General features: G+C 41.1%; 4 protein-coding genes across 6 annotated transcripts; 1 reads left to right on the forward strand and 3 right to left on the reverse strand.

Annotated features, from left to right (window-relative positions):
* Positions 1–14089: 14089 nt before the first annotated feature.
* LOC124137136 lies at positions 14090–15133 on the reverse strand. Its single transcript, XM_048396684.1, has 2 exons — positions 14735–15133; positions 14090–14585 (listed from the first exon to the last, which is right to left on the reverse strand). The coding sequence occupies exons 1-2, from the start codon at positions 15126–15128 to the stop codon at positions 14521–14523; spliced, it is 459 nt and encodes a 152-aa protein (XP_048252641.1). The 5' UTR covers positions 15129–15133; the 3' UTR covers positions 14090–14520.
* A 4898-nt stretch (positions 15134–20031) lies between these two features.
* On the reverse strand, positions 20032–31611 carry LOC124137144 (adipocyte plasma membrane-associated protein-like). 3 transcript variants are annotated; one of them, XM_046503351.2, is made up of 10 exons: positions 31439–31611; positions 29530–29560; positions 28021–28107; positions 26965–27086; positions 26518–26616; positions 24591–24740; positions 23889–24001; positions 23090–23250; positions 22111–22312; positions 20032–20277 (listed from the first exon to the last, which is right to left on the reverse strand). In XM_046503351.2, the coding sequence occupies exons 2-10, from the start codon at positions 29541–29543 to the stop codon at positions 20050–20052; spliced, it is 1176 nt and encodes a 391-aa protein (XP_046359307.2). In that variant the 5' UTR covers positions 29544–29560; positions 31439–31611; the 3' UTR covers positions 20032–20049. The 3 variants fall into 3 exon arrangements, with proteins under 3 accessions (XP_046359307.2, XP_046359298.2, XP_046359290.2); XM_046503342.2 differs by having other exon boundaries at positions 31425–31610; XM_046503334.2 differs by lacking the exon at positions 29530–29560 and having other exon boundaries at positions 31425–31611.
* A 289-nt stretch (positions 31612–31900) lies between these two features.
* Positions 31901–46769, forward strand: LOC124136067 (zinc finger MYND domain-containing protein 10-like). The gene is made up of 13 exons (XM_046501847.2): positions 31901–32100; positions 33411–33519; positions 33610–33723; positions 33893–34026; positions 36361–36442; positions 38194–38282; positions 38638–38738; positions 39711–39793; positions 40758–40847; positions 43174–43299; positions 44230–44351; positions 44942–45067; positions 45698–46769. The coding sequence occupies exons 1-13, from the start codon at positions 32003–32005 to the stop codon at positions 45795–45797; spliced, it is 1374 nt and encodes a 457-aa protein (XP_046357803.1). The 5' UTR covers positions 31901–32002; the 3' UTR covers positions 45798–46769.
* Positions 46770–46791: 22 nt separating this feature from the next.
* On the reverse strand, positions 46792–60461 carry LOC124136075 (alpha-L-fucosidase-like). The gene is made up of 8 exons (XM_046501858.2): positions 60070–60461; positions 57518–57624; positions 57002–57132; positions 55732–55865; positions 54052–54149; positions 52788–52920; positions 51166–51336; positions 46792–49397 (listed from the first exon to the last, which is right to left on the reverse strand). The coding sequence occupies exons 1-8, from the start codon at positions 60438–60440 to the stop codon at positions 49142–49144; spliced, it is 1401 nt and encodes a 466-aa protein (XP_046357814.2). The 5' UTR covers positions 60441–60461; the 3' UTR covers positions 46792–49141.
* Positions 60462–63057: the final 2596 nt, after the last annotated feature.

The following is a 63057-nucleotide window of genomic DNA, read 5'->3' on the forward strand; positions in this document are numbered from 1 at the left end:
ACATGAGTGAATGAGTGGGTGAGTATGTTTAACGTCGCGTCCAAGATAATTGCACTTATATAGCGACGTGCATGCACGTGTGTGTGTGTGTGACTGCTTGTACTAGTCCGGACTGATGCCGATTTAACATGAATACCCCACTCAGACACAGTATACTGCTTCCGAGCCGACCAGTCCTTGTTTTAGCCCCTTAATGCCGAGCGCCAGACAGGGTAACAACAAGTACCATCTTTTAACGTCTTTTGGTATGACGCGGCCGGAGATCGAACCCCGGAAATTCCGCTCTCCGGGCGGACGCTCTACCACTAGACCACGGAGGCGGTCCACTAAACATAGAGTAAGACTGAACTGAATGTGCGCAAGTTCCAGCAAGAGGATCAAACACCACTGCTTGTTTCTTTCCTCGTAAATCACGTAAATCACTCACTCAATGTTCAGGTCACTCCCTTCTATTTGGCCCAAAACACTCACGCAAGGCCGAGATCACTCCATCATGCAAGGGCCAAACACTCACTCAAGGCCAAGATCACTCCACTCTACAAGGCCCAAACACTCACTCAAGGCCCAGATAACTCCACTCTACAAGGCCCAAACACTCACTCAAGGCCCAGATAACTCCACTCTACAAGGCCCAAACACTCACTCAAGGCCAAGGTCACTCCACTCTACAAGGCCCAAACACTCACTCAAGGCCAAGATAACTCCACTTTACAAGGCCCAAACACTCACTCAGGGCATAGGCCAATCCCTTTAGTAGGCCCGAAATACTCAAGGCATAGGTCAATCCCTTTAGTTGGCCCGAAATACTCACTCAAGGCATAGGTCAATCCCTTTAGTTGGCCCGAAATACTCACTCAAGGCATAGGTCAATCCCTTTTGTAGGCCCGAAACACTCACTCAAGGCAAAGGTCAATCCCTTTAGTAGGCCCGAAACACTCACTCAAGACATAGATCAATCCCTTTAGTTGGCCCGAAACACTCACTCAAGGCATAGGTCAATCCCTTTAGTTGGCCCGAAACACTCACTCAGGGCATAGGTCAATCCCTTTAGTTGGCCCGAAACACTCACTCAAGGCATAGGTCAATCCCTTTAGTAGGCCCGAAATACTCAAGGCATAGGTCAATCCCTTTAGTTGGCCCGAAACACTCACTCAAGACATAGATCAATCCCTTTAGTTGGCCCGAAACACTCACTCAAGACATAGATCAATCCCTTTAGTTGGCCCGAAACACTCACTCAAGGCATAGGTCAATCCCTTTAGTAGGCCCGAAATACTCAAGGCATAGGTCAATCCCTTTAGTTGGCCCGAAATACTCACTCAAGGCATAGGTCAATCCCTTTAGTTGGCCCGAAATACTCACTCAAGGCATAGGTCAATCCCTTTTGTAGGCCCGAAACACTCACTCAAGGCAAAGGTCAATCCCTTTAGTAGGCCCGAAACACTCACTCAAGACATAGATCAATCCCTTTAGTTGGCCCGAAACACTCACTCAAGGCATAGGTCAATCCCTTTAGTTGGCCCGAAACACTCACTCAGGGCATAGGTCAATCCCTTTAGTTGGCCTGAAACACTCACTCAAGGCATAGGTCAATCCCTTTAGTTGGCCCGAAACACTCACTCAAGGCATAGGTCAATCCCTTTAGTAGGCCCGAAACACTCACTCAAGGCATAGGTCAATCCCTTTAGTTGGCCCGAAACACTCACTCAAGACATAGATCAATCCCTTTAGTTGGCCCGAAACACTCACTCAAGGCATAGGTCAATCCCTTTAGTTGGCCCGAAACACTCACTCAAGACATAGATCAATCCCTTTAGTTGGCCCGAAACACTCACTCAAGGCATAGGTCAATCCCTTTAGTAGGCCCGAAATACTCAAGGCATAGGTCAATCCCTTTTGTAGGCCCGAAACACTCACTCAAGGCATAGGTCAATCCCTTTAGTTGGCCCGAAATACTCACTCAAGGCATAGGTCAATCCCTTTAGTAGGCCCGAAATACTCACTCAAGGCATAGGTCAATCCCTTTAGTTGGCCCGAAACACTCACTCAAGGCATAGGTCAATCCCTTTAGTTGGCCCGAAACACTCACTCAAGGCATAGGTCAATCCCTTTTGTAGGCCCGAAACACTCACTCAAGGCATAGGTCAATCCCTTTTGTAGGCCCGAAATACTCACTCAAGGCATAGGTCAATCCCTTTAGTTGGCCCGAAATACTCACTCAAGGCATAGGTCAATCCCTCTGGTTGGCCAGAAACACACTCTTAAAGTTCAGTTCACGCTCCAATCAATTCCCTACTTTTTTTTAGCATTGTGCTTCTCCTGTCCAATTTTGTTAAGCTTATCAGGTGATTGTTCAGCTGTTGACCTTCTATATTATTTGTAATGAGTGATTATGGTTTTACGCCGTTTTCAGCAATATTCCAGCGATATTACGGCGTGGGACACCAGAAATGGGCTTCACACATTGTACCCATGTCGGAAATCGAACCCGGGTCTTTGGCGCTTTAACCACTAGTATACCCTGTTATTTGTAGACAATAGGCAGTTGTCTGTGAAATGCTCAATGCTTCTTCTCTTTATTGTCGGGAATCACAATCAATAAACATGATATATTTCATAAATAGACAAAGAGTTCATTCTTCCTCTGGGCTTAAAGATTAAAAAAACTCGCTTTGAACTAATTTACAGTGTATGTATGTCCCGTTTATTTATATCCATAAGCCCCGACAGGCATTTGTAAATAGGACACAGCTTCTGGTCATGAGACAACGACATAACTTAAATGAATATATTTATCAAGTGAGATTTAGGGTTCTCACCCTAATGTATGGCATGTCATGGGACTTTGAGTCGCCTCCTTATCCCGTTATATCGGGGGACAAAAACACCCTCGGACTCATGTGTAAACAAGGAGGACTTGTGTCGTCTGCGATGTCTTGCCTTGACACGTTCACCTTGACATTCATTTGTCACGCTCGGCAGCGTTCATCGTCCTGACGTGTGTCTCTATCAACGTGAGTTGATTGAGTGAATTAACGCCAGTTTCAACTGCCGTGTGTTCGTTCTATCACACCTGTACAAGTCAACACAGGTTTGGTACTGACAAACCAAGGATCATAATCAGGGAAATATGACACAGCGAATAAAGCCGCGTTGAGAACGAAGGGAATGAGACAAATATGTTAAACACGCGTACACCTCAACACTCATGTTGGGTATACTCTTACTTCTGTCATTTATTTTCAACAGGCAATAGTCTCCATCTTACCAGTAACCCCTTGTGTAACTGTCATACACGAGGGCTGTGGGTGTTTACTACCGTAAAGCTTTGAGTAAGTTTTTGGAGGTTTTTTCATTTCGATCAATCCTTTGATCAACAGTTTATTCGATCGATTTTTCTTCAAATATCTTTTCTTTTCCAGGGGCGGTGAGGTAGCCTAGTGGTTAAAGCGTTCGTTCGTCACTCCGAAGATCTGGGTTCGATTCCCCACATATGTTCAATGTGTGCAGCTCATTTCTGGTGTGATATTGCTGGAATATTGCTAAAAGCGGCGTAAAACCAAACTCACTCACTCACTCACTCTTCTCTTCCATCTTACTTTTCACCTAGCGTTATTCGAAGAAGGCTCTTATTGAAGCTGGCATCATCGTCCGGAGGCAAGGGAGTTAATTGACTATAAAAGCCCAGTTTCCACCCTCGCCGAACTGGGCTGGAATTTCTGGGCTCGATCGTAGCGCCACCAATGGCTATTACGAATTACAGTAAGCTACGGTTATAACGAACTCAAAGGGACCACTAATTTTAGTTCGTTATAACCGTAGTTCGCCATAACCATATATATACAGCAAGTGGCCGGGACAGAAAAAACAGTTCGTTATACTTGTCCAGAGAGGCTGGAATTTCTGGGCTCGATCGTAGCGCCACCAATGGCTTTTACGAGTTATGTCCCTTCTATGCACCCCCTATTGACCAGGACCGCCTCCGTGGTCTTGTGGTAGAGCGTCCGCCCGGAGAGCGGAAGGTCCGTGGTTCGATCCCCGACCGCGTCATACCAAAAGACGTTAAAAGATGGTACTTGTTGTTACCCTGTCTGGCGCTCGGCATTAAGGGGATAAAACAAGGACTGGTCGGCTTGGAGTCAGTATACTGTGTCTGAGTGGGGTATTCGTGTTAAACTGCGGCATGGTATCTCAGTGAGCTAGCACTATAAATCGGCATCAGTCCGGACTAGTACAAGCAGCCACACACACACACACACGTGCATGCACGTCGCTATATAAGTGCAATAATCTTGGACGCGACGTTAAACCCCATTTCACCTCACCTCACCTATTGACCAGTCAGATTCCATCTCCCATATCACTTGCATTTGCTTCTAACAAAATGACTATATTGTAATGAAACGGGTTTTACCCTGCAAAGTGCATCAAATCACTTCAGCACCTTGATAATAACATGAAACGATTTGCAAAATATCTGTTGACGCCCTGTTGACGGTACGCATGCTTGGAAAATTATGCAGTCGACTGAAATCTGCATGTTGAAATCCATGTTGTTTACAAACCGGATGTCTAGTTGGTTACGCGATTTGATTGGACTATTTGGATCACTCAAATACTGTTTTATGCGGCATTGAACCAAACCCATGCTTCAATTGTGATACAGATAGACGGAATCCAGGATAAGATTGACATTTTTATCAGTCACAGCCAGAGACATCGCTAGATCGGAATTGCATATATCTTATTTCAGTTATACAACAATATGTAATGTGTTGAACGACAAGTTGCACCGTGTGAACAGGCCATTAACCTCTGATTTGTATTTATCACATGTAGCCCCAAGCTAAGGCAGTGAGTTGAGGGACTACTCAGTGTGTCCTCCTTCAGTGATGATCACCCATGCATGAAATCAAGGCCTATATGTTCCCTTTTCCACCCTCTCTGGTGGCAGGTGCTTTGTCGTGCGGCGTTGAGTCGTACGTTATGTCTACTCTCACCTCAAAAACACCGTGTGAGTCACTGAACACTGTTGTGAGTCACCTGACTGTCGATTCTTACCCGGATGGCAACCACTTGATCAACACTCAGTGATGATGTTTATGGCTAGCAAATTGGATATTTCTTAAAAAGCGCACTTTGCAATTTTTGTTATTGCTGTAAGTACTTAATTTATCATGGAGATATATTTTCGTGATTCTGTTTCATTTGGCGAGGACTACGGCAATCTACGGTGATTCAGTAGTGATATCAGTAACACTATGACATAATTTTACAACAAGTAACATAAAAACGTGAGGCAGATTACATGTACCTTTGAAGAACTTTTTGTTTGAATAAGAGCAACAAAGTCAATGTTCCTGGCCATAGCACAAACTGTTGTAGACCCATGAAGATCCGGGGTAGAATAGGTCTAGAGCAACCCATGCTTGTCGTAAAAGGCGACTATGCTCGTCTTAAGAGGCGACTAACGGGATCGGGTGGTCAGGCTCGCTGACTTGGTTGTTGCATTTCATCGATCCCAATTGCGTGGGTCGATGCTCATGATATTAATCACCGGATTGTCTGGTCCGGACTCGATTCTTTACAGACCGCCGTCATATAGCTGGAATATTGCTGAGTGTGGCGTTAAACGATAAACAAACAAACTTTACAAGAACAAATCTCGGCATCCAGCGGGTTGAACAACAAACCAACTTCATACTGAGAAAGCACCTTTATGCTTCATTGAGAACGTGTGATTTTACGTCCCCTCCTACAATTACTAGCAGTATTGTGCTTCTGTGGCCGCCGCTATTGTCGAGCGCTTTCATCTCCAACCGAGCCTCTTCTAAACATATAATACATAACGGATAATGTGTTACCACGTGTGGCGTCACAACACCTTAGAACATTGACATTACATAACAATGCCATGGGGACAAGGGAGATAATCATGGCGCTTCATACTCTGGAATTTTACTTCTGCGAAAGCTGAACCTGTTTCCGAACAGCTCATCGTTGCCAAAAATACGTTTGAACATTGGAGAAACTGTAAATCGCCCGTGTCCACGTTTGTCTAAATGACAACTTAAAGGTATAGTGCGATTTGGGGGCTATTTATTTGTAATCTGCGCAAATTCATGCGCAATTTCAGTTCCGTTTTCCAATGCACTTTTCATTACAACCGGAGCAAACAATAACATATACAATAGCTAATCGTTACAATTAAGATTTTTTCTAACCAAAAAGGTCTTATCATTTCTTAATTGTATACGTGATCCTTCAATGGTTGTACATTCATGTTGACGTACATTTCTGAGGCACATTAGAGTCGAATTAGAGGACGGTAATAGTCGTCTCAAATATTAAGGTTGTTTAAGACTGTATCCTATCGGACTTTGAGATACGTTTTCCCATTTGGGGGCTTTGAGGTAAGTTGGGTATGTTGTGTTGTTTGATAGGCGTAGCCCTTTGATGGTTAGGATTAAACGTCGACCCTAACGTTTTCTCGTCTCTCTGGGCTGGATTTGGAACTCACACGTGATTACAAGCAAACAAAGACGCTTTCATAATGTTATCAGAAGTTACGTTATCTGGATTATTGTGAAGTAATACAAGTCATTTTGTATGGACTGAAGAGGCTCCTTGGATTTCGCTCAGGAAAGCACTCGCCTATAAAAGAGTTAATTTACTCGAAGTTTTCATTTGTGTGAACAAATGCATAGGATTCGCCTAAGCAGTGGGCCCCCAAACCATCACTGCAGCCAATCGATGGGTGATAACCTCATTAATAAGCATGAACATTTACATGATGTAGCAAGTGTGTTGGTCACGACTTGCAACGCAGTCAACAAATATCATGTTTGAGTATCAGCCCAAACAAGTTTTTCCTGAAGCATGTACCGTATTCGACATAACAAGCGCCCAGGGCGCTCTCAAAATTAAAAATAGGGGGCTCTTATTAGAATAAAATTTTGGTGAAAAAAAAACAGTTGAAAGATCGTAAATTTCGTGGTTTATGCTGACAGCCTGAAATGATACAAAAGAAAAGTCTGTGTGTATTATACACGACATTTTTTCCAGAATTTAATTGCCCATAAATTAAGGGTGCATATAACACACGAGTGTGTATTATTATACACGAATAAATAAATCTTGTGTATATTGATCAATCGGAAGGAATTGGAATTGTTCACTAGCCAATAATATTAGCAAGTATCGCCGTGGGCGCTTATTAGGACGGAGCGCTTATTACGTCGAATACGGTATATCGTGTATACTATAGCCAGTATAAATAGGTATTTTACAAATAAGTCGATAAAGGGGCAAAAGAAACTATACCTCTCATTTGATTCCATGATATGTTTGATTTTCAATTGAAACTATCTTAAGTTAGCGATATCAAAACATGAACTGTACTGGGGTTAGTCAGCACTCAAAGAAAACTTCAACGTTGTTATATTTAATAAAATAAAATTTGACGAAAAAAGAAATTACGAACATCTTTTTTCGCATAATACGGCTGATGCCATATCTTTGAAAATCAATAAATTTGCTTTTTCAGCGAACATTCAAAACATTTCGAAAATGGTTGAGGTAATGTGCTTGCAAATTCATTTCTTCCCGCAGTCTTCATTGAACCAATTGATTTTCGTACACAATTACACAGCCAGATTACTTTTTACAAACTGTTGCAGGAATGAGTGATGATTAGATAGACATAATCATTTAATTACATGAAAAACTTGGTTCACGATATTTTTTACCTTAGTTTTTTATTCATTAGAATAAAAGCGACAAACCCCTTTCCATATTCTTAAGATAAAAGCACTATAACATGAGCTTGTAATGAATCAGTATACAGAAAAAATCGATACTTTACTTCAACACACTTTGATCATTTGTACATAAAAGAAGACAAATAAAGTAACGGTAGAGAACCTTACTCTGATATTTGTTTTCCAAATAACGGGAACGTTACAAAATAATTTTAAAAAACCCGATTTAGTTTTTTCAATATTTCGTGTAATAAACAAGAAGAACGGTCTGAATGTCTCCGAATGCAGGATTCAGTACCGGCGTCTCGGAGCGGCTGACCTTTGACCGCGTTCAGGGTCTTTTCGCGGGACCTTCGGCCCCACGTGATACCGGAGTTCAGCTGAGGAATGGCCTCACTAATGGTCGATCTGAGCAGGAGGGAAGTTGGATTGCTTCATGGCTGGAGTCACGTCAAGTTGACAGTCTGGCGCTTGAGATCTCAGAGGACATCAACACCAAGCTTTGCGAATTAAGTTATCTCAACAAGCTTTATAATCCCGACTGAGCTACTTCCACGAGCGCAAATTTACCTGGTCATGCCGAAGATGTCACGGAAATTTACGGGTAGACATGATATCTCGTGACTTCGTCTTCGGATACTACGAGTGATGCCATTTGGCACGCTCGTCCCGTTCCGAGTGGTGAGGAATGAGCCGATATGGTGGGAACTGAAAACGACTCCATGCGTCAGACGTTGAATTCATGAGTACGCATGAACGACAGGGTTTTAAGAATTCGTTGAGTGATTTTGTTCCAAATGTGAGGGAGGGAACACTGTAAGAATAACGTGGATCATAGTAAGGAATGCGTGGAGCACCTGCAGAATACAGCACTACAACTTCTTGTCTCGTCGACGAAACCAGCTTTTGTGAGAATCCGTCCGACGCGAACCTGCGACCTTTGGATTATAAGCCCGACAGATAACCGACTGATTGTACTCCCTGACAACTTTGTAACAGTGTGGACGTTAGATAGGTGTCGGCCCAGTGTTGTATTTAGTTCAGATTGAACAATGATCTGTTCTTACTCACGGTCAACTCGTTCTGGGTGCTGACCGCCTCCATGGTCTCGTGGTACAGCGTCTGACAGTAGAGCGAAAGGTTGGGGGTTCGATGCCAAGCCGTGTCATACCAAACGGCGTTAAAAGATGGCACTTGTTCTTACCCTGCCTGGCGCTCTGCATAAGGAGCTGACACAAGGACTGCTCGGCTCGGAGTCAGTATACTGCGTCTGAGTGGGATATTTGAGTTAAACTACGGCATGGTGTCTCAGTGGGCTAGCACTAAAAAATCGGCAATTTGTCCGGACTAGTATAAGCAGCCATACACACACACGTACGCACAGGTGCATGCACGTCGCTATCTATGTGCGATAATCTTGAACGCGACGTTAAACCCCATTTCTCCCATCACTGTCCTACACTCCCCTTCCTGTATTCCATTTCCGACATGGGTACAATGTGTGAAGCCCATTTCTGGTGTCCCCCGCCGTGATATTGCTGGAATATTGCTAAAAGCGGCGTAAAACCAAAATCACTCACTCACTCCTGTATTCCATGTAATCATCTTCCCTGTGACCTGACCTCATCCCTTCTCCGTCCTGTCCACCCCAGAGACACCCTCCCCTACTCTCTCATCTTACCCCGACGTCTGTTTCTGTCACCGTCACCGGCAACATCTACCTCGACGACTGCAGCTTCGTAGAAATCAACCAGCAAGGTAACACCCAGACTCAGTCTCTCATGAGACCCGAGTCTATCAGAAGAGTTCCAGCGGTCGCAGACTGGACGCTTGGTGTGGCATTTTGAGACCTAACTTCACAATCTAAACAGTCATGTGTTGTTTTGGGAACATATTTAGGACGTTGTGATAACAAAGCTCTCTACATCCAATTACTTCGTCGACAACTGCCTCGACGACTGCAGCTTCGTAGAAATCCACATGTCAGAATACACCCTCACTATATTAGAAATATTAGAGTGAGTGTGAGTGAGTTTGGTTTTACGCCGCTTTTAGCAATATTCCAGCAATATCACGGCGGGGGACACCAGAAATGGGCTTCACACATTGTACCCATGTCGGGAATCGAACCCGGGTCTTCGGCGTGACGAGCGAACGCTTTAACCACTAGGCTACCCGACCGCCCCTAGAAATATTAGAAATAAGGAAAGGAAAATATATTTCTCTTCGTAGAAAACGTTTCCTACTTTAAGACACTACACATTTTGTTCTGTGTACGGAATTATTCAAGAATCAAAAGTCCGAACGTCTGTCCTTGATCTTCGATCTTCAAATAGTAAAATCCGATAAAGTTTGGACGAGCTCAGTCCTAGTAACTGTACGAAAGATCAGAAAACAAAACGAAAGACACACAGATAGACAATCACAGACATTTATTTTAGGTGTGCAACCACACATACTCATCTAACAGAATGAAAACAATACAACATCACGAGATAATCACAACAGAGGCCGATGGGTAAGTTAATGAATGTTATCAAAATCATAAATTTGCCTAAAAAGTCTTTTATTTAAATACCAATATGCCAACCATACAAAGTGGAGAAATATGTGATCGTGGAAGATCTGGGAGGAGGGGCGGAATTGCAGCCAGACAGGAACCGACTGTGAGCCGACTGGGAGAGTGGAATGTGCTGGTGTCAGTCAGGTTTTGTTACGAGTTCGAACTCTGGTGGTATGGATTCAGTGGATTTACATTTGGTTGACATTATTGTCGGCGTGAAAGTATTAGTCAGTAGACACCTTTGTTGACCCTAATCTTGAATGTGTGGAGGTGTGTTTGGAAAGACCAGATACCTGTCTTTCCAACATAATGCAAGAGGGTGACAACCGTCGTCCCTGCAACACGTTATCACTGACTCCACACAACATATAAGGTCAACACAGCCCTTTTATAACACATCACACTTACGACCCTACTCTGGTGTCTTTGGAAGGTAATACCAGAGAGGTGACACTGGTGTCATCGGAACACAATACCAGAGAGGTGACACTGGTGTCATCGGAACACAATACCAGAGAGGTGACACTGGTGTCTTTGGAACAAAATACTAGAGAGGTGACACTGGTGTCTTTGGAACACAATACTAGAGAGGTGACACTGGTGTCTTTGGAACACAATACTAGAGAGGTGACACTGATGTCTTTGGAACACAATACCTGAGAGGTGACACTGGTGTCTTTCGAACATAATACCAGAGAAGTGACACTAGTGTCTTTGGAACACAATTCTGGAGAGGTGACACTGGTGTCGTTGGAACACAATAATAGAGAGGTGACACTGGTGTCTTTGGAACACAATTCTGGAGAGGTGACACTGGTGTCGTTGGAACACAATACCTGAGAGGTGACACTGGTGTCTTTCGAACATAATACCAGAGAAGTGACACTAGTGTCTTTGGAACACAATTCTGGAGAGGTGACACTGGTGTCGTTGGAACACAATAATAGAGAGGTGACACTGGTGTCTTTGGAACACAATTCTGGAGAGGTGACACTGGTGTCGTTGGAACACAATAATAGAGAGGTGACACTGGTGTCTTTGGAACACAATTCTGGAGAGGTGACACTGGTGTCTTTAGAACACAATACTAGAGAGGTGACACTGGTGTCTTTGGAACACAATACCAGAGAGGTGACACTGGTGTCTTTGGAACACAATACCAGAGAGGTGACACTGGTGTCGTTGGAACACAATACCAGAGAGGTGACACTGGTGTCCCCGGAACACATTACTGGATAGGTGACATTGGTGTCATCGGAACACAATACCAGAGAGGTGACACTGGTGTCATCGGAACACAATACCAGAGAGGTGACACTGGTGTCTTTGGAACACAATACTGGAGAGGTGACACTGATGTCTTTAACACAACACTGGATAGGTGACATTGGTGTCTTTGGAACAATACTAGAGAGTTGACACTGGTGTCTTTGGAAAACAATACAAGAGAGTTGACACTGATCTTTTTGGAACACAATACTGGAGAGGTGACATTGATGTCTTTGGAACACAATACCTGAGAGGTGACACTGGTGTATTTGGAACACAATACTTGAGAGGTGACACTGGTGTCTTTCGAACATAATACCAGAGAAGTGACACTAGTGTCTTTGGAACACAATTCTGGAGAGGTGACACTGGTGTCGTTGGAACACAATAATAGAGAGGTGACACTGGTGTCTTTGGAACACAATACTGAAGAGGTGACACTGGTGTTTTGGAACACAATACTAGAAGGGTGACACTGGTGTCTTTGGAACACAATACTAGAGAGGTGACACTGGTGGTACTGGTGTCTGGAGCACAATAGTAGGCAGCGACACTTGGTTCTCTGGAACACAATACCAGACGTCGACACAAGAGCACCACCATGGTGTGCTCAGAGCGAAGAAGGCATACTTGGTAATATTTCCATGTCAGTTTAAATTGCACACACGAACGGCAACGAAGTTTCGACACCGGATAGTACCTCTCGGAGGTTTGACAAGGTAGAGGATGAACCCACGTAACAGTTCCTCCAACACACACACACCAAGTTACGATACCGGATAGTTCCTCCAACACACACACACCAAGTTACGATACAGGATTGTTCATGTCCGGGGTTTGACAAGGTAGAGGATGAACCCACGTACCAGTTCCTCCAACACACACACACCAAGTTACGATACAGGATTGTTCATGTCCGGGGTTTGACAAAGTAGAGGATGAACCCACGTAACAGTTTCTCCAACACACACGCCTAGCTCACCAATGCAAATCTGTTTAAGTAATTTATCATACTATACGGTCATTTCTATGTGAATACTTTCATAATTGTAAAATTTGAGTGTCCTTGCTACTATATATTATTAGTATTGTTGCTATTATCATTATTAATGATCAATATCATAAGGAAAGAGAGAGGAAGATATTTTACAGAACGAGAAGAGCAAAGGAAGAGTAACATCCCCAAGCAAAACGGATGAATGAGACGATATCCCCAGGGGGAGTAGAGAACGTTCTTCAGCAAAGACTGAGTCACAACTCCAGGACGGAATGGAGAAAGAAGCAAGTAAGAAGAAAAGATGAGAGGACATTCCCTCGTAAGAAAGAGCCACAACTCCCAGACAAATGAAGGAAGATTCTCCATCAAAGTCGACACAATCCAACCAACATATGAGAGACCTTTCCCTTGCGGAAAAAGAGACACAACTCCCAGACAAGCGAGAGAACATTTTAGATCAAAGACTAGCACAACACGTCTTGCAAACAAGCGGACAATACTGGCTAAGAAACTCCCAGACAATTCAGAGACTTAGACTAACCCATCACCTTGAAAGAATAAATCAATGATCCCAGATAGATGTGAGACGACATCCAACCGTCACATAAGAGAGTTGAAATTATCAAGTTTTTCAGCAATACCCTGAACGTTCCCGGTGACACCTAACACCACACTGGCCACATCTAACACTTCGCAGGTCCCGCTCGAACACCTCATGGGTCCACTCTCTAACACCTCAATGACCACCTAACACCTCATCCATCCTGTCTTTAACACCTCACCGACCATCTCTATAACATCTCACTGACCGCCTCTTACACCTCACCGACCCCCTCTCTAACACCACACTGACAACATCTAACACTTTGCAGGTCCCGCTTGAACACCTCATGGGTCCACTCTAACACCTCAATGACCACCTAACACCTCACCTACCACCTCTCTAACACCTCACTGACCGCCTCTCTAACACCTCACTGACCTCTTCTCTAACACCTCACCGGCCACCTCTCTGACACCTCACGACCACCTCTCTAACACCTCACCGTACACCTCTCAAACACCTCATCGACTCTTCTCTAACACCTCACCGGCCACCTCTCTGACACCTCACGACCACCTCTCTAAAACCTCACCGTACACCTCTCTAACACCTCATCGACTCTTCTCTAACACCTCAACGACCACCTCTCCAACATCTCACTGACCGCCTCTCTAACACCTCGCCAACCCCTCTCACACACCTCACTGACCACCTCTCCAACACCTCACTAACCACCTCTCTAACACCCCACTAACCACCTCTCTAACACCCCACTAACCACACCTCTAGCCCCTGGTCGCTCACCACCTCTCTGACACCTCACCCCACCCCCTAACACCCGATGAACTAACCACCTCTCTGACACCCCACTAACCACACCTCTAGTCCCTGGTCGCTCACCACCTCTCTACTTCATCACCGACCCCTCTTTAACAACTTAAGAATGTTTTTGACAATATGACGCCGGTATTGAACCACATAGTCTGTACATCTTTAGCACGATTTAGTCCGACCTGGACTGTCAACAACACATGGAAATTGTGACACAACACTTCCGCACAATCCCGTCACAGTAGGTCAGTGTTCCTGCTGTTCTGGGTATTTGTCATCACTATATATCAGACAGTAAATCAACATGATAATCAAGATGTAAAAACGATAATTACACGTACATTTATGGATATCCGAATAATATGTTAAACTGTTTACCCATCAGCCTCTAATTTAACGCATCTCTTCTGAAGTTGATCAGAAGGTTTCTATACACAGAGCAAAAAGTTCATCGGGCGTTTCGATTTCAGTCAGGGCCAAGGTCGTTAGTGGGAGACATGGGCGTGGATCATGCAGGAATGACGTAGACGGCCGAAGACCAATAAGAATGCAGCTTTTACAGCATGAAGCCAGTCTTCATGCCTCCGAACATGCCCTTCTTCTTGGGCTTGTCCTGTTTGACTGCAAGAAAATAACAATGTCAGCCAATAATATGACACATGGTTGAAGTAGAAAAAAGGGCATCAAAACGAACACTGGAGTTGAGTAGTTTAAGGCATTTAAAAGGGATTCTATTGACGTCGTGTGCGTCTAGCGTGCATATTTCATACCTGGAACGGTCTTGACTTTGGAGGCTGCAACAGCAGCTGCAGCATCTTCGTCATTGGACAAGTTAGCATCAGCTGCAGACACCTTCTCAGCATCTAGTGCTGCAGCAGACTGGGCCTTCACCATGGCAACAGCTGCAGCTACTCTCTCGGCCTCAAGTGCTGCAGCAGCAGAATGGGCCTTCTTCGTGGCAGCTGCAGCTAATCTGTGGGCCTCCAACGCTGCAGGCGTCCCGGCGTTATTCTTTAAGTATGCAGACACTCTCTCGGCCTCCAGAGCTGCAGCAATCAGGGCCTCCTTCCAGGCGGCATACTCAGCGTCTGCTACAGCAGCAGCAACCTTGGCCAATCTCTCAGCCTCCATTGCATTAGCAATCATACCCTCCCGCTTCAGCATCTCCAATCTTTGATCTGTTGGGCCGAACGATTGTAGGTCAGGCCATCATTTACACAAAATATCAAGTTCCATTTCTAACTGTAATGCACATTTTAAGATATCGAAAGTATCTCAAACAAAACATGACATTCTTCTGTGCGCTACTCGCGACCGCCATTCACCTTATAGATTTGTGTTGCATGGAAAAATAGTATAGGTGAAGATATACTTCTATTGCCGCTATGGTTACAATCTCATAGTAAAACTGCGGGCAGAGTTTTGTTTCGTTTCTTTCATCTGGTTTAGAAAAAGGTCCCTTGTAGCCTTTACTTGTAAAACAAGACAAAATGGACGGGTTATCAGTCTTCGTGACTAGGTTGATAGCATGTCGCCTATGCATATGATGTCAATCTCTGAACTGTCTAGTCCAGACTCGATTATTTACAGACCGCCGTCTTAAAGGTGAAATGTTTACACAGTGCGGCATTAAACAACAAATAAACAAACAAAACTTTATTCATCATTACAAACGCCATGTATGTTTAAACAAATACCTACCATCGCGGTATCTGAGATATCTCTGTACCTCGTACACAGCCAAAGCCAACCCGTGCAGAAATATCATCTTGTTTTCAGTGCTGCCGGGAAAAGAAATATATATATATGCAGTTTATCATTCCCAAAGTGATACACGGTGTCTCCAGGACCGTGCGTCTTCAGTTTCTTTTAATATACGACCAATCAAAACACACGTTCAATGAACACGTTTTTTGTCTTCGTTAACCATAAAGTTTAACATGTCCCTTATTTCACAACTGATACAAAGACAGGACGTTTATTGTTCTTGAGGCCTTAGGTCCTTGCAACTTGTTATTAACTCTGGTTCACTGCGAGAGTGAGGGACATTGTTCTGGATAATACGTTATATATTCGTGGCATAGCTGAGAAGATTTTCATTACATATTCTCTTTTCATTTCGTACTGCTGTACGTTATGACTAAACTGGTCTAATTTATGGATGTTATTTTCAATGTTTAGGTTAACAAGCTACAAATGAATGCATACATTAGGATGGCGCACGATTGTGGAAGGAATTCTTCTCTTATTATTCTACGAGAAACACAAATAAACCACGAGGCTCACTCTTAATACCCACTGTGAGTTGGAAACGTGGAAACGAACCCTACCCTCACAGAACCTAAGTCCATCTTGTTGCCATGGAAACGTAAAAAATATAAATTTCTAAAATTTCTAAATAGCAAAAGGCACCAGTTCAGCATGTACCTGACAGACCTGCAAAGTTTGATGAAAAAATATTGAACGGTTTATGAGTTATGCTCCGGAAACGAAACGTGACGGACGGACGGACGGAGCCCGTTTCTATATACCCCGCCCAACTTCGTTGTGCGGGGGATAATAAACCACGAGGCTCACTCTTAATACCCACTGTGCACAGGGGACACAATCTCAAAGGGCTTAGGGTTGCCCTGTCTAAATAGGTAGAATATCACCAGTACCAGTACCAGTGCCAAAGATGTACAATATTCGCCTTAGAAAATAATAAGATTATTTTCTTTTTTTTTAAGTCTTCGTCAGAAAAGTCAGGGTTAAATATGTTGACACTTGCAGAAGTCGTTATGTACGATGCATGATAGGAAAGTGGGTAAGTGCATTTGTTCGTCACAGTTTCGACCGTGTTCGAATCCCCAGGTTTAAGCGTACACTTCAGTTAAAAACTGGCTTCTAAAACTAGCGAAAACATTACGCATTCACATATCATTGTTTATACATATGTGACGATAACTGTCACCTACCTCGCATCAACCAAGTGAGATGGCAGCGTCTAAAACGGCGTGGAACAACAACGGCAGCAACAAAACGTCTGACGAAGGCGGCGATGCGCTGACAATGAAGGCGTAACTATGCGGGGTCGTCTATGACGTCACTTCCCGTGAAAGGGATCTTTCGTGATGCGGGATGGGATTTGGGACGACGCTGTGCTTAATCATTGTGAAAAACGACTAGACTGATATTTTATTTTTCTATTAAACAACGGAGCACACAATGAATCAAGGTGAATAATAAACCAGTATGAATTTGAATAATACACACCACCTCATCACAAAACACTATATTATAAGTTAAATTGTAACCTGTGTCATTTGCAGGGGGTTAACGATCTGAATCGACTTTGACACCACGAGACCAAAGATACACCCCGCTGGTGGCATAAGTAACGAATTTAGCATTATACACAAATCACAAGACGTATTTTAGTGAAACAAATGTGTGTGACATTTTAGATGAATCTTGTGTCCACTACAGGTTCGGTAACTCTATCCGTCACCGTGCCTGGCCGCACTGTCATGACGCCGCGGTTTCAACAACGTATACAGTGTATCAATAGTGTTACAACGTTCCTATTTCTTCACACAGTGTATCCAACTTGTATAACATGCAACTTGAGTTGATTGTCTTTCCAACAGTATCTAAAGTCAACAAATCCCAAACATCTATGCACTGCCTCGACACCGATTAACGTGCAAGTATTGTAAGTTTCCTACATTAAACGAAATATGGAAGCACCAAAATATGGCAAGTAAAGTCATTGTCATTAAGCGCCATTGTTTTGAAATGAAAACGTCCAATAATTCATACCATTGCAAAGTACATATCCTAACGGTGATAGACATATGACATTAATGTCGAAGTACACATTCATTGAGAATTTTCCGTGATTTATATTTACCGATAACAAAACTTGTCAGTGTTTTTATTTTTAAGTCAAAACAAATTGACGGAAGTGGTCGTGATTAGTTCATACACAGACTTCAAAGATCATGTTACAATACGAATGACAGTTTGGAATACTAGTATATACCTTTAAGAAATCCCGGTTACATCCATATAAACATGGGACATTTTCAAAGGACAAAATGTTAAAGATCGCTAAACAGCCTAACGCCGAGGTTTGAAAAGTGAGGGACCATATATGGTCTCGTGGCACCAAGAGGGTACATTTGAGAACAGGTGAAATTGTCGCCGCGAAGTCTTCGCAATGAACTGCTCCATTCTTATAACTGGACATCTACAGATACAGGTCGCTGACACTAAGCATCCAATCATTCCATCAGACACGATATGTTTCGCTCGTCACGCCGAAATCCTAGGTCCGATTCCCCACATCTTTCAGTTTTCTCTTTTTGAACTTCTACATCTACATGTCATGGGTGGGTTGGGGTAACCTCAAAGAGGGTGTAAAACAATTCAACATTGAAATATTGACTTCCGCGTACCAGATAGTTAAACAGTCCTGAGTTATATCACAGAGTGAGTTAAACAGTCCGGAGTTTACACACAGAGTGAGTTAAACAGTCCGGAGTTATATCACAGAGTGAGTTAAACAGTCCTGAGTTATATCACATAGTGAGTTAAACAGTCCTGAGTTATATCACATAGTGAGTTAAACAGTCCTGAGTTATATCACAGAGTGAGTTAAACAGTCCTGAGTTATATCACAGAGTGAGTAAAACAGTCCTGAGTTATATCACAGAGTGAGTTAAACAGTCCTGAGTTATATCACAGAGTGAGTTAAACAGTCCTGAGTTATATCACATAGTGAGTTAAACAGTCCTGAGTTATATCACATAGTGAGTTAAACAGTCCTGAGTTATATCCCATAGTGAGTTAAACAGTCCGGAGTTATATCACAGAGTGAGTTAAACAGTCCTGAGTTATATCACAGAGTGAGTTAAACAGTCCGGAGTTATATCACAGAGTGAGTTAAACAGTCCTGAGTTATATCACAGAGTGGGTTAAACAGTCCGGAGTTATAGCACATAGTGAGTTAAACAGTCCTGAGTTATATCACAGAGTGAGTTAAACAGTCCTGATTTATATCACAGAGTGAGTTAAACAGTCCTGAGTTATATCACATAGTGAGTTAAACAGTCCTGAGTTATATCACAGAGTGAGTTAAACAGTCCTGAGTTATATCACAGAGTGAGTTAAACAGTCCTGAGTTAAATCACATAGTGAGTTAAACAGTCCTGAGTTATATCACATAGTGAGTTAAACAGTCCTGAGTTATATCACAGAGTGAGTTAAACAGTCCTGAGTTATATCCCATAGTGAGTTAAACAGTCCTGAGTTATATCACAGAGTGAGTTAAACAGTCCTGAGTTATATCACAGAGTGAGTTAAACAGTCCTGAGTTATATCACAGAGTGAGTTAAACAGTCCTGAGTTATATCACATAGTGAGTTAAACAGTCCTGAGTTATATCACATAGTGAGTTAGACGGTCCTGAGTTATATCACAGTGATGATGTGGGAAGAAAGGCCGCGTTGTTGGGAGGGGGACGTGAAACCACGAACAGGGGCACGGTGCCTAAAAAAACAATTAAAGCAGGAAAATGGGATTCAAACTGATCAGCGGATCATGGCACACCTAAGGGACACAACTTTTTCAAAAAGAATTGCGGCACCTTGGATAAGATGGGCTCCCATGACATCAGCTAGTATTAAAACATGATTACTTTGTGAACAAGCTACAAGGAATTTAGGACTAAATGTCCTGAATGGTGAACCTTAGCGACTTTCTATCAACATGAATTCAGGAGGGACAGATAATGAGCGATGTGAGTGAGTGAGGGAGCGTGTTTCTTCTTTAACGCTGTACCATTCCAGACTGAATGATGGTTGCCAGTAAATTATCAAATCTGGACCAGACAATCCAGTGACATATATTATGAGCATCCACCGTGGTGCAATGACTCTCTATCATTAAGCCACCTCGTAAGTCGACCAGCAATGGGTACCAGTGCTATATTCTTGTGCAAACCCTTCCTCAAACACATGTTTCATGGAAAAGACTTTTGGTATAATGAAACATATTTAAATTACAGATACAATAACACTTCATGCCATTTTCCAAAACTTTATTACACCTTTCCATCCATGTTTAAGTCATCTACAGATATTTCTCCAATAAAAGGGATCCGGAAATGTCCAATGTACACTTGTCCGTTCGCTTCAAATCCTTCACTGATGGCTGGTACGACCTTTGACCCTGGGTCATGATGACTTGCCATGATGTGACCTTGACTGTTGACCTCCAGCAGAAGAGAGTGTTTGGGCAGAAATATGTCATAGAACGCTAGCGGTGTCACCTGTATAAATAAGACAACGAGCAAGATTATTAGAACTGATGCCATAACTGACTGATACCTACTGAGACCAGACATTTGAACTGTTTGGGTTTATGTATCTTGGTAAAAACAAAAAAATCCAATTTCAAAATTTTGGGGGGGAGGCAATTTCCTCAGAATGTTAAGCAGGTATGACTAAAAAATGTGGGGACAGGAAGAATTGGGTTTTGTCAAAATTCATTGTGTTTTGAACTTAAATTTTCAACAAGTTTTAGTTATAAATTGCCTTCAATATATATTGGTAGCAACAGTAGATGAGTTTTTAAACATTTCACTTATTTCCAGTCAGAGGAAGAAAAGAAACCCTTTTCACTTAATTTTATTTTTACATTTCAATTTTTTGGAGTCAGTAGATTCGTAAACCAAGTTGAAACAAAAAGTCTTGCCTGACTTAAAAGTAATGTTGCATAAAGAGAAAAAAGGCGGATCAACTACAGAAAGAAAACAGGTTAATTTTGACTGCTGGTTCTTAGCTCCCACATCAGAAAAATATCAGAGGGCCTGCTATTGATTACACACATACTCTCATTAGTGAGTGAGCGAGTATGGTTTTACGCCGCTTTTAGCAATATTCGAGCAATATCACGGCGGGGGACACCAGAAATGGGCTTCACACATTGTATCTCATTAGTAGTTAGAGAGTGAGTGAGTTGGGTTTATGCCGCTTTTATCCAGTTATATCGCGGCGTGTCAGCTTAATGCAGGTCTCAGACGTTTACCACTTCGGTGAAACCCACGAGCACGGGAATGGTGCTGACAAACCTAGAAACATAATCGGGGCGAACCGGGATTGGAACCCACAATCATAGGTTTCTGGAATGCCCAAGGGACGCAACTCTGCACAGCGAATCACGGTGCCTGAGACGACTGGGCCACCCGTGCCCCACTCTCATTAGTAGTTAATTGATATGTTTCATCTTTTTTTCAACAAATAATCAAATACAAGGAATTTTGAATTTGTTCGGATGATCTGTTGGCTTGTATTTTTTTGGAGGGGTAATTCTTTCAAACTCTGTGACCAGAACATATATTATTAGAGTTTACACATTAGAATTGTTAGTGAAAAAGTTAAGAGTGAAATAATTCTCATATTACGCTGTCATGCTGATGACATCACAAGGTTTCCCTTAATTGTCTGTTCTGTAATAACCCTCATCGGTGATGAATACTATAACTAAGTGAGTGAGTTGGGGTTTAGCAGTCTTGTAATTCACTCAGTATACACCAGGTACACTGGGTTACACTTTTCAGTTGTGTGGAAGTTGGTTGGTTTTTGCCAATCAGCGTATATGAGGGGAGGGGGGTCAGTAAATTTCAATCCAATCCAATTAGTTTCCTCCTATCACAGGCAGAGGTTACTCTGACCAAGTAATCTATTAAAAAAAAGGAATTTTGCAGTGAACAGATGTTAACATTAGATCCAGTAAAATAAAAAGAAATCCTCCAAGATTGTTCACAACCCTGCTACACACACATCTGCTATCTGTGTTTTGTTTGTTGTGTAACTTGCACTCAGCAATATTCAGCCTGGACCAGACAGTCCAGTGACTGACAACATGAGCTGTGATCTACACAATTGGGATACGATGACATGCATGAACCAGGTCAGTGATCCCGTCAGCTGCCTCTTATGACAAGCCTGGATTCCAGAAGGCCAATTCTAATCCAGAATCTTCACTGGTGTTATAAGATCAAAATTATCAACCCAACCATTACTGATATCTGCCTTTTGTGTAAAGAATTTGTTAGTAGGCCTTATATAGCATAAGAATTTTGAGAAAGTTATTGTACAACCTTTGTCATGAGTCTCTTGAGTGCTGGGTATGGAGCTATGATATCCAGGAAAGACCCGAGAACGCTGGCTCCCTCGAACCTCACACTGCCGAGTCCAACATAGAAATGTCCTTGACTGTTCAGCTTGATGTTGTCAGGGTAACCAGGTAGGTTGTCAATCAAGATGTCTGTTTCACCTTGTTTGGGTCCATTGAGGTAATATCTGCATCATTAAGTCATATATATAGTATTCATTTCTGGCCAGGCTTTTAAAAAATTAACTGATTGGGAAGGGGGGGAATGACTTCATTTTTTAACATATTTCTTTAGTGGGTGGCAAAGTATTCTAATGTATCACACATACATGACCTCTTTTGGTCATGGCGTGAACGAAAAGTCAGAATTAAGGGCAAAATTAATTCTGAGTTGGAAATGTTGTTTCTCAACTATGTTAACAGGGCTTTAAAATAAAATAAGAATAAGATTTGTGGGAAATTTTAAGGGGGTCAATAAAAACAAAAGAATTATATTAACAAGCCTAAACATGACTACAACTGTCTAAGCCGGCAAATTGTGATATAATTTATTCAGATTAATATATGTGTCATCTCTTGTAAGACAGGAATATTTATCTTGATGAAATATGAACAAGATACATTCGTTATTTTGGACCAATTTCTGTAAGTGTCATTGGTTTTTTTATTTTAGGATTTAATTTACAATTCTCATTTAGGCCATTGGTATGGAAGGGTGTCCATGATACAAGAATTTGAATGCATCTAATAATACTAATAATGATGATGATGATGATTATAATAATAATGTAATTATTTAAAATGCAATTTTGATCTAAAATATACATTTGATTTCATTTTTAGCAATTGTAACTTCCAATAAGATCGGCTCTGACAAGTAAGGGGTGGGTGCCGGGGATGTGTTGTGACCGGGGATCACCACAGGGGATCACAGAAAGAGACAAGCACAAACATAAGAAACATACCTCCTTATCCTCACCAGGCTCATCTCAGCAATTGCCATGAAACTCTCATCTGCGGACAGGCTGATGCCGTTGGCCAGATAGAGTCCGTCAAGGACAGTGCGAGCTGCCCGAGTTGAAGGGTTGTACGCTATCAGACGACCAAGGTTGTTCATCTCAATCACCTGACAACACATACAGAAACGACTGCTCAGGAAGGGTATCTGAGGAGGGTACAGGGCTGAGTATCCCCTTTTTTCAGACTCTTACTGTGTCAACGTGTGACAGTTGGTTAATGATGGGCTCTGTTCACATCGTGACACGTAGTCTAGCCACCCCCTTCCCCCACCCACCATTTCACTGTCCTGGATCATCACTCCCATCACTGAAGGCACAAGACCTACCTTTCCAAGCAGAACTATTCAGTCTAAATCCAACCCCCCCCCCCCCGCTTCTTCTGGTCAGAGACTGGAAGTATTTTAGGCTAGAAAATTATAGTCTTGGTTCCCAGGCACTGCCCGCATCATCATAAAGTCTGCCACATGTTTTGTTTGAATTTCCATTTTTAAATTTTTTAATAAATCCTAATACTTAACAACAATGCGATCTAATATAGATGCAGTTACTTCCCTTTACATGCACACTGCTTTACTGCACGTCTCCTGTTATGGTCATGGTGGCAATAGGATTTGGTATACAACTGTTTATTTAGTTACGTACTAGTTTGAACAAGCAAAAAAATGCCCGTCTGCACTATATTTTCAAAAGTCTTTGCCTGAGAACCAATTCTTTTATTTTTTTAAGCCTTAGCAGTTTTGAGTACCTCAAACTTGTAGTTTCTCCGATCCCACTTAGTGCTGGAATCGGTGAAGTAGATGATGCCATCCGATCTAATGTCAAGGCCGTTCAGAAAACGAAAGGGTTTGCCATCGATACCTGAAACACAACACGGGCCATGGGTAAATATTTCAGTCAGTTCTTACTTCTGATCAAACGTTCTGATGAAAACAACTTGCATTTACGAGTCGTTCTGCCTTTGAGTATCATGACCCGTCTGATTTAACCATGTTAACACCGGAGGTCTTTGAACACTGGACAGGCAAGCCTCATGTGCTTGTCTCACACTACCAGTAACTACCATAATGCATCATTGTCTGACACTGACCATGATGGCGCTTAGTGCCGAGGTGCCTTTATGGAGTGGGTGGTCAGGCTCAGTGCAAGTTGGTTGAATGTCATCATACCTGACTGCAGCGTTTGAAATAAAACAAATTTGCCAGGCTGACATCAGGACAACAGACTTCAGCCCCTCATTAAAAAAATATGACATGTAAATTTACCGTAGTTTGACCCATACAACGCTTAAACAACAGGCCCCACACGAGTTCTGTTTCGAGTGCTTCTTTCGAATACTGCCCAACTGTCTGGGTTCAGACTCGATTACTTATAGGGAGCCGTCGTATAGCTGGAATGTTGATAAATTTGGCATTAACAACATACACACAAAAGCTACCCCGGTATTTACCTATATGTCCTGGCATGAGAGTTTCTATCTCCCCGGTCGTCACATTTACACGGAGCAGACCTTTGTAGGCGTCCGCTACCACAAGGAATCCATCTTGGTCCACCTTCATCCCCTTGGGTCGGCCACAGTCAGGCTCCAGGGTGAAGCTGCCTACAACACAGGGAGTCTTTGTAGGACAACGCAGGGGTCTTTCTGATGACAACACAGGGGATCTTTGAGAGGACAACACAGGAGGTCTTTGAGAGGACAACACAGGGAGGTCTTTGAGGGAACAACACTGGGGTCTTTGAGAGGACAACACAGGAGGTCTTTGAGGGAACAACACTGGGGTCTTTGAGAGGACAACACAGGGAGGTCTTTGAGGGAACAACACTGGGGTCTTTGAGAGGACAACACCGGGGTCTTTCAGAGGACAACACAGGAGGTCTTTCAGAGGACAACACCGGGGTCTTCCAAAGGAAACACAGGAGGTCTTTCAGAGGACAACATAGGGAGGTCTTTTAGGGAACAACACAGGGTCTTTGAGAGGACAACACCGGGGTCTTCCAAAGGGGCAACACAGGCGTCTTTGAGAGGATACCACAGGGGTCTTTGAGAGGACAACACAGGGGTCTTTGAGCAGACAACACAGGGTCTTTGAGAGGACAACACAGGAGGTCTTTCAGAGGACAACACAGGAGGTCTTTCAGAAGACAACACCAGGGTCTTTCAGAGGACAACACAGGAGGTCTTTCAGAGGACAACACAGGGGTCTTTCAGAGGACAACACAGGAGGTCTTTCAGAGGACAACACATGAGGTCTTTCAGAGGACAACACCAGGGTCATTCAGAGGACAACACAGGAGGTCTTTCAGAGGACAACACAGGCGTCTTTGAGAGGATAACACAGGGTTTTTGATAGGACAACACAGGGGTCTTTGAGCGGACAACACAGGGTCTTTGAGAAGACAACACAGGAGGTCTTTCAGAGGACAACAGAGGGAAGTCTTTCAGAGGACAACACAGGGAAGTATTTCAGAGGACAACATAGGGTGTTCTTTGAAAGGATAAAACAGGATGTCTTTGAGGGGACAACACAGGGTGCTTATTGAAAGGATAAAACAGGATGTCTTTGATGGGACAACACCAGGGTGTTCTTTGAAAGGATAAAACAGGATGTCTTTGAGGGGACAACACAGGGTGTTCTTTTAAAGGATAAAACAGGAGGTCTTTGAGGGGACAACACCAGGGTGTTCTTTGAAAGGATAAAACAGGATGTCTTTGAGGGGACAACACAGGGAGTTCTTTGAAAGGATAAAACAGGATGTCTTTTGGGGGACAACACAGGGAGTTCTTTGAGGGGACAACACAGGGAGTTCTTTGAGGGGATAACACAGGATGTCTTTGAGGGGACAACACAGGGAGTTCTTTGAGGGGACAACACAGGGAGTTCTTTGAGGGGATAACACAGGGAGTTCTTTGAGGGGATAACACAGGAGGTCTATGAGGGGACAACACAGGGAGTTCTTTGAGGGGATAACACAGGGAGTTCTTTGAGGGGACAACACAGGGTGTTCTTTGAGGAGACAACACAGGGAGTTCTTTGAGGGGATAACACAGGGAGTTCTTTGAGGGGATAACACAGGATGTCTTTGAGGGGACAACACAGGGAGTTCTTTGAGGGGATAACACAGGAGGTCTTTGAGGGGACAACACAGGGAGTTCTTTGAGGGGATAACACAGGAGGTCTATGAGTCATTTTTTTTAAATCGTCTTAGCATAAGGGTCACTTTGTGCCAGTGGATCCCTTGGGAGCTTTACTTAAGGTTGCAAGCAGATCAATCTCATTCAGATTAAAAAGGTAATCAAATACTGACAAAAAGCAGGAGGGGTACGAGGAGAGCTGGAAATGTGGGACAGTGATGACAGGCTATGGAGGTGTTCTCACCACAATCAGGGTGATCTATCCCTGTCCTTGCAACCAATCGTAAATTGTTTTTCTTGAATGCCCAAATTTTTCCATCAGCACTGCCTGTGTAGATAGTCCCTAGTAAGGAAAAAGAAAAATCAAACCTATTAAAAAATATATGATCACTAGCCTTGTTCACAATCAAATACCCTATCAATACATCAATGTAAAGAGAGAGGTGTTTGATACTATCAAGGCATAAAATGTCATTATTGCAATCAGAACATCAGATTTCTGTTATTTGCAATGGAGCGTGGTCCATAATATGGGGGTGTTTAGAGGGGGAGCCATCAGATTTGAACAGATTTATGGTCACTAAAATTTGTGGAAATTTGTGGATTCGCAGAATCCATGAATAGCAGAGCAATGCTAACAAATAATTTTAAGTTATTGGTGTTATAATTCATAATGTCATACTGGTCATACCATCTTTATTCACAGCGAATGATTCCGGCCCAACAATCTGGCCCTCAAACAGCCTGGTTACTCTCTGGAGGTGAGAGTTGGGCCTAAGGCTGCCCTCAAGACGAGGGATGGAACAGTTGAAACTGAAAGAATGTTAAACATTAATTAGGCCCTGATGAATGAATGATTACATTTTCATGCCAATCCAGCTCTTACGAAACACCCCCTCACATTGTTTGACCGTCCGTACACATCGATACATTGTGTGAAGCCCACTTCTGGTGTTTCCCACCTTGATATTGCTGGAATATTGCTGAAAGTGGCGTGAAACCCGACTCAATAACTTTATTGTTTGTAAGTACTGCAGATGAAGAACACAGAGCTCTACATGTGTTTCCTTCTGTTTACTTGATGGAAGACACCCCATATATAGTCCTACTAAACATTCATGTTTCATGTGAATTGCATCCTTTGACTGTAGACTGTGGTCTAGTGGTAGAGCATCAGCCCGGAGAGCGGATGGTCCGGGGTTCGATCCCCAGCCGCGTCATACCAAAAGACATTAAAAGATGGTACTTGTTGTTACCCTGTCTGGCGCTCAGCATTAAGGGGCTAAAACAAGGACTGGTCGGCTCGGAGTCAGTATACTGTGTCTGAGTGGGGTATTCATGTTGAACTGCGGCATGGTATCTCAGTGGGATAGCACTATAAATCAGCATGAGTCCGGACTAGTACAAGCAGCCACCCACACACACACAGACACAGACACAGACAAGTCACTATATAAGTGCAAAAATCTTGGATGTGACATTAAACCCCATTTCACATCACCTCACCTTCGACAGTAAGAGAGGCTTTGAACCATTAAACAAAAAAGCTTTGTGCCTCACATTTCTTATGAAAGATCCATATACTGTCGACACACAATCACCAAGGTCATGCAACCTGACCACATGAGACCAATTTTCATATCCTCTTAAAAAGCATGGTTCCATGCAGACCTATCCTGCCCCAAAATCTCCACAGGGTAAAGTGAGATATCACAGTGGTTGTCATAGCAACTAAGATGACGCTTACACATAAGGCTTGGGGTCTATCGGAGATGGCAGGAGATAGAGTGTTACCATGGCAACCAGACCAACAGTAGCTGATATCACTGACAATCTGAAAAACAACAGTCCAAAATAACAGCACAAGAGAGCCCAATGAATCTTGTTAAACATTACCAAATCATTTATATAAAAGGCAGGGATGGTAATGTATTTCATTTTAAGTTAGCCACAGGGCACAGATATTAGGGGGGGTAGCTCGGAATTTCAGAATGACGACAAGAATACTTATGCTGATGGTACATGTTCGAATATCATTTCACCATGAACTATATAATTAATTTGTTTTGTTTTGTGTTTAATGCCACACTCAGCAATATTCCAGCTAAATGACGACAGTATGTAAATAATCGAGTCTGGTCCAGTCAATCAAGTGATTGATATCATGAGCATCGATCCCTGCAATTGGGATACGATAACATGCATCAACCAAGTCAGCAAGCTTGACCATCCAATCCCATTAGACTCTCTTGCGACAAGCAAAGTCACCTTTTACGGCAAGCATGGGTTGCTGAAGACCTATTCTACCCCGAATCTTTACGGGTACCATGAGCTATAAAATGAGCAGTTATAATTAAAAAATATCAAGCATCATGCAAAGTTGACAGTATCAATATTTATTTTTTCCCACATAAACAATCCAAACAGCTCGAAGGATAAAATAACATATATTGGGCTACACATATTGAGCTATGTGTTTTTATATTCAACACACCCGAGTGAGCTGGATAGCAGAGATCTGTAAACCATGGTACATAAATACAGCCATGTGGCTCTCCAGCTCACCTGAATTATGAAGAAATAATGGCAGACATGTTTAATTGCGGAATAACGTGAGCCATGTTTAGAGACACTATAACTGGGATCATTTATACAAAGTTTCAGCTCCATAGGTCTTTTAGTCTCAGAGGAACTGTGGAAATTTTTAACATTAGATGGACAGACGACAGACAATGTGCTAAGACCCAGCTTTCTTTACTTTCAATATGATGAGCTGAGAAAGTGTGGCCTAAGTTTATATTAATGTTATGTGAAACTAGTCATAATCTTCCAGAATGTTATCATTAACTCCATGCAGGTATTGCTATCTTATATATTGATTACAAGACCATTTCAGCTTCATATTTCGGCATTGTTTTAATAAAGGTCACTGGTCTAATGGTTTGAAAGTGGATGAAAGTATTTTGATCGAGCCTTTCATAGATTATCAAATCATCTTACTCCTCAGTCTCGTCACGCCGAAGACCCGGGTTTGATTCCCGACATGGGTACAATGTGTGAAGCCCTTTTCTGGTGTCCCCCGCTGTGATATTGCTGGAATATTGCTAAAAACGGCGTAAAACCATAATCACTCACTCACTACTCCTCAGTCTGGTATATGACACGTAGTATGTACATGACAGTGTCAGATAAGTATGAACATGTAACAACATTCCATTAACAATTTACACACATTTTTTCCAAGGAATAAACTCACTTGTTCTGAACCATTTGAGGTGTTTCAGTGGCTGAAAACAAAAACATTCATGTATACAAGAAATACACCACATTAATGGCAGTGACAGTGATATCATTGATAACAGATTGCAATAATGTATTACCTGAAGGGTTAATTCAACAAAATCTCTACATTATGCATCCATGTTTGGGGCAAGTGATAGGAATATCTACATTGTAGATATCACTGCTATGAAATTGCATCATAATGTTTTGCAGACCATTGTGACATCACTGGTTGATAAAAGTGGAAAAAATCCTCTGTAATTTCCCCTTTTAACAACTCTTGTTGATATATTTGATATCAAAAGAGACACTTGGATGAGATTCTCTATATTTACAAACCACCATCATATAGCTGGAATATTGCGGAGTGCGGAGTTAAAGAACAAACTCAAAGATGACCTTGACCTTTGATAGACAGGGCACCTACATTTCATATGGTAGGATTTGTAAAGATACATGCAAACATAAAGTTTTCAAAGCAGTGCTCTAACCTTAGAGAAGGCATACACTACATTTAATATTGCATTCATTTTTTATTTACTTTTTTGGGGGGGGGGGGGGGGGGGGAGTGTAAACTACATATAGACATTTTATTGTGATTGACCTTTGACTTTCTCATAGAGTGGGACAAAAGAAATCCAATGGTCCGAGTGAAATTTGTCCATTGTAGGATATCCTCTAACGTCAATAAGCTTTGTGTCACATTGAAGAGAAAAGCATAATACATTCCAACATACACTACACAATTACCTAAGAAAGTGACCTTGACCCCTGACATAAATGCAATTGACATGTGGTGAGGTAGGATTTCTTGCGATAAGTTAATTTAAAGTTCCATGCATGTAGACGTAGGTATGCCTCAGAAACTGACAGTGATATAACCACACAGTTTTTTTAATTAACACTGACCTTGACCTTTGACTCATCTTAACCAAACCTTTTTCAAACAAGGGTCCCATCTTACAGAAAATGTATAAGCCAACTTTGATGACAGATGCATCAATGCTTTTTGAGAAAGTGTAACTATACATTTTTGTGAGTTTTGTCTCGTGACCTTGACCTTTGATCTTTTTTCATGATAATGTGCCAAAAGAATTGTTCAGGGCCATTTAGAAGAAATAAATGGAAGAATAATCTTTGATGTTAATAATCTAGTAGCTGGCTTCAGAAAATTGCCTGCCGCAGTCGGATTCGAACAAAACCTTCAAGCAGTCCTTGCTCACAGGGCTGCTGACATTGACCTTCCCGTAATTAAACGACCCGTGAAGATCTGGGGTAGAATGGATCTTCAGCAACCTATGCTTGCCATAAAAGGTGACTATACTTGTCGTAAGAGGCGACTAACGGGATTGGGTGGTCTGACTTGGTCGATGCAGGTCATCTATCCCAATTGCATGGATCGATGCTCATGATGTCAATCACTGGATTGTCTGGTCCAGACTCCATTATTATTTACAGACCGCTGTCATATAGCTGAGTGTGGCGTTAAACAACACGGGTCCATTGGGTAAGACTTCCCCCCTCCAAAAATATATATAGTTAAAAGGATTGAGCAGCAATGCATATATAACTTTTGGAGGGGGATTCGGGCAGAAGTCTTTCTGCTCATTGCCATGGATATGACTAACTGACTTTGAAAAAACATCTAATTGACTTGCCTTGAAAATATATTTTCTAATGAACTTTGAAATAAACATTTTCACAGATTTATGTCACCAGTGAGATTTAGCTAAAATTATCACCTGTCGGTGTGCATGTTGACTAAATGCAAATACATGGACAAACTGCTGGAATTGGACAAAAACACACACCAAAAAGCGAAGACCAACGACTTGACCAAGTCAGAAAATATAAATATGAAGTAGATACCTTTCACTGTTTACCATAAGTTTGAAATCTGTGTCAGTTGAGAGTTGATTCGCCACGTCTTTTCAACCACAGTCGGTGACCAATCTGGTGATATAATGTCCAAGGCAGGTCCTTCACCGCATTCATGTCCCTGCGGCATTGTCAGGAGATCGGGGTGAACACTGGCTGACCAGTGTCACGGTCAAGTGAAATATGACCCGCATTCATGACGAGGCGACCTATGTTGTTTACTGCCCGACAATGTGCTTTTCTATTTTTAGAAACGAGGTCACAGGAAAGGCAGGTGCGGGTTGCCATTATAATCTTGTAGCCTAAGAAATTAGTTATCGCCCTTGATTGAAATTGAATAAAGATGTCTGAATCATAATTTGGTTATGAGCAAATTAATTTTATTATATTTGTCTTTATATATGAAGAGTATGTGTTATTACGACCAATGAAATACTAAATCTATCGTAAGCCCGGTATACCGGAAGTATTGTATTTAGGACCTGGCATGTGCGTTCTCGTCATTTCTCAACATTCTTTGTAAGTGTCCCAGAACAAAACAGAAGACATTAGGCTTCAGGAGTGTAACCATGAACGGAGAAACCACACAAGTTCTGCTCGCCGTTGAAGCTGAGGCATATGTTGAAGCTTTGGAACAGTTTGGTGTAAAAGATGTCGGGAGCCCCAGGTCTGTATCCATGGAAATTATGTCAACAACAACATAAGGCTACCTGTCAAATTCAGGGCCAAATTATCAATTTACCTTACACATAACTAGCGCTTTGTTTATCCCAGCGATGTTATGGGTTTCTTGGATGGAAATTGATAATTTTTATTAACCGTTTTGAAGACTGCAAAATATCAATTTAGATCTAGATCTGCTAAAAACGATCGACAAACACACTCCAGATTTTCTTAAAAGAAACTCTTGAGTGTAATTATAGAATATGTTTGCCACTTAAAAGTATCATAATAACTAGATATATCTCAAGAAAAATGATGCATACTTAATTTTTGTATGAAATAATTTTTTAATGGGAAGTTTACAGGATATACAGCTTTTCTATTGGATGAGAGGAAATGATTGGAAACTGACGTTCATAAGTGTATAATGACACATTTTGATGTTCATACATTTTTTACGAGACTGTATTCTTGAAATGATGTAAACATGGACAGACTACTTCCACATTCATGGGGAAACCCCAGGGGATTCCCTAGCATGAATCAATACAGACGCATTCAGTGATCGGCTAATTGATCAATGATGACCAACACATGCAACTGCCACAGGTTTATTAACAACTTCGGAAATCTGTTACGTTTATTGTGTCAGCCATTTTGACGTCTTGTCATGCTGTCATTGTGACTGACTTACTGAGGTAGCTCTTAACAGACCTTTCTCATCTAATGAGAATATTATTTGAATACATTTGTTGTAAAGAAACTGCAAAAGTTATTCCTGTAGAGCATATTGAGCATACATACGCTAATGTCACCTCTTGTTTTGAGGAACTTTATTCTGCGACACAGCTGGTGTCATAAGAGGCTGTCCGCTAAACACGAAGTCACACATACTTAATATAATTGTGTGTAGATCTAGGCCTACATCCTTTGAGGTAAAAAATAGTGATATTAAAACTTATGAGAATTGACTTTCACTTTGTGTGAGTTCATTAGAGTATGAACCTTCATAGAGTGAGAGCCAAACAATGTACGAACGTCGTTGCAAGCTCCGACGTTCATACAGTTTGGCCTCACACACAAAGTGAAAGTCAGTTCATAAATACATGCATATATACATATATATATATGTTTATATATTTACGATCCTCTGGGTTAGTTCTGCATTCTACCCCCAACTTTATCCTTAGCCTTTGGATCCTTGAATGAAAATAGTGGCGAAAATATTCTTTAGCAGCTCTGTAAACATATACATTGTATGTTGTTTGTCTGCTTGTAAACATGATCTGACAATACTGTTTGTTCTTACAACAGTTGGGCCCGTCAACATGAACATTTGGAGAAACTCAACATGCAGGCTGTCATCAGTGCTTCTGCTCATGAGGACGAGTTTGTCAAAGAGGCACTCATCACATTTGAAAAGGTATTTGCTATCCTCAAGATTTTTTTCAGTGACAACTTTATTAAATTTTATCATTCATATTCAATTGGATTTTTTCGGTTTTGTTTTCAGATTCCTGTTTTGATACAAGACTTACTAGTCACTGAGGTATGGAAACAGAGGATCTTCCCAGAACTCATCAACTCTGGATTTGAGCCTCGCACAACTTTCCCTCTATATATGGTGGTATGTTGATTCTAACACACAATTTTCTCTATATGTGGTGATGCATTGCACCCACCCCAACATTCCCCCTATAAATGGTAATGAACTGGCCCTACCTCTACATTCCTTCTATACATGGTGACACTTCATTGTCTTTCAGAATCTAATCAATATGATATTATGTCCCCAGTTGTACCATGAAGCCACTGTGATCAACCTCCTGGAGACAGTTCTGTTCCACCGGGAGACTTGCGAGGCCGCTGATGACACCATCTTGGATCTAGTTGACTATTGTTACAGGAAACTCACACACCTTGTAGCACGGTATGTTGAATGATGATCCATGTTGAATAATGATCCATGTTGAATAATGATGAATGTTCAATGATGATGCATGTTCAATAATGATGCATGTTCAATGAAGATGCATGTTTAATAATGATGCATGTTCAGTAAAGATTATGCATGTTCAATGATGATGCACGGTCAATGATGATGCATGTTCAATGATGATGCATGTTCAATAATGATGCATGTTCAATAAAGATGATGCATGTTCAATGATAATGCATGTTCAATAATGATGCATGTTCAATAAAGATGCATGTTCAATAATGATACATGTTCAATGATAATGCATGTTCAATAATGATGCATGTTCAATAAAGATGCATGTTCAATAATGATGCATGTTCAGTAAAGATGATGCATGTTCAATGATGATGCATGTTCAATGATGATGCATGTTCAATAATGATATATGGTCCATCATGATGCATGTTCAATGATGATGCATGTTCAATAATGATGCATGGTCAATAATGATGCATGGTCAATAATGATATATGGTCCATCATGATGCATGTTCAATAATGATATATGGTCCATCATGATGCATGTTCAATAATGATATATGGTCCATCATGATGCATGTTCAATAAAGATGCATGTTCAATAATGATATATGGTCAATAATGATGCATGGTCAATAATGATATATGGTCCATCATGATGCATGTTCAATAATGATATATGGTCCATCATGATGCATGTTCAATAATGATATATGGTCCATCATGATGCATGTTCAATAAAGATGCATGTTCAATAATGATATATGGTCCATCATGATGCATGTTCAATAAAGATGCATGTTCAATAATGATATATGGTCCATCATGATGCATGTTCAATAAAGATGCATGTTCAATAATGATATATGGTCCATCATGATGCATGTTCAATAATGATATATGGTCCATCATGATGCATGTTCAATAATGATATATGGTCCATCATGATGCATGTTCAATAATGATGCACGGTCAATGATGATGCATGTTCAATGATGATGCATGTTCAATAATGATGCATGTTCAATGAAGATGCATGTTTAATAATGATGCATGTTCAGTAAAGATTATGCATGTTCAATGATGATGCACGGTCAATGATGATGCATGTTCAATGATGATGCATGTTTAATAATGATGCATGTTCAATAATGATATATGGTCCATCATGATGCATGTTTAAGATGTAATACCACTAATTTACAGCCTTCCAGTTAGACTAGCTAGAAGCAGTTGTCTGCAATCAGAAGGAACCAGCCCTAATATATGTCATGTCTTATATTGTTCAAATCAATTCATCTGTCTGCCTGCCCTATGCTAGGTGGATTAGAAATATGAAAATACTCTACTGAAAAGGAACACACACATCTGTTGAAAATTTGGACATCATAATATTAATAGTGCAGGATATTTTTTGGCAAACATTTTACAGACGTTTTTTTAACCAATGTGACCCCAGTTCTGTTCATCATCTTTCAGTTTTGTTCCTTTAAAGAAAGAGCCAAATAATACTAGTGATGAGTGTCTTTTTGTCAAGTTATATATGGATTTAAAAAATTGTTTTATATGTTCCAAAACATATTCAAATATCATATTTATCAACAATCAGTTTTAAAAGTTTCAATTGATCATCTCTAATTCACATTAGGCTGTAATATATTAATTATGTGATTTGTTTGGATCAAATATAAACAAAAACCTGCCTCAACCTCACATTTTTACTTTTTTAATAATTATTTCAGATAATCAAATTATCAAATTGTGTGGCCTTATATAGAAATGTAGCAATTGTATGATTGTATATATATTATTCTTATCTAAAATAAGAGACACATTCTCAATTGACATGTCATATTGAAATAAAGAAAGTACCCCAAAGTGCTGTCATATAATTGTGCCATACACAACTTTTTCTTGGTTTACCGTATATGACTGCGTTTAAGCCGAATTTTGAGGACCAGAAAAAAGATTCTGTAGAAAGGGGTCGGCTTATCCACGGGATACACTTTCATGATAGTATTTTTCAGATTGTGATCTGTCAGAAACATCGCCTGAATGACGGTCCGATAGATTACAACTTCCCGAAAGTTTGGAAGTTGCCACGACTAGAGCCATTATTGTTATAAATTATCAATAAAGTTATTATTATACACCAATGTTGTCATTCTTAAAAAAATGTTATGCATGTTACTACTTCCGATAATAAGTTTATTATGACGGTCCCATCTGTGAGTACTAACTTGACTTGCTGAAGCTTGACTCCCCTGTGTATGAATACAACCTTTCACTGTTGCTGCTGTTGCAGGATGTCCAGTGAAGATGAGGATGATGAGTTTGAGATCGGCACTCCATCTGTGACAAGCTCTACATCAGCCACTTCAATGGAGGTAAGGAATGCTGTTATTTCCCCAGTTTGAAATGTTTGTTTTTAATAAAGTTCTATTTGATTTGGGAAACTATTTCTCAAGCTATTGCATTTATTTTCCCTCCCAGTGTGAAGGTGAAAAGGAAATCCCAAAAAGGTTTTGGTCTATACGTGGTTAATTGTAATGAATTGCAATGAGAATCCTGAGAATTTCTTTACATTCACATGGTGGTATAATGAGGAATTAACTGGCAAGAACCAGTGGGTTGGAATCCCTGATACAAATCACGTTCTAGGTTTGTCAGCGCCATAGCAATGCTTCTGGACCGCCTCCGTGGTCTAGTGGTAGAGCGTCCGCCCGGAGAGCGTAAGGTCCGGTGTTCGATCCCCGTCCACGTCATACCAAAAGACATTAAAAGATGGTACTTGTTGTTACCCTGTCTGGCGCTCGGCAGTAAGGGGCTAAAACACGGACTGGTCGGCTCGGAGTCAGTATACCGTGTCTGAGAGGGGTATTCATGTTAAACTGCGGCATGGTATCTCAGTGGGCTAGCACTATAAATCGGCATCAGTCCGGACTAGTACAAGCAGCCACACACACGTGCATGCACGTCGCTATATAAGTGCAATAATCTTGGACGCGACGTTAAACCCCATTTCACATCACCTCACCCATGCTTCTGAGTTTGACCAAAGTGGTAAATGTCTGAGACGTGCAAAACTTTCAGAAACATTGATATACCACTCACTCCCTAGAAGAGCTGCATTGCCAAATGTGACACATATACTGCTAAAAAATAGTTAATGATCACCCGATTCTTTCATGCCATGACATATTAACTGTAGTCATATGAAAGAATTGGGAGGTCCTTAACTTCTTTGAAACCAAAAATTAATTCTCAACCGATTCAAACACGTTGTCACACCGTGACAATAAGAAAGAGAATGATGTGGCATGTTAGGTCAGGTGATCAGGTCGTGTAAGGTCGCTATGCACAGGATTACAGTGCGTGACCCATTTGCTCAGGTGGTGACCATGGTGATACTGGGATGATGTTCGGGTGTAATGTTTTTTTTAAACTGGAAACTTCGTTCTTAGGTGTTTACACACCAGTATCGAAAGTAGGATGAGATATGCATAGTGTGAGATAGGATAAGTATATAAATATACAATTTAATGTAAACTTTCCTACCAAGCATCCTTCGCTGAAATTGATCTGAAAAATTCAAAGATCTGTTTAAGATGTTGACTCAAGATAGAAACGCTAATATTGTAAGAGACACTGCAATGGCTGTCCAAACGTTTCTAAGTCAATTTAGCCAAAAATGTTGCAAAACACAACAGTGACATACTCTGTAAAGGTTGAAAGCAAACCAGAGGATGGACTGTCTGGTAGATTGATTGTTCTTTAATGCCACACTCAGCAATATTCCAGTTGTATGACAGTGGCATGTAAAAATGGCCCAGACAATCCAGTAATTGATATTGTGGATAATAAATCACACCATCTGGGTAAAAAGACACGCTATCAACCAAGTCACCAAACACCAAGTCACCAAGCCTGACCATCCGATACATTAAGCCACCTCTTGGACCAGCATAGGTTGCTGGGGACCTATTCTAACCCAGAATCCCTATAAGGGTGAACTGTCTGAGATGACATACTTAATTTTATTAGGGTTTGTCTCAATATAAATGGCAGTAGTCTTATAATTGTTTAAGAACAAAAGTGTACTGTGTCTATATTCAAGTGATGGTGTGAATATTTCCAGGAATTGGAGAAACAGGGTGGGAGTCTTGACTTCGACATCAGCATCAAGGCCGTTACTCTCATCCGATACATCACTGACCACCTGGAGGGGTGAGTAGGGAGCTCTAAAACATTGGTGATGATGAGAGTTTGGGATCCAGTGATGATGACATTACATGTTTTTTTGTTACAGCAGCTAAAAACACTGAATTACTTTAATCCAAGTTCACAGCAATCTGTAATAAAGGCTTATAGAGGATACAGATACCAGTGATCATTTAAACTTTCTTGTCTTAGAGCATAAGTCTGATACCTGACTTCTCATGCTTCTATTGGGTACCGGTACACTTGTAATTAGGAATACTTTACTTCAGCTTGCAATGTGATGTAGAAAATACTATTACAAAAGAAACCTTTGCATTTATAAAGTCGTCTTTATGAAGAGTTATCTCCCTTTGACCTGTAGGCTCCCTCTCAGTGTGATGACTCGCATCCTCAACACACACGATGTCCCGAACTTGCTGGTGCAGTTGGTGGAGATGCCGCCATGGCTTCGGCGGAAAAATGGTTTGTTTATGGATAATGTTCATGTTTATTGTGAACAATATCTTGTTAGGGTGTTAGCTCTGTTGGGATTCCAGATTACAATAGGTCCCCAGCAACTTAGGCTAGGCAACCAAATGGATAGGGTGGTCAGTATGGGTGACTTTGTATGTCATTGTACCCCATTGGCATGGATCGTTGTTCCCCATTGGCATGGATCGTTGTCCCCCATTGGCATGGATCGTTGTTCCCCATTGGCATGGATCGTTGTCCCCCATTGGCATGGATCGTTGTCCCCCATTGGCATGGATCGTTGTCCCCCATTGGCATGGATCGTTGTCCCCCATTGGCATGGATCGTTGTCCCCCATTGGCATGGATCGTTGTTCCCCATTGGCATGGATCGTTGTCCCCCATTGGCATGGATCGTTGTCCCCCATTGGCATGGATCGTTGTCCCCCATTGGCATGGATCGTTGTCCCCCATTGGCATGGATCGTTGTTCCCCACTGGCATGGATCGTTGTTCCCCATTGACATGGATCGTTGTTCCCCATTGACATGGATCGTTGTCGCCCATTGGCATGGATCGTTGTACCCCATTGGCTTTGATCGTTGTCCATAATATCAGTCACTTGATTGTCTGGTCCAGAGTTGATTTCTTACTGGCTGGCTGCATGTAGCTGGAATATTGCTGAGTATAGTGTTAACAACAGAAAAACATAAACCTGTATATCATAAACATTTTCTTGCTACCTGCATCTTTGCACATTGGCCAAGAAATTCTGTATAAAGAGAATACAGTTGGATGTAACCTTATCTGGTATAGAATTAACCAAAGTTCTTGTTATATATAAACATAAAAAGTAAAACACATTCATCATGCTGTTGATGGAGATGATATAACACATGAAATAGGAAACCAAATCTTTTAAGAGAGAACTACACATCTAGAATTGTATTTGTGGGGCTGTACTTTATGTTGTGTACCTGTTCCAGGTAAAGTGTACAAGTATATTGACAGCAAATGGGTTGAAGTGTCTCATGAAGATTCCTTCAAGCTCACCAAGATAGAAGGACAGGTAGGTATTCCCCGTCTCATCCCCCGCCTCATAATCTGCCTCGTCCCCTGCAATGTGTAGCGTTGTCTTCATTCCTTGAAATTAGTCATCAAGCCACTTATAGAAATGTGACTACTCTCAGATTTGTTGAAATTTGTCATATATGCACTTATTGTTTGAGTCCAGTGACCACACCACAAGGTGGTAAGAAATCTCAAGATTCTCTTTCAAGTGACAATTGAATTAGTTGTGACATGTCAAGGAAGAGAAGTCACATAAATCACATGTAAAGAGATAAAAAAGCTTATAAAGCAGGATCAGTCAGCCATTCAATATACCAGGGCTGTGTTTAATAAGTTAAGGCAATCTCATTAAAATCGGATCTTAGTCTTCACTACCGCTAAACAAAGATCTGAGGACATCCCATTACGGGTCACGTCAGAACGACCTTTCGCGAATTTTGACCGACCAATGATATGACTGACAAGAAATCGACATTGGCCAATCAGAAAGCAGCTTTCCCAAGCTTTACGACACTAGTTTCAAAGTGGCGGCTACGCTTCGAAACATATTTTGACGTATTCTCGATTAAAAAATTTAAAACTGAGAAGAAGAACATTCTGGAATGGCTTATAGAGGCCTAGATTGTATGGATATAATCATAAAACCCGTAACTGTCGTTCCGAATATCTCGTGTTAAATATATTGTGGTTGCATGATTAGAAAACACATTCCGACTGTCACTTTCATGATATGGTAAGCGACGCTCTGATTGGTTGGATGAAAGGTCGTTCTGACGTGACTCGTAAATGGATGTCCTCAGATCTTTGTTTAGCGAGAACTAAGATCTGATTTTAATGAGATTGTAAGTTAAGGTGTCTTTTCCTTCTGAACATTTACAAATGTCATACTTGTTTGTAAATTAATGAATAATTGTAAGAGAGTCTGTATGTCTTGGTACTGATGCTGTGCATGTTGTGTGCAGGTGTGGATTGCCCTGTACCATCTGCTGATGGGGGGAGACTGTCAGAAGAAGTACGACATTGACTCCTACAGGAAGAACACCCTCCTCAAGGTAGCAAGATCATTTTATAATACTAATCTTGCTCTTTAGGAGATATGATAGATTCTTTTATTACATTTCTAAACATCCTATGTATGTCATAACAAGCAAAGAAAATAGGGATCTGATGGTCCCAATGTCTGTTTAGCTGAAGAGAATTTGGATTGGTAACATCAAGCACAGGAGTCTGTATCTAAAAATAGACGCCCTCATGCATATTCATGACCATCTCGCCCTTCGGGCTCGCATGTGGAGATGGTCATGAATATGCATGAGGGCGTCTATTTTTAGATACAGACTCCTGTGCATCAAGAAAGGTCTACGTTTGCATTATTTTTGTTTGATAACTGCTGTCACCCACAGCTGGCTGATGCCGACTCAATCACTCTGTTTTAGGGATAGCAATGTATTTGTTTTCAAGTGCGCACAGGGCACTAATGAACATACTAAGATCATATGATATCCTGTTTATTCAGTATAAAGTACAAATAGTACAATAATACAACCAGACGACATATTACAAGTTTCCAGTGTTGAGAAAATGACATTACTTTGAAGCATTCATAAAATGCTTTTTATAGTCGTGTTACAAAGTGATGATACATTTTAAACATATGCATTAAGAAAAGTGCAACAACATGTGTTATTGAATTTACATTTTGTGACTGTAGAATATTAATTAGGATTTGTTTACTTTTATGCTGCAAATGTATATTTGATAGATATTTACTATGAATTGAGGGTTTGTCACAAAGAGTTCATTATACTCTGCTTGGATATCCCCACTGATACTTCATGCTAGATTTATTTATTGTTAAGTTATGAATAGAAATCATTACAATTATAAAAGTAATTTCAAGGAATTTTTAACCCTATGGTGAATTTCTGTTAAAAATACATTTGTCATGTTTGACTTATTTGTAACCTCCATTGAATAATTTCAGATCAGATCATATTATGATAGAGATATAGAGATATAGCTAGGGCTGGCTAGAAAGATCGATAATCGTTGATGAGAAGAAATATTTACAATTATCGATGTGAGAGTGAGTGAGTGAGTGAGTGAGTATGGTGTTACGCCGCTTTTAGCAACATTCCAGCAATATCACGGCAGGGGACACCAGAAATGGGCTTCACACATTGTACCCATGTCGGGAATCGAACCCGGGTCTTCGGCGTGACGAGCGAAAGCTTTAACCACTAGGCTACCCGACCGCCCTCGATTATCGATGTGAAAATTGTGTAATTGATGTCTTACATAAACTATTGTGATGAAATAATGTTTTAATGTACGAAAGCAGATTTGTTACTGTCCATTGCCGAAGACGAAAAGGAACTTATCTTAAACGTCCACAATCTAATCCATGCATAAATGTGTTACCACTCACCAGTGACATAAAATATGTTTTATTACTTGCCCGTGAAGAGATCACCCGTTTAATAAACATACAGCTTTATTACACATTGTGTAATACCAAAACGCGTGCTTATGTACTCTCGGAACACGTTTCACGAACAAATATTGAAAGCTCTCAACATCCCTTGGCGTATTCAACGACATTGTGTGTGGAGATGATAGATCACTGGGAGGAGCTTATGCACACTCGATGACCCCAGAAACCTTGTTGCTAGGCTGACGTCACATGGCATTGTTTCGCCGATGGAACTTGCAACAAAATTCCACAAATTACGTCATCGGGTATTGTGACGTGATTGTAAACTTTAAGGTGCAAGGCCCCGTTCCACAAGGCGATCGTACGGTAGCGCAACGACAGTCGTTAGTCTAAGTTAAATTATGTGAGTTGTGATAGCCTTAGCACTACGATAATTTTGTGGGACGAACGCCTGAATTCTAAAGGTGGACCATTGTATGATATTAAATTCATACGTTTCAACTTTTGACGTGTTTGAAGTATTATTGTGTTAAACTCAATAGGATTATGCCATGGATCGTGTAGGTGTCAGCCTATTTACACTCAACAGTATAATTCTAAAAACATTATAAATGACAAGTAATAAATAAAATACTAAACTCGCTCTCGTGTAAAACCAATTTTATGAAACTCGTGAATAGTTGTGGTATCTGACTCGCTTTCGCTCGTCAGATACCAGAACTATTCACTCGTTTCATAAAATTGGTATTACACGGGAGCTCGTTTAGTATTCTATATGTCTCTCGCAGCTTTTTGCATATTAGCTCAAAGTTACCTCTCCCATATGTGTCAATAATTGATGGATATTTAGGATATTTCTATGATCTAATCGATAGCCAGCCCTAGATATAGCCAACTGTGATGCATCTGCTTGGTGTTGAGATGAGTGCGTGTCTCTGCTGCAGCTGCGGTCTCACCTGACTGAGATTCTGCTGGACCAGCTGCCTGTCCTGGGGGAGATGCAGAGATACCTGGAACAACTGTCCATGATGGAACCTCCAGCGCCACAGAAGAGCTTTGTCCTGGAACAGGTGAACTTGTGGCGCCTTTACCTTGCTTCTTTGACCTTTCTTGTACCAAGGTGGTAAAATAAATACATCCCCAGTAATGTGTGAAGAATGTGAGGTAGATGATTCAAGTTGTAGTTGGTTAACACTAGAAAACCTGTAAGTAGGGAAATTTTCCAGGGCCCACTTGCACAAAGCAATCTTAGCGCTAAGACTATTGTAAGCCAATGTTAAAGTATGGGCGCTACGATCATCTTAGCGCTAAGATTGCTTTGTGCAAGTGGGCCCAGGTCATTCCTTCATTACCCACTTATCAGGGTTTCTCTGTATAGTGGATCAGCCTGTTGACATAGAGAAACAGTAATAAAACATTTTACTGATTATATGAATTTTAATAGAACATTTATTCTATATCATTATTTTTTTTCATAAGAATCCTGTCCACTTATGAATTACAATCAGAGAATATGTTGTAGAATTTGAACCAATCTTTACACCTGTAAAGGTGAGCGATTTGGGAAATTGTTTAAGATATTCAATTTGCTGTTGCCTATTAACTTGATCTATGCATTGGTTGTTCTACCTGATATTGGGGCGGTCGGGTAGCCTAGTGGTTAAAGCGTTCACTCGTCACGCCGAAGACCCGGGTTCGATTCCCGACATGGGTACAATGTGTGAAGCCCATTTCTGGTGTCCCTCGCCGTGATATTGCTGGAATATTGCTAAAAGTGGCGTAAAACCATACTCACTCACTCACTCACTCTAACTGATATGATAACATTTGTGAAACCTGGTCACGGGAGTATGAGCTTCAGTGGCGGACTGATAGCATCAACGTACAACTGATGAAGGAGGTATCAATATGTCATGGCTGTATTATGCTACCATTCCGAAGGGGATACTGTTTTTTTTTGTGTTCATACACAATATGTGATTCATCTTCCTTCTGTACAGGTCCCCGAGATTCGCGATGGCATCTTGAAGCAGTGGGAGGGCAAGTGGAAACAACTGGCCAAGAAACAGTCAAAGACCCACTTTAATCCTTCTGCAGACGCTATCAGAGCACAAGCACAAAGGTCTCCTGAAATTCTTTCATCTGTGTTAAAAATCATTCTTGTGCATCTTCCCAAGGCAAGGGAGCTAACTGACTACAAAAGTCCAATTTCCACCCTTGCCGTACTAGGCTGCAATTATGGAGTTATATTTTGGCTGGACTAACGAGTCAATGCATAGTCCAATCAAAACGAGTAACGAAATCAACATCCGATTTCCACCAATTGCACAGTTTGCTGGTGCCGACAACTTAGCATCAACAGATATTTTCTAAATCTTTTCATGTTTTGAATCAAGGTGCTCACGTGATTTGATGCACTTCACAAAGTAAGACTGGTTTTATCACAAAAGAGATCTTGATTATCGATGAGTTCGCCTACACTTGACGATGCCATGCAAATGATATGAGAGATGGAATCTGATTGGACAGTAGGAGGAACATAGAAGGGACATAACTGTAAAGACATGCTTCAACAGCTTTTAACAATGTAGAGACATGCTTCAACAACTTTTAACAATGTAGAGACATGATTCAACAACTTTTAACCTTTTCAAGTGAATGTCAAAAGCAAATCTTACTTTCTTAATGAGAACAAATACTATTTTGGTTCAGATGGGCGGAGACGTACAACATGGACGTGCTGGAGGGCCTACTGACTGACCCCCCTAAATGTGCTGGGTGCGGACAGCCAGCAACAAAACGCTGCTCCCGATGTCACAACGAATGGTACTGTCGCAGGTAAGGTCATACCAGACTGCTTTGTGAAGTATTTTATAATTCTTATAACCCATGTGAGTGATGACTGCTGAATCACTGTCACGATGCGACTTTGTGTTGTCTTTGCTGGTATTATGTAATTGCATGTTGCAGAAAGAACTTGTTTCTTTTGGATCATATTAGTGTTGGGAAGCTTGGGAACATTCAGACGTTTTGACATAGAACAATAATGTCACATATGATTTATATGAACTCGTTTTTTTCTAACCCTATGGGTAATAAATATGTGAAGGTGTGAGGCAAGTGCTTGATCGACTAGCAAGAATTATCTAGAATTTTTTTTAAAGTGTGTTGATTTTGTTGTCAGTTTCTTGAAGGTTTATAGATCTTTCAAAAACTTGGTAAACAAGGAATGAATTTCTCCTTTATGTTACTACTTTTCCAAACAGAAAGAATCGAGCTGATTATGTTTGTTGGTTTGTCAGCATGCCCATGCTCGTGGGTTCACCCAAGTGGTAAACATCCCTGCATCACATGGGGCTTTGCTCCCACATTAAGCTGACGTGTTATGATATGACTGAAATACTGTTCAAATCAGTGTTACACCAAAACAGACTCACTCCACACTGAACTGTTTGTCTCTCCCTGCAGAGAGTGCCAGGTGAACCAGTGGAAGAGACACAAGCCGGCCTGTGATCTGTTGTTCAACTCGCTACAGAAGATGGAGGCAGACGTCAAGGCTGCGTCATGACCTTAAGATCTGAACCCGGAACTTTCATATTAAGTGGATCTGGACCGAATTGGATCTGTACACTGATGCAATGAAATACTGACACTGGATGCTGAAGGACAGTAGCCAAAGGGAGGCACAGAAATTCTGCAAACAGCATCATGCGTGGTCTTTGTGACAGATATATTTAACGAATCAAATTTGAATTGTCATGATCTGTTTCACCCCATAAGGAGGACATGAATTTGACATACAGTATCTCCATGATCTTTTTTAAGAAACCAATCTATGCAAGATCAGTTTCAATGAAGAACGTTAGGTATGAGGTGTGCAATATAGCATGTATCCGGTGGACATCAGTTCCCGGGATCATTTAAATACATTGGACCATTTCATGTTCTTCACATCTTCATTTTACACATGGACTGCAGCGCTGATGTCTCAAACACTTCAAGAAGCAATGCGGTCGTTGTCACTACCAAGCCAAAACTGAACTGAAGTATACTGAACAAAAGAAGTTAGTGATCATGAAATATTTTTATATGTTGTACACATTTAATGAAACTCAGATTTCACAACAAAAACATATCCTTATAAATATGCTTGATCCCCAACATTTTTGTTCAGTATACATTCATAGTGCATGAGACCTGATTAAAAACAGTAACTAAACAATGTTTTTTTCTCCAAACTGTATTTTCCTTATGAATTGTATCTGATTTCTTTTCAACAGCCTGTTGGCAATAATGTCTTTGTGTCACTCTCAAACTCACACTTACTGTATCTTGTTTGTGTTCTATTGAGGAACATATGTTGGTGTCCAGTATGTTCAGTGAGTAAGTATGTTCAGCTAATCATACTAACAGTCTGCTGACCTTGACCTCTAACCAAGTGTATGGTGAAACTGTTTTCATTTGTATATTCCATTGTCATCACTGTTCCATGATTATTTATTTTTTTTACAGATGGTTGTAAAATAAACACAAAATATGATACCTCCGAGTTGACTGTTTATTCCATATATATATATACATTGTGTCAAGAAAACATCTGAACTTGGTTTCAAACAGACCTTCCCCCATCTTGTGTAAATTTGTAAAAATACAAATTTACCAAAACATATAATTGCACATCTACAAAAGTTGTAAAATAAATATATTAATAATCATTTGAACAATGTTAATCGTTATGCATCAATCATGAATAACTGTTATAACTAATCTAAAAACATGTAAAACAAAATATGGATCTATTTCTTGAGTTATATAAAAAAGAATTCATACAAGACATGTTTGTTCAAAATGTAGGAGTTTATGGTGTCCGCAATATTCAAGCTATATCATGGCGGCTTGTGTAGAATAGTCCTGGCAAGAGAAGAATTAGTTTGATGGCATGAAAACCCTTGGCCGTGACAAGTTAGTTTATTCAGCATGACACACAAAGGATGTATTCTGCCTCTGCACAACCACTGTAGTTAAATGCAAAGTGCCTTATGACAGAACTTTGAACATCCACATCTTTGATTGGAGTTATTCCAAGGAGTATGCAAATCTCCTTATGCAATCTTGTGCACTGCTCTGTATTGAATGAATCGACTTGTAATTTCCACTGACATGTTGTCTTGGACAGCTTTTGATCAAGATGAGACAAATTTCAAAATGAAAGATAAAACTAACTACTGTATATCCTATGTGGGTAAAGAACTTGTGTAAAATATGACAACATCAATCATGTTACATTATATATATGAACACTTTGTCAAAATTGTCTTCACAGGACAACAAACGAGTGAACCAAATAAGTATGGACTGGCATTTATATCAGCTGGTTCCTGCTTCAACAGTTGCCGGAGCCATGAGGTTATTCAGGAGCCAAGAGGTTATTCAGGAGCCAAGAGGTTTATTCAGGAGCCAAGAGGTTATTCAGGAGCCAAGAGGTTATTCAGGAGCCAAGAGGTTATTCAGGAGCCAAGAGGTCTATTCAGGAGCCACTAAAACTCCATCGTCATACAGCCACAATGATGTTTGTTTGTTGTTTAACGCCGCACTCAGCAATATTCCAGCTATATGACGGCTGTCTGTAAATAATCAAGTCTTGACCAGACAATCCAGTGATTGATATCATGAGCATTGATCCACGCAATTGGGATTGATGACATACATCAACCAAGTCAGCCAGCCTGACCACCCGATCCTAATAGTCACCTCTTACGACAAGCATAGTTGCGTTTTACGGCAAGCATGGGTTGCTGAAGACCTATTCCACCCCGCCACTATGAGGTGTAGTGATGCATGTCTGTTTTTAATAAGTAAGCTAATGACATGTCATCAAGCAAGAAACATCGTCGTTTCTGCGATGTAGTATGAGCAGTCTGAGCTCTTGCAGGCTTCCCTCTCAGGCCTCTGGAGTGGTATATGTGCACAATAAGTTTCAATGATCAATGTATCCTATAAGGAAGCTGTATAGAGGCATGACAGCCCAGCTGGTACCCAACTGTATGTTGTCATGGTAACTACTCCTAAACCAGGAAGTCTTTTGAAATTGGGCTCCATTAGCTATGTAGCAAGGATCTGCGGAACATGGTCAGATTTAGCCGGCCCTAGAACCTTATAATTGGACTTTATTTGGTCCAGATGAGATCAACAAGAAGGAATGTGAGAATCAACTATTGACATTTTGTATCACTTGAGTAAGAAGGTTTTATACTAAGGCACAATGGTGAGGTGGAATGGGGTTTAACGTTGCATTCAAGATTATTGCACTAACATAGCGACCTACATGCACGTGTTTGTGTCTGCTTGTACTAGTCTGGACTAATGCCGATTTTATAGTGTTAGCCTATTGAGATACCATGCCGCAGTCTAACATGAATACCCCATGCAGACACAGTTCACTGACTTAGAGATGACCCATCCTTTTTTTTCCCCTATGCTGTGCGCCAGGCAGGGTAACATCAAGTACCATCTTTTATCGTCTTTTGGTGTGCCACAATTGGAACTTGTACCTAAGAATGGGGTGTGTGGACTATACACAAGAAAATATTGTAGCACTTCAGTTTAATGTGAGAGAAACGCCAGTGCAGGTCATACACGTTTACTACTTAAGTGAAACCCCCAAACAAGGGTGTTAGTCATGCCAATGTCATTAACAACCACAGGCATATGCTGGGAAGAACAGACTTCGGATCTTAGTCAGGGCAGTTCTGGAATACAAACCCTTGATTGGGGTATTCCAACACTGGCTGAGCTAAACTATCATTCAATAATCAAAAATGTCATGCCAGGACTCATTACATTTTATGGTGAAGAGGTGATTCAGATGGTGAAAGAGTATTATACTACATGAAGTCTGTCCCTTTCCCTTGTTTAGTTGGAGAGCCCAGTAAGTTTGAATGACCACGCCCACATACAAGGGATCTTGTTGACAGGAATCGGTGGAATTTCAATGACTATTCCTCCTGTGTTGCCTTTCTTCCAGTTAAAGTTGCCTTGGTAACCCATCAAGGAAACGGTTGTTGCTACGGTCGTCACGGGGGCCCCAAGGGTCAAGGTGTCCCCCTCAGGCCAGTCAAGGATGATGGCGTATACGTTGTTCTGGTCACCATCTTTCTTGGATGTATACCTGGTGAAAAACATGAAAATCCAAAATAGTGACGGTATATAGGGCTAGGACGAGTCCAAATTACTACCAGGGTACCCAACCCCTATTGCCCAACCGTACCCGGGTACCCGCTGTAGGTCTCAAGAGATAGGTACAAAATATCTGATTGGGAAACGGTTGACCTGTCAACATGTATTTAGATATACGTAAAACTGATCTGGTCATGTAACACTGAAGTTGACTAAAGTTTTATCTTTATGCAAACATATATAGTCAGAAGGAAATGTGAACCTTTGTCACTTATAGTGTAGCCACAGAGTTCTAGATAATTAACTCGTGACTAACCACGGGTCCGGGTAGTCCTGTGGGTACCCGGGTCCTTCTCAGTACCAACCTGACCCGAGTACCCAAGTTACCCATCCCAGCCCTAATGGTATAGGCCTGACTCTCTAATTGCAATTTATTGCAATAATGATTTTTATCATCCAAAACTGGCTCCCACAGGAGATATCGCTTGGATTAGATCAAGCGATATCTGCACTGTAGATATGAAATTACATCACAATGCTTTGCAGACCATTGTGACGTCACTGGTAACCATGACGTCACAATCAAATGACATCACTTATGGCTCTGCTACTGAAGCTGTTAGCAGTACTTTTTACACTGAAGACACAGCTAATTACTGTCTACAGATTGAAAAAGTTGGAAGAATGATGTTGGATGATAAATAAAATCTCACCCTCTATAGATTCTCTATATGTATTGCGATATGAACCACAATATATTGCATGCGATCTTTCATCTGTGATTTTTTATGAGCCTGAACAAAAAATTTTGACAGCTTCGTAGTCATGAACCATTTTGTTGGATGTTGTATATACATAGACACAGTATATACAGGGAGCTGGTCACGAAAAGTTTTGGCTTTTTTTATCACAGGAATCAGGCTGCTAATTTCCTAATTTCAATTTGACTTGTCACCTATGTAAACTTTGCCAAAAAGAGGAAAAAAGATATGCATGATTTTGAAAAACACAATATACCCGAATTTTCCAAATGTATTGTGATACTTACTACGACAATACTGCCCATCTCTAATCATCAATCAGGACTTCACAATTTTCCAACAAAACACTTACAGGCTACACTGTCTCCTTCACATAGATCATGGAGACATATATAGTGTATGTTGTTGAATGCCCAATATTCCAACCACCAGACAATAATGTGTGAGCAATGATCCATGCCATCGGGGTACAATGATACACAATGAACAAAGTCCCCGAGACTGACAACCTGATGCATTTTGTCAGGGTGACTATTTCTGTCATATCACAGTTATTGAATGTGGTTGGGAGGCAAAACTAATACAGGCTCTTGACAATACCGCAACACCTGCACATGTCAGCAGAACGTCAGAACAAGCCAAATTTATCCTATTTTAATATTTTTAGAAAATCGGGGGATAGTCACCACAAAGAAGATTGGATCAGGGTCATCTTCTTTAATACAATCATGGATAAAAAATCAACTCACTCCCTGCTTAAAATGATACGACTCTGAGGGTGGCATTATGGCATATGAGTGAGTGAGTGAGTGAATATGGTTTTATGCCGCTTTTAGCAATATTCCAGCAATATCATGGCGGGGGACACCAGAAATGGGCTTCACACATTGTACGACGGGTCTTTGGCGTGACGAGCGTACGCTTTAACCACTAGGCTACCCAACCGCCCCTTATGCCATATGAAGAGAGATATACTGGGTGTGAATATGTGTGACTGACCAGACTCTCTTGGTCACTGTGTCGTTCTGGTGTGTCCAGGGCCGGGTGGAGTAGATGGCCTCCCCGTTCACCTTCATCCAGTCCCCCATCTGCTTCAGGCGCTCCTGGAAGATCGGGATGAGGCGGCCATCTTTGGTGGGGCCGATGTTCATCAGCAGGTTGCCGCCACAGCTGAAGTGTGAAATGATGACATTGTGACAGTTGCAGGTGCATTGGGGCAATGATAGAGGCAACAGGACGTCTAGAAGAGGACACAGTCCCTGAAAGAAGTATTACACAGTACCTGACACTGTCCATGACAGAAGTATGACACAGTACCTGACACAGTCCCTGACACAAGTATGACACAGTACCTGATAGAAGTATGACACAGTACCTGACACAGTCCCTGACACAAGTATTACACAGTACCTGATAGAAGTATGACACAGTACCTGATAGAAGTATTACACAGTACCTGACACTGTCCATGACAGAAGTATGACACAGTACCTGACACAGTCCCTGACACAAGTATGACACAGTACCTGATAGAAGTATGACACAGTACCTGACACAGTCCCTGACACAAGTATGACACAGTACCTGATAGAAGTATGACACAGTACCTGATAGAAGTATTACACAGTACCTGACACTGTCCATGACAGAAGTATGACACAGTACCTGACACAGTCCCTGACACAAGTATGACACAGTACCTGATAGAAGTATGACACAGTACCTGACACAGTCCCTGACACAAGTATGACACAGTGCCTGATAGAAGTATAACACAAGTATGACACAGTGCCTGATAGAAGTATGACACAAGTATGACACAGTCCCTGACACAAGTATGACACAGTGCCTGACACAGTCCCTGACACAAGTGTGACACAGTGCCTGATAGAAGTATGACACAAGTATGACACAGTCCCTGACACAAGTATGACACAGTGCCTGATAGAAGTATGACACAGTACCTGACACAGTCCCTGACACAAGTATGACACAGTGCCTGATAGAAGTATGACACAATTATGACACAGTGCCTGATAGAAGTATGACACAAGTATGACACAGTGCCTGATAGAAGTATGACACAGTACCTGACACAGTCCCTGACACAAGTATGACACAGTCCCTGACAGAAGTATGACACAGTACCTGACACAGTCCCTGACACAAGTATGACACGGTGCCTGATAGAAGTATGACACAAGTATGACACAGTGCCTGATAGAAGTATGACACAGTACCTGATAGAAGTATGACACAAGTATGACACAGTCCCTGACACAAGTATGACACAGTGCCTGATAGAAGTATGACACAAGTATGACACAGTGCCTGATAGAAGTATGACACAGTACCTGACACAGTCCCTGACACAAGTATGACACAGTCCCTGACAGAAGTATGACACGGTACCTGACAGAAGTATGACACAGTCCCTGACACAAGTATGACACAGTCCCTGACACAAGTATGACACAGTACCTGACACAGTCCCTGACACAAGTATGACACAGTACCTGACACAGTACCTGACACAGTCCCTGACACAAGTATGACACAGTACCTGACACAGTCCCTGACACAAGTATGACAAAGTGCCTGACAGAAACATGATGTAATACCTGACAGTTTCCACAAAGGTTTCCAGCAGGTCTTCGATGGTCAGGTAATCAGTCAGTTTAGCATTGCGCCTGTAGCCCCAGGAATAATGGTCAATAGTCATTGCATTCTCCCACTTGTGTTTCTGCAGTACACCTGGAAGAGTCACACACACGAATATTACAACAGGTACTGAGGCTATGCTTATATAATCGGTTTGCAGGTCCACTGACTCAGTGGAATCACACTGAACATGCTGAAACGCACTATTATGTTCGTCCTTCTAAATTGTAAACTTACATGTGGACTCCCTGAATATATGTGCATATACTATATTACACTGAAGACTGATGAGACTTGCTTATGCTGCACATGGCAATATATTCAGATAACGTTTTGAAGAACAGAACAAAAGATGCAAAAATAGGTATTTTATTTCTCCTCCAACTTTTGCACACTTTCCATAAACCGTAAAACATTAGGCCACACCCACTGACAGACTACTGTTCCTTGATTGGCTGATAACAGAATGGGTGGGCCTTGTGTCGCATTATTGCGCTGTATGATGTTGCTGATTTTGTACTGTTGTCTTCCGTTATTTGTGATAATTATCAAATAAGCAGTCTGTAGAGTTATTGTTGTTAATGAAATTCTTTAAAAGAATTGACTTCATTTTTGTGTTTATGGAGATATAAAAGTAAAAACCGGTGTGCACACTTTGTGTAAACCCACTACACGGAGGTACACAGGATGTGATAGCTTTTAACATTAATACCTTCATACACGCAAAATAGGGCTGGGATGGGTAACTCGGGTACTCGGGTACTCGGGTCGAGTTGGTACTGAGTACAACCCACAGGACTACCCAGACCCATGGTTAGTCATGTGATATATTGTTTAATGACAAACATTATCTAGAACTCTATGTGGTTACACTACAAGTCACTAATGTTCGCATTTCTTTCTAACTATGCACCCATTCCTTCTGACTTTTATATGTTTGAATAAAGATAAAACTTCAGTAAACTTCAGTGTATGCATGAACGATCGTTTTATACATGTATGTACCTAAATAGTTTTGGCCAGGGCTCCGGTCAAACTATTCCCAGTTGGACATTATCTACCCAACTCTTGAGACCTACAGCAGGTACCCAGGTAGGGTCGGGTAATAGGGGGTGGGTACCCGGGTAGTCAGTTTGGAGTCTTCCCAGCCCTAATGCCAAACATATAGATGTCAATTTTCTTAAGTGTACATACTAACCCTGTGAGGAGAGTGGTCCAACCTACCTGGATTGTACCTGTCATCACAGGTGTAGAACCCTCCGTGGTGACAGTCAGTGCCGCTGCCCCAACGGTCATTAGTCACTACAGTGTCTTTCACTGGGCTAGTGAATAAAAAGGTAGAAATGAAATATTCAGTGTATCATTAAATACATTGTGTGTACATTCAAAATATCAAAAACATTTTCTTACAAAGTGCTTGCTCAACCCAAACATCAGCCAACTCAAGACATGATCAAAACATTATGCAAGTATCAGAGGTGATGGTGTCTCTCTCTTCCTCTGCGTGCGTGTTTTTCAATGCTGAACCCAGCAATATACAAGCTGCATGGCAGCAGTCAGTAATTAACTGAGTCTGGACCAGACAATCTAGTGATTGAGATCATAAACAATGATCCATATCATTAGGGTATGATGACACATAATCAACTAAGTCACCGAGTCTGACCATCCAATCCATTAAGTCGCCTCTTACTACAAGCATAGGTTGCTGGTGACAGATCCCCACGGGGTAAATCTTCCTCTGCATGGGTTGACATACAATTATTTGGATATATTTATTTGCCAATATCAGTGCCAACCTATTTTAGAAATAATCAAATTTTCGGAATTCTAGTCTCAAATCAAATTTAATTTATTCACAGAAACAAATTATTTGGCTCTGGAATTTCCTGAAATGCTCAGATCTAAGCAGTGGGAGAAATGGGTTTAACATTAATTTCAACAATATGTCAATCATATCACAGCTTGTCATGTTGGAGGAATGCACAAAAGGACGAGGTCTGAGAGGTTTACCATGGACATGATGCTGACAAACCTCGGATCATAATAGGGATACAATAAATCTGCAGATCCTGGCACTGCCAAGGGATGGTACTCAGTGTTACAATCTCATTAAAATCAGATCTAAGTTCTCACTGCCGCTAAACAAAGATCTGAGGACATCCCATTACGGGTTGAACGACCTTTTGTGAACTTTGACCGACCACTGAAACGAATAACGAGAAGTTGATATCAGGCAATGAGAAAGCAGCTTTTTCAAGCTTTACTGAACTAGTTTCAACCTGGCGACTTCCATTTCAGACTACGCTTGAAAAATATGTTGACACAGTTCTCGATTAAAATTTTGAAAACTGAACAAACAAACATTCTGGAATGTCTAATATATGGTTGCGATTGTATGGCTTTGCTTCTCACGTACTGTGCAACACCTCTTCCGTTTAAATGTTTATCCCACGGAAGCGAGAGACACTTCACGGAATCAGTCATACGGGCCGAAACTGTCGATTGGAACACCCCGTGTTAACGTTTTTGAGGTTGAATGATTAGAAAACACATTCTGACTGTCACTTTCATGTTCTGGTAAGCAACGCTCTGATTGGTTGGATGAAAGATCGTTCTGACGTGACCCATAATGGGATGTCCTCAGATCTTTGTTTAGCGATAGCGAGAACTAAGATCTGATTTTAATGAGATTGTAAGTGTTGTGAGTTGGTAAACACTTTGGCTAGAGGTAAATCCATAATCTATCTATGCTGAACTTGCATTCACATGAGGCATAACACAATGGACATATGAAGCACTGGATAATTGAGGATAGGATTTGGCACTGACTCCAGATCTGAATAAAACTAAATAAATAACCAGCAGATCCTGGCACTGGTAAGGGATGTAATTCTGCCTCACCTGTCATTGTACAGCCAGGCAATAAACTCCTGGGCCTGCCAGTATTCCGCTGAGCCTCCACCGCTGGCATCAGACCACACTACTTCTGGCTCATAGCTGTTGACCAGCTCATACAGCTCAGGGAGAGACCTGTTCTGTTAAAGAAGTCAGACGACATAAACATAGGATAGTTTGTTTTCTGGAAACACAAACAAGGTTGGTATTTGTTAAAAATTGCCACTCAATTCATTATTCATAATTGAGGGTGTCAATCCCTTTTCAGTATGCTGGATGCCGATCCCTGGAAAGTGGTATTCTGGATGTGGGAGTGCAGTACACTGGGTGCCATAAAACGTTTCTCTGGTACCTGGATGCCAATACTTCAAAGTTGAAATTTATTTTTTAAATCAATAAAAATATTTAGCCATAATTAAATGGTCCTACATTCTAGGTGAAACTCCCAGACTAATTTGAGACCACCAGCTGTATACACTGATATGTCTTAACATTCTTAACTTGGATGCCAAGACAAATTATGTGGTATGGCAGATGCCTGGAGAGGGGAGTTGCCACCCTTATAATGAGAAGAAAAACATTGTCTGTTCTCAGACTTCCAGGGTTTTTTGAGCATATTGAGTGTTGTTGCAACCAATGGCAGCTGCATGGTATTGTTGCAACTGACGGCAGCTGCATGATATTGTTGCAACCGATGGTAGCTGCATGATGTTGATGCAACCGATGGCAGCTGCATGATGTTGTTGCAAATGACAGCTGCATGATGTTGTTGCAAATGACAGCAGCTGCATGATGTTGTTGCAACTGATGGCAGCTGCATGATGTTGTTGCAAATGACAGCAGCAGCATGATGTTGTTGCAACTGATGGCAGCTACATGATGTTGTTGCAAATAACAGCAGCTGCATGATGTTGTTGCAACTGATGGCAGCCGCATGATGTTGTTGCAACTGATGGCAGCTGCATGATGTTGTTGCAAATGACGGCAGCTGCATGATGTTGTTGCAACCGATGGCAGCTGCATGATGTTGTTGCAAATAACAGCAGCTTCATGATGTTGCTGCAAATGACAGCAGCTGCATGATGTTGTTGCAACCGATGGCAGCTGCATGATGTTGTTGCAACTGATGGCAGCTGCATGATGTTGTTGCAACTGATGGCAGCTGCATGATGTTGTTGCAACTGGCCATCAGTTGCATGATGTTGGAGCAACCGACGGCAGTTGCATGATGTTGTTGCAACCGACGGCATCTGCATGATGTTGTTGTATCACTTACAAACACAAAACTCTGGGTGGTGAAGTTGTTGGCTTTGTCTTGTAGAAACAGGGGATTGAACCACTCGAACAGGGTGTGATACACACCAAACTTCATGCTGGTCTTGCTCTTGATCGCACTAGCCAGCTCACCTGTCAGTAAAACATCAGTAAATTAGTGAGTGAGTAAGTTTAACGCAGTTTGGAAACGTATTCCAATAATATCACAGTGCGTCAGCTTAATGTGGGAGGAAAGCCTGAAGTGACACAGGCGTTTACCACTTTGGTAAAATGAGCACGGGTATAGGTCTGACAAACCTAGTTACATAATCAGGGCAAAAACGGTATTCAAAACCATGATCAAATGTTTCAGACGTGACCAATGGGTGCAACTCTGCAAAGCAAGTTGTAGCACCTTAGACGACTGGGCCAACCTGCCTCCCAAAATGATAATAAATTTAATGATATCCATGTAACTGATAATTGATAATGATTTTCATTGACATTTTACCAAGTACTATTGCATAACAGTTCTTACCAACAAGATCGCGGTTTGGGCCCACAGCCTTGGAGTTCCAGTTGAAGGATGTCTTGCAGGGCCAGTTACAGAAGCCTTCATGGTGCTTGCTCACAAACACAACATATCTGAAACAGGCAGCATAAATCCATTCACTACACATTATGTTTGTGTTTCGAGATGGAATTGTTTCAATGGTCTGTAGGGGTGTCATGATTCACCAGTGTATTGACATTAGACTTCACAATGAGAAACACATCATGCCTACCCATGTATCGATACATATTTAAATTCTGTATCGATTTTCAAAAAGAGCATTTACAGACTTGACAATAACCAGGCCCAACAACAACCTGGGTTTGTGTAAGTAACCTATAGTCTGTCACAAAACAAAACACTGAACGGAGTGCAGAACAGGCCACAATGAACCAGTCACGAGAGTTTAACACAAACTTCCTGACAGAATCAACCTCCCATGCGCCGGAGCACATGGAAAACATGAAGCCACAAATTACTGTCTGTATCATGATGTGCATCATTTCACAAATATCACAACACAATTCAGTACAGCGAATGGGTGTGGGTTTGACAGTCATAATCGTTGCCTGAGTCCTGAAGTTGTTTTGATAGCACTGTAGTCACTGTGCTGCTATTCAGAGTTACACCAAGAATGACAACCGTACAAAATGGAAACACCAAAAATGGCAACAAATTTTACTATACTTCCGAACCTAAAATGGTTTTCATGTTAAAAAACGCTTTCATAAAAACAGACAGAATACAAATGGCTACAACTAATTATATAAAGCAGTGAAACATAAATAGCAAATTCTATTTTGCTCATTAAAACAATCGAGTTACAAAGAAAATATGCTACAAAAACATCTCAATCTGAATAACATTGTTGAAAAAGCACAGCATGGGATGAAACGTAAGTATGTAAATCCTAACCATGTTTGTGCTTTGTCTTAATGTAGATGGAATATATTGCTTTCAAGTATGTGCATAGTGGTGACATGGAATTACTTGATAAAATCTTTTTATATTTCCTTTATGTTGTATTCTTCTCCTTCTGAGACAAATAGAATACCAGATATAATATATAACATATAAACAAAAGGAGCTTATTAATCACTGTTGATCCAGTTAATTAAAATAAATGGAACTGTCTTGCCATTTTCGTTTTAAGCTATATTAAAAGTCACTGCTGTTTTTGGTATATCCCTAAGCTTAGCGGACTGCCTCTGTGGTCTAGTGGTAGAGCATCTGCTAGCAGAGCGGAAGGTCGGGGGTTCAATCCCTGGCCAGGTCATACCAAAAGATGTTGAAAGATGGTACTTGTTGTTACCCGGCCTCACGCTCAATATTAAGGGGCTAAAACAAGGACTGTTCGGCACGGAATCAGTATTCTGTGTCTTAATGGGCTATTCATGTAAAATTGCAGTATGGTATCTTGGTTAGCACTATAAAATCAGCATTAATCACTGCTATAAAGTGACGTTGAACCCCATTTCACCTCACCTCACCTCATCTAAGAAAGTTGCCAAATCTTAGCTGTGTACTGCTGCGTTTTTACAGAGACCATATATTATTATATGGTCTCTGGTTTTTACTATGCAATGTCGCCAATACGTATTAAAGGGGTTATAGCGAAAACGGCACCTCGGCAAAACGTCACCTCGACTCGAGCGAAAACGGCTACTGTGGCCTGGCAAAAACGGCACCTTATTTTTTCTTTTACCTTGGTCAAATAAGTGCTATTAAACGTATATGGTAACTTGCAAACACCAATAATTGTGAGATGCTAAAACAAGTGTACATTAGAAATTAGCCTCTACTCCAACTATAATCCAACTTAGCTTATACGCAACACAACTTATTGTGAAAACATGACATGCTTTGAAGAAAAATAAATGAAATTAAACTCAAGTCGTCTCTTACAAACACAAATAATTGTGAAATTGTGAAATAAAACAAGTAAGAAATTAAACCCCTAATCCAATTTACTCGCCGACTGATTGGGAGGCGCAGTTAACTTAATGTGAAAACACTATAAGCTTTGAAGTTTTAAGTACCTTTACTCAATTTAAACTGAAACTGTATTTAGAGGCCTAACGTGGTGCTGTCAGATCACAATTATTCACAATGGCCTTTCGATGTGTTGCATGAGAGAAGAATGTCAGAAAACAACAACATGCTGTGATAACTGTGACCATGTAAATAAACCATATATATTACTACAAAAATCGTTCATATCCTTATTGAAAATAGAGGTGACGTTTTCGCCCGACACATAGTACCCGTTTTCGCCAAATGCGGTGCCGTTTTCGTCAGAGAAATCGGTGACGTTTTGCTGGGGTGCCGTTTTACCCTGCACCCGTATTAAAGTAAGGGCAACCATGCAGTCAATATGTCTAGCATAGCAGTTTATTGCTATGATTTCTTAGCTTCCCCAAGCTAACATAAAGGATAGTGACAGTACATGTCTAATATACAGCTCCACAGCTATCAGGATCTATCAATGATAGTGTTAACTGTAGTCCTTTACATCGATAATGTACATGGATATTTACTTTGCTCCAGCTTCTTCAAATATAGACGCCCACTCTTCAGGGTTGTAAAACTCGGCCGTGAACTCCCGAGCAAAGTCGGCGTATGTGAAATCTGGAGGATAATTCTCTTGCATAAAGAATGATATTGCGGGTAAGGGTTGTCCTTTCCAGTTCCACCAAAACCATTCGGAAGAATAACTCGGCACAGAAAAAACACCCCAGTGAATAAAAATTCCAAGTTTTGCTTCATCATACCACGATGGTAGAGGTCTAGTGTCCAAAGAATCCCAGTTAGGTTCATATCTTTTACTGGCACATGGTGAAAAGGTTGAATAACACACTAGAAGAAACAGGATCCATAGTAAACACCGTTCCGTTGTTGAGGACGCCATCTTGTAAGCATGTGACTATACTTCCTCGTCATGTGATCAACTAGTCACGTGTTTTTGCAAACGGGCCAACGCTGGAACACATGCCACGGGGTTATATGGGGGTTGTCTTCTATACAGTAATGTGTGATAAGGGGTCTGTGAGTGAGTATGGTTTTTCGCCGACTTGAGCAATATGTTAGTGTGTGTGTGAAAAAAAAAGTTAATTGGTCAGCTGATCTGCATTTACAAGACTCTATTGTTTGTCGTCGGAGATTTGAAGATTTCAATTTTAAGTGTCAAAAAGATATATTCTCGGAAAATATAAATAAAAAGATAGCATTACTCGGCGATGTATACAACGCTTAAATATTGTTCCAGGGGTGGGGGGTACTATACAGCTAAACATGGTTATACGAATCTTCTTCAGCTTTTTCTTAAACGAACAAATACAGCAGTGAATTTGCTGTGACCTCGCCTTCCAATACTGCCCTGTCACAGTGTCACGGCAGCGTATCAACGGGGACATGTAAATGCTATTGTTCTGTGGTATCAGCAGTGGACATTGCTTCTGTTGTGTTACAGGAATATCAGACTTTAACACATCTGCGCAGTACTGCAGACACACATCTATGATATCACTTAAGGGTAATGTACATGTGAAACAATGGGATCAACAGCACAGTGGAGGACAACATTGTGAAGTGATCTATATCTCTATGATTTCTCGTTAGCAACAAAGTTCAGTGTCAAATTCCTCATCTTTTTCTTTGAGGAAGATTATGTATTAATGCCGAGAATTCACTGGCTAGCCCTGGGTCTCACGTTAGGGTTGCTACACATTCTGGTGTCCTAGTATGCTTTACAAATTATTTAACTGCATTCTCCGTTAGTGGAATAAACGTTAACCTTTCTTTCATACCTATGGCCTATCGTCTGATAAAGTCTTATCCCTACAAGAAAACATTTCCCCTTCTACTGCAGAAAAAGAATCTAGTGAATTTTATTAACTTAACAGCGGTCAGAAGATTTATAAACAGCGAATTTTGTACCCTAAGTTTAGTACTTGGTAGATTGCACGAAGATTCTGAAGATTAGTAAATATCACTTATCGTAGTATAACCTATTGTAGTATCATTCACTATTTAAACCACACTGTAAAAAATGTGTTAAGAGTATAAACACATACAAGACATATGTAACAAATGTTATATTTGGGATTATCCTTTCTTAGTTAAATCATCTTCTAGTACACATTCTAGAACATTTTGGTGGTTGGTCCCGTCCAGGATTCGAACCCTCAGTGTCAGGGTGAGGCACCTAATCGCCAGCACACAAAGTTCGAATCCCGGACCGGACTCATCCCCCCAAAGTACTAGAATTTGTACTTTACTACGAAAGTGTAATCCCAAATATAACATTTCTTACATTTGACCACTTTCTAGAAAGCATTGTGTATTCATAGCTTTCGGCCATGGGAGCCGTGCCAATTTATACATATCGGAAAACAAAGTATGTGATCTTGACTACCAGTTGTTGGGACTTTTATTTTTGTGAAAGCATTAGTTAGGGTCTAAACACATGAAATGATCTATTAGCTGATAGTCTAAAAACAACATCCTCATAATCCATATAATACCTTTTGTTTTGAATATAAACATGTTTTCCATAGCATCTGGCGTCGTCCCGAGGCAAGGGAGTTAACTGACTATAAAAGGTAACACTGGAATTTAAGAGTCAGTTATCTCCCTTGTTTCGGAAAGTTGATCAACAGGCTTTAAGACAAATATGGATGAGATGTATAATATATATTGAAATTAGATGTTCAAATCAGATTCATAGGCGCTTGCATAACACATATACCACCAAGACTTAAACGAATTTGGTCAAATATTCACATAAAAATGTACAAATAAACCAAGCTAATTGTGACTAGGAAAATTGACACTTCTGATAACAACAGTCTCCGTAGAACAGGTGGTAGCGTGACGAACTACACATCAAGTACATCAAGAGGTTGCAGGTTCGAATCCAACCGAGCTTGAAAATTCAATGGGGGGCACGGGTGGCCCGTTCGTCTAAGGCGCCGCGATTCGCTGTGCAGAGTCGCGTCCCTTGGGCACGCCAGAAACCTATGATTGTTGGTTCGAATCCCGGTTCGCCCCGATTATGTTTCTAGGTTTATCAGCACCATACCCATGCTCGCGGGTTTCACCGAAGTGGTAAACGTCTGAGACCTGCATCACTTCGGGCTTCCCTCCCACATTAAGCTGACACGCCGTGATATAACTGGAATACTGTTAAAAGCGGCGTTAAACCCAACCCACTCACTCACTCACTCACTGAAAATCAATGTGTTGTTACTGTATTCCTAATAGGAAGCTGACAATGACAGTACATCAGATTACTACTTAACCTTTCTAAGTGACGACAGGCCACCTAGTAAAAAATACTTCCTGATTAGTAAAGTAAGAATAAGATTTATATCAACCATACTCTGTGCATCACTTGCTTGATAACGGTGTTAGAACCTACATCGAAACGTCGCACCATATTGTAATAAAGAAGTTGTTCATCCATCTATCTTTTACTTATCCTTACTTAGTACTCCATCTTCTAAATGCCTCTCAAAGAACTGATC

Source organism: Haliotis rufescens, unplaced genomic scaffold, assembly GCF_023055435.1.
Source record: "Haliotis rufescens isolate VD_foot unplaced genomic scaffold, xgHalRufe1.0.p SCAF_16, whole genome shotgun sequence".
In the NCBI taxonomy this organism is placed as follows: Eukaryota; Metazoa; Mollusca; class Gastropoda; order Lepetellida; family Haliotidae; genus Haliotis; species Haliotis rufescens.

Bases quoted from the DNA above. Each gene is read 5' to 3' on its own strand.
- LOC124136075 (XM_046501858.2), bottom strand. From the start codon at position 60,440: ATGGCGTCCTCAACAACGGAACGGTGTTTACTATGGATCCTGTTTCTT. The intron at 54,150-55,731 runs GTGAGGCAGAAT...TTTATTCACTAG, and splicing joins GCCTGGCTGTACAATGACAG to CCCAGTGAAAGACACTGTAG. The intron at 52,921-54,051 runs GTAGGTTGGACC...TGACTCTTCCAG, and splicing joins TGATGACAGGTACAATCCAG to GTGTACTGCAGAAACACAAG.
- LOC124137144 (XM_046503334.2), bottom strand. The intron at 27,087-28,020 runs GTAAGCGTCATC...ACATTCTTTCAG, and splicing joins ATAGACCCCAAGCCTTATGT to TTTCAACTGTTCCATCCCTC. The intron at 24,741-26,517 runs GTGAGAACACCT...CCTGTGTTGTAG, and splicing joins GATAGATCACCCTGATTGTG to GCAGCTTCACCCTGGAGCCT.
- LOC124136067 (XM_046501847.2), top strand. From the start codon at position 32,003: ATGAACGGAGAAACCACACAAGTTCTGCTCGCCGTTGAAGCTGAGGCA. The intron at 33,520-33,609 runs GTATTTGCTATC...TTTTGTTTTCAG, and splicing joins CACTCATCACATTTGAAAAG to ATTCCTGTTTTGATACAAGA. The intron at 38,739-39,710 runs GTTTGTTTATGG...TACCTGTTCCAG, and splicing joins ATGGCTTCGGCGGAAAAATG to GTAAAGTGTACAAGTATATT.
- LOC124137136 (XM_048396684.1), bottom strand. From the start codon at position 15,128: ATGCTGAAGCGGGAGGGTATGATTGCTAATGCAATGGAGGCTGAGAGA. The intron at 14,586-14,734 runs GTATGAAATATG...ATTTTCTTGCAG, and splicing joins CAAAGTCAAGACCGTTCCAG to TCAAACAGGACAAGCCCAAG.